The sequence below is a fragment of the Nelumbo lutea genome, chromosome 1 (genome assembly GCF_056320005.1).
Source record: "Nelumbo lutea isolate HS-2025 chromosome 1, American lotus-T2T, whole genome shotgun sequence".
NCBI lineage: Eukaryota > Viridiplantae > Streptophyta > Magnoliopsida > Proteales > Nelumbonaceae > Nelumbo > Nelumbo lutea.
In genome coordinates, this window is record NC_142684.1 from 196,327,354 (window position 1) to 196,399,442 (window position 72,089).

Here is a 72,089-nt window from a genome sequence, read left to right on the forward strand (position 1 = left end):
TCGTCGGCTACATTGATCATGGAGGTGTAGAAGAAATCGATCACCAACCCAGCGACTCGAACCATGCTAGCACCAGAATCGAACGACATAAGTTGGGTGAGAGTGTGCCTAGCATGTGGTTTGGGACTTTCAATGAAGAGAGATGCGAGCCCTTTCGGACTTGTATAAACTTCTAGCAACAGTGGGTCAACCTAAGGCAATGCAATGAAATGGATGCCGGGGGTGGAGGTAGACATAAGGGTCAACACCGCAATAAGACAGTGGCTCCATACACAAGAAGGTGATGGAGAAGTGATCATCTCGATCAATTAGTTGATTTGTGAGCTCAACCATTGAGATTGGAACTTCTGGTTTCCTAGACTAAACGAAACATACTCTACTAAGATTATAGTACCAGAAAAGGCGTACGATATAGATAAGCAATAATCGGTTGTTTGATAGTTCAAATTTCCATGTTCAACGGGCAGCAACTAAAGAGGAATCTAACCGCCATCAACAGCCACATTTCTGTGTTTGCCGCCTTCACCTTCTAATGGCGACAAATGCACCTTGTTCTGATGATATTTTCCCAATAAAATGGTGAATATGCTCTCAAGTGATGTTTTCCAATTGATTTTAGCTTTTTTGAAGGTGGATTCCACTTATTAGCACCGACAGAGAGAACTGATCTATTTAGAATGTTTGAGCAGGGAACAATGGTTCCCACTGATTTTAGTGGAGGTCATTTTTGTTATTTCGAAAATGAATCAAATTCGGTTATTGAAAATATGATGGATAATTACGTTATTTTATGCACTGGCTGATGGTTCATTAACGATAGATACCGGATTGTCGCATTTCGAAAATTGTCACTTGAGCCAAATTACAGGGTAATCGGAAATTTTTCCTATAACAATTAGGCCATGTCCGTTTGTAGGAAAATTTGCAGGGAAAAGTTGGTTAATGGGCAACTTTTTCCTATTGACCAACTTTCTATGTTCTTTTTGCATTAAGCAATGGGCCCCATAGTAAAGTTACCCTTACTGGTAAAACTTAACCATCTCCTAGGTAGGTAAGTATAGAGGTGCAAATTGGGCTATGTCACACGTGGCTTGGCATGGCCCGGCCCAACACGACGGCACACAAGTTCTGCCAAGCCAAAGATGATGGTTCAGACCGTGCTGGGCCTGGGGTTCGAAATCTGCGAGCCAACACGACATGACACGACCTGTGGGCCTGTAGCGCGCCGCTCGGTCCGCCCGAGAACTAGCTATAGGGGACCCCCCCCAACAACTAGTTTCAGCTTTTTGGGTTTTTTTTTTTTACAGAATTACTCCCCTAACAACTATAAACAACTATATAGGGGGTATTTATGTATTTTGGTTATGGGGGAGAAAAATGACATAAATGCCCTCATCATCTATATGACAACTAGTTTAGGGGGCATTTTGGGTAAAGTGATAAATAGCTTTACAATGACCAAAATACCCCTCCCAACAACTAAAAATGACTAGTTTTTAGGGTATTTGGGGCAATTGAATTATTTTCAATTCCTATAAATAGCCCTATCATCCACTATTCTCATCACACAAATTCAACAATTCTCATAATCTCTTCTCTAGTTCTCATACTTTCTCAAGTTTCAATCCCCCAATCTCTAAAATTCTCAATCCCTCATACATTCTTTGAACTCTGATTGATTGATTCTCTAATTCTCAACTTTATTGAAGTTTCAACAATAAGAAGGCAGGCTCAACCAACTCAAGTATCTCAAGTTAGCAATTTGAGAGGCTTGGACTCTTGGACTCTTGGAGTTGAAAGGCTTCAACCATTGAAATCAAGTTGGGATTCTGAATCAACAATCCGGTATGTCCAATTAAATTAATTTTTATTTTTTAGAATTTAAAAAAATGGCCAGCTCCTCCCGAAACCAATTCCCCAACATGATCAATGGTTGCCCCTGCGTTTTTCAACCCGAAGGGCATAACCTTGTAACAGTATAGGCCGAACTCCGTGATGAGTGCAGTCTTTTCTTCATCCGGCGGGTCCAAGAAACTTAGCAACTCATGCCCTGAGGTTGCGTCCACCAAACGGTCGATTCGGGGGAGCGGGAAGAAGTCTTTTGGGCAAGCCTGGTTCAGGTCGGTGTAGCTGACGCACATGCGTCACTTGTTGTTGGCCTTCTTTACCAGGACGGAGTTGGCTACCCAGCTCGGGTATTGGAATTCTCTTATGAAGTCCACTATGAGGAGCTTCTCGACTTTCTCGTTGACCGCTTTCCACCGTTCCGGGGCTAGATTGCGTTTCTTCTGTCTAATGGGCCTAACTACAGGATCAGTGTTCAGCTTGTGAGTTATGAGTCCGGGGTCTATACCGGGCATTTCTGCCACGGACCATGCAAAAATATCTAAATTTTGAAGTAAGAAACTTACCAGTTCGGATCGTAGGGGCTCTTGGACGGAAGCACTGATCTGGAGCGTCCGAGCTAGGTCTACTGTCGAGGTTGGGACCGCGATCGTTTCTTCCTTGGGTGTGGCTCGCTCTTTGCCTTGCTTCGTGGGTTGTTCCAGTTCGAGGTCATCTGCCACCTTCGTTTTCCCCTTTAGGGCGGCAATGTAGCACTTGCGGGACTCGAGCTGGTCGCCCTGCGCTACTCCCACACCAAAATCTGTTGGGAACTTCATAGCCAAGTGGTAAGTGGAGACCACCGCCCGTAGGACATGGGTGATCGGTCGACCTATTATGGCATTGTAGGGAGAGGGGGTCGCTACCACCAGGAAGTTGTGTTCGAATCTGACCACACAAGGTCATGTGCCGTTCTCTACAGGTTTTGTTATTTTCCCAAGGGGGTGGACTTCCTCTCCGCTGAAGCCCACTAAAGGGGTGTTCGTAGGCCTCAGATCGCTTCTCTGCAACTGAAGCTGGTCAAACACAGCTTTGAAGAGGATGTCGGCTGAGCTGCCTGAGTCCATGAGTACGCGCCTGACCTCGAAGTCGTTGATTCTTAGCTTTATTATGAGTGCGTCATCATGGGGGTAGTGGACCCCTCGCACATCGTCTTCTGTGAAGGAAATTGGATCTTCCTTCTTCAGCCGCTTTGGAGGGTTCTGCTCTTCCCGGGTGGCCTCACGAACTGACGTCTGAGCTGCTTCTGAGGTGCAACCCGCAATGACCGAACCTCCCACTATCATGTGGATGGTCCCCCGAACTGGCCTCTCCTCCGGAGGCTGCCTCTACGGTTGTTCGGCCAGCCTGCTGCTGGACTCGGGAGCATCTTTACCGTGCTCTCCTTGCCGACTTGTTCTATTGCTATTGTTATTATTATTATTTTGTACAAAGTTTCTCAAATATCCACGACGGATGAGCTCCTCTATCTCGTCGCGGAGTATTTACAACTCTCAGTACTGTGATCGTGGTCTTTGTGAAAACTACAATACAAACTCTCATTTCTTTCATTGCGATTCCCCCTCAGTCGGGGTGGCCACTTCACGTATGGGGCATCCTTGATCGCCATCAGGATCTCGGCCCGCTTCATGTTCAGTGGGGTGTAATCAACTCGGTTCGATATTGGAGCTCAGGACAATTGACCCAGCTTTGCACCCCGAACTGTTTCCTTTTTCTTCGGGTGTTCCCTTGACTGGAAGGCTCTCCTTCTCTCTTTATTTTTTCGGGTGTGCCCTCGCCCTTCTGGTTGATCTCCTCTTCAGTGGCTATGAACTTATCTGCAAGCGTTAGAAATTCGGTTATGGTCGCGGGTTGGTTGATGACCATGTGTCACTTGAACTCTTTGTGCATCACGCCCTTCTTGGTTGTAGCAAGGTGTATGGCAGGGTCCAGGCACGATATTTGCATACAAGCATCGTTGAACCGCTTGATATAGCTACGGGTGGACTCTCCCTTTCTTTGTGCTACGTTGAAGATGCTTTCTTCAGTTCGCGGGCAGCGTTTGTAGGTGACGAAGTGGGACGTGAAAGCTTGTGCGAACTGCGCCTAACTTCTTATTGACCCAGGCGCCAAGTTTCGGTACCACATGCGTGCTGCTCCTCTAAAAGTAGTGGAGAAGGCCACGCACATGCACGACTCGCTGGCTCATGCTAGGTGCATCTGTGACTGAAAGGCGTCTACTTGATCAATCGGGTCGAACGACCCGTCATACTTATCAAGAAGGGGGAGCTTGAAATCCTTGGGCATCGGGACTGCCAGGAGTTCGAAAGACAGGGGAGATGGAACCGAGAGGAGGGGAGCTTTGGCTTTGGCCAAGCCTACTTCTTCTTTGCCCAAGGGCTAGGGCAAATCGCAGGTGACAGATCGGCGAACTCGGCGGCGGCGTCTCTGCTTCTTGATGGGCTCAGCATTCGTGCTACTCACCTCTGCGCTATCCAGAATGGTTTGCGCCGGGAGTAGTCCGGCCCGCTGGTGATGGCTATGGGTAGACGGATCTTGCTTGGAATCTGTTGCCAAGATCTTGAACCGGTTTTCAAGGATTGGGGTTCCAAACTTTGACTGTCGAGGCGACGTAGACCTGCCGAGCCAGGGTCCTCCCGACCTGTCCTCCTGCGGCGAGATCGGGGTAGTCGGTCTCTCCCGTCTATCGTGGGGGGAGGCCTGGTTTTTTGGGAGATTTTGGGGGGCCTCTCCTCGGCCGGAGTGCTCGCTCTGGCGGCGAGATTTGGCTTGCTACGAGACCCGGTGCTGAGGCTGGAGCTGAGGCTGTTGAAGCTGAGGTTGGGGCAGCTGGGGAAACTGCTACTGATTTTGATACTGGGAGACCTGGTGAATTATGTGCTGTTGATAGAGTTGAAGTTGTTGGAACTGTTGCATCTGAGCCTGCATGGCCCTCATGCACTGCACCAAGTCCTCCAGCTGGTTTGGGCTGGTTGCTAGGGGCACAACCGAAGGCTCGGTGAACGTCGTTCCGACTGTAGCGGGGAGTGGGGCGATGACATGTGCCATTGTGAGAGGCACGTTCAAGCTAGGGATTCTGTCCACTGAGAGGGGGACGGTGAACTGTCCGATATAGACAGTAGGAAGCTGGCGTTGTTCCCTAGAGTTATCTATCTCCGTGCTTCGCCCGATGTTGCTAGAGGAAGCCATGAGTGTTGGATTGTTTCAAGGAAGAAGAAGGAACTGAAAAAGTTCAGAGAGAAAGGCTTTTTGAAGCGATTCCCACAGACGGTGTCAAATGATGTAGCACAATCCGGTCACTCCTAGCTGGCGCTCGTGTGGCTCTTGAGATGTACCTGAAATGAGAGGAAGGAGGAAGAACTCCCGGGGGGTTTCCCAGCGGGAACGGTTCGATGCTTAAGTTAGTATTGTGTATAAGAAGCAAAGAGAGAACGAAGGCTAAGAGTGTAGGTTGCGCTAGTGATTTCTGATACCTTGTTCCTTTAGGGTAAGTTCCTTATAGCTGAATTCCATTGCTCCTAGCCCTCTGACTTCTGACAGGGCAGGTATAACCGCCACTGTCAGTCTTCAACAGCCACTACAGGCAGGACTGAGGTGGAACGCGTAGGGCCGTCGTCCAGGGTACGTGTCTGTCAGGTGTGGGACGCCTTCCTAAAGGTGGCAAGCGCGGTGAGGGGACATGCCTGCAATTCGCAGGTTTGTCAGGTATGGCGTTTGGGCAAGAAGCCATCCTATGGTATATCGAGCTGCTCTCCTACGAATTGCCCTGAGCTGGGCCGTTGCTTAAGTGACCGGCTGCCTGCAGCTGGTTATGCCGAGCTAGCCGACCTGAGGTCTTTATGCCTCGGGGCGTCCAAAGAAGAATCGATGCGTTCTTGCTTGGGAGTGGCCCGAGGTCCATTGGGAGGAGCTCGGGTCTCAAAAGGGGTCAGGGTGCCCCGAACTCGGGACCCCCGAAGTCCCTTGACCCCGGGGAGGAGGTGCAGGCGAGGCGGCTTTCGACGAGTAGTTTACTTGCTAAGTTGCCGTGCTGAACTCGGTGGGACTTCCCCACCGAGTTGTGCTCTTGTCCGTTGTGCTGTTGTGCTGTCATGCTGAGTCACTATTTGAGCTAGGTCACGCCTACGTGTACCTGAGCTACGAGGTCGGGCCAAATCACGCCTACGTGCTGTCATGCTGTTGTGTTGTGCTGTAATGCTAGTAATAATGATTCGGCAACAAATATTTTAAAATCTCAATTAAAACCATGTTTAATTGATAAATTATTTCATATCAGATGTGCATGTCACATCTTAAATTTATGTATTCAAGATGCTTTAAATATTATTTCTACTCATATTTATAAAATTATAAATTGTATTTTATATATATATTGAAAGTTCTGGAGTAAGAAAATAAGAATTTAAATATTTATGCCAAAATTATGGTTTAAAATATAAGCATTTTATATTACATGTTAAACATAGATGGAATTCTACTTATGCTATGTTAGAAAGTTTTGTTTCTTACAAACAAATTCTTAATGATTTTTATAATACAAAAATGCCTACTGATATGTTATTTGAGGAAGAAATTGCAATTTGTATAAGAGATTTTTTAGAACATTTTAATGATGCAACTAATGAATTATCGGTTATTTGTTATCTAATTAGTTGTAATTTACCTTATAAATTAATAGTCATTAGTGATTGTTTTGCAAAAGATATATAAATAATCCACAATTTAAAAGTATTGTTGAAATAATAGAAAATAAATTAAAAAAAATATTGGGAGAACATTTCTCCTATTTATTGTTTAGCTACAATATTAGATCCTAGGATTAGGAAAGATTTTTTAAATATTTTACTTGAAAGATATTGTGAAAATATGAATATTAAAACTGGAAATAAAAAATAAAAAATTAATAGTTTATTATTTGAAATATATAGTTTATATGAATATGAAGTAATAGGAAATACTTCTACAAGTTGTACAACTACATCTTCCACTTCTGAACTTTAGCACAGTAGTAGAAGAAAAAAAACTTTTTATATTTAATAAGTAAAAGGTAGAAATTCACTAGTTCAACAACAAATTCATTTAGTGAACTTAATTTTTATTTATAAGCAATTTTTTCTACTTTAAGTGACGGAACAAATAATTATGATATTTTAGCATGGTGGAGTGAACATGATCTACTAACCCCTTTGGTGTCTACAGTTCCATCGGAGTCTTATTTTAATACATGTACTAGGGTATTGGATGATAAGAGAAACTGTATGAATGACGAAAGCTTAGAGATGTGCATCTACTGTAAAGATTGGTTAGATGTTGAAAATAGATTACAAGACAAATGAGGGCATGACACTGCACCCGATATTTCACATGAAGCAGATGATGAAAGTCATGAACAATAAGAGAAAAAAATGATGAAGTCAATATTTTTTGTATGCTCACTCAATAGTTGTATAGCATTTTTTTTCAAATTATTGTAAATTTTGTTTTAATTTAATTTAATTTAATTTATTTGCTATTTTTTAATAATGTAATTTTGTATTTTTAATTTGTAACTATATTTGTATTTTTTATATTTTATTAATTTATTCCATTTTCCAATTTTATATTTCATTCATCTAGGTATCCAACCATTGTATGCTTTGTAATTTGTATCATTTAAATTTAAATGAAATAAAAGTCCTATTTTTCTTCTAATTTTTATTCCATTCTTATCTGGTTAATTTTTTTTCATTTATTTGTTAGATTTCTCATTTCTTATTTTTTCAAATAGGTCCTAAAGGAAAATTAAATATTTTAGTTTTACTTAGCAAAGAAATAAAAAAATAAAAAATGTCAAAAAAACAAAAAAAATGTAAAAAACCAGTCTGACCCGATTCGGCCCACACCCAAGGGCCGCCCCTACAGCCCAGCCCAATACAACCTAGGTTAGGGGTGATCATTTTAGCCCGGCCTGGAAATTCTGGGCTTAGGCCTAGGTTTTGTGTTCAAGCCTGGCTCGGGCTCAGGCCCACATTAGGCCCACAAATTTTAGGGATGAACTTGGGCTTAATACTTTAAAACTGGCCCGACCTGCATATATTTAAACTTACACATTTTGTGTATAATGTATACACTTGTATACATGTTATTTTACATTATATTATATATTTTATATATAAATATTATAACATGATATGCATAATTTATATTATATGATGTATAAAATAAGTCTATATGCATGTTATGTCATTTAATATATATGTAATGTTTTATATATGAGTGACATTGGTCCGGAATCAGGCCCGACCTGGCCCCAACCCGTATTGACTTGGGCTAGGGCTTATGTTTCAGGCCTGGAACCTGGGCCGAGCCTAAGTTATAGCCCTTATCATAAGTGTAAAGCTCGGCCCGACCCATGGTCACCCTAGCCCAGGTCCACAGCATGGCCTACGACTTGCTCGGCCTAGGCCTGCGACACGGCATGGGCCTGTATGGGCTTAAGCCGTGGGCCATGTTGGGACAAACCCCCAAGTTATCCCAAGGGAAGGCGACATGCCCGAGATGGCTTGTTTTACACCTTTACCATAAGTAACTTTCTCAGCTAGAAATTTTTATAAAATATGATAGGACCCATTTTAATAGTTACTTTTTGGATAAAAATGTTATTTTATCATTTACTTGGAAATCTAAAACTCAAAAGAACCGCGTAACATTTACCTGGATAAATATACTTACCTGGTAAAGTTAGATGTTTTTTACCCATTTTAATAGTTATTAGTAAACATGTACATGCATTTGCACGTGAGGATAAAACTATTTACAATTTATGGAGAATTTTTGAACAAATAAGCAATTTCTTAAACAATTTTTAAGAGTTATAACTAGGTTATTAACTGTTATATAATGTTATATAAGTGGGCATTTATTAGTATACTTACCCGGTTAAATCAAGTGCTCTTTTACCCATTTCAATAGTTATTTTATCACAGTCAGACATGTATGAAGGCAAATCGTTCATGGGATTATCCGGGCGACCCGTTTTCAAAACCCTTTACCCCTGTAGTCTGGGAACGCAAGAAGGCGGGTGCGACGGAGATGGCAGGCGAGAGCCGATGCAACGGCCGCAGCGGCAGCAGCAGTAGCAACAACGATCAAACAGAAGCGAAGTTGCGTTCCGTCTTCGACGTCCCACCGGACTTCTTTTATTCATGCCGCTTAGTTCACTTCGGAAGCTCTTCGTATGGCCACTTCGAAAACCCTGCAACAGCCATTGACGAAGAAGATCCGAAGGGGGATGATTCAAGGGATAAGAAAGAGAACAGAAAGGATGTTCCCAGATGGACTTGCAATACTTGCAAAGCCGAATTCGAGTCCCTTCAAGACCAGCGCTTGCATTTCAAATCCGACATCCACAGGTTCAATGTATAGTCTTTGTTTCTCAATCAATTTTGACCGTGTATTTCTTTATTTTCTGGCGTATTTTCAATAAGGATGTTCTGAAGTTGTCGAATTGAATTGCCGGTACTCTTTCCATGATTGTTAGTGTTAGCGATAGGAGAATTGTTAAGATATATTTTACGGGGACAGTATATAGGCAAATCCGAGTAGTGCAGTACAACCTTACCTTCACCTTCATATCAGACACAAATAGTATATTTTTAACTTTTCAGAATTATCAATAGTATCTTTTTAACTTTTCAGAGTTCAGATTTCAGATTTATCAAGCGCCATCTAAGGTGGTAGGTTTTCTTTTCACTCACTTGAATAGTTGAATTCCACTCTGCGTTTATTGTTTTTTGTTTTGTCCATGATTTTATATCATGTTAGATTTAAGGGGTGTTCGTCAATATGTATGCTTTTGTTTTTCAAAACAAAAACAATTGCCAAAACACGCATATTCATGCACAGTTACTTGTAAATATCTATTTGTAGGTAAAGCTGAGCATTGCTGGAAAGAACACCATAAAGGAGGAAGATTTTTATGAGTTAACTTCAGATTCTTTGTTCAAGGATAATGATATATCAAGTATATCAGGGTCAGAAGATGAGGCTGAGAAAGATTTCTGTCCGAACAATGACTTACACAAAAAAGGAGGGGATAGTAGTAAACAAAAACTGTTTATCAATCTTCAGACGGGAGAGACAGTTTCTATTTGGAAGTGCTTGCTTTTGGCTGAATCCGAAACTATCTCATTTCATGGTGATAAGTTGGTTCCCGTGGAGAAGGGGTGTAACTTAAGAGAAAATGAACTAGTTGAGAGGTTAAAGAATCTGACCCATGAGCCTCGGGATAAAACACACTTACGGATTGTGTTGCTTGCAAGCGGTGGACACTTTGCGGGATGCGTCTTTGATGGGAATTCAGTTGTGGATCACAAAACATTCCATAGGTTGGTATTTTGTTCTCATACTAGTACTTTCAATTATCATTTGTCATGTGCTCCTATTATAGCAGATTAACCTACAGAAACATCTCTCTCTCTCTCTTTCACTCTCTCTCTCTCACACACACATGGACATAATTTTATGTTGTATCACTGACTTGGGTATATTTGTTCCTAACCTTTAATCAGTTAAACGTTTTCTTTCCTCAAAATGAAACTGGAAACTTGAAAACACCGAGTGCAAGAATTCAGCTGCACACAAAGCCTTGGACAATGTTCAATATAGCTATTGTCACTCAACTTTGTTTGTCACTCTCCCTTAAGCCTTGGGCAGTGCTATAAAATATTGCAACAAGAACTCTTAGCTGCATTTTCTTGTCAAATAGTAGATAAGGAAAGCTTCATTGAATTTATAAGAAACAACCTAATCAAAAAGGCAAAAACAAGCTGATGCACTAAGCCTGGTGGTTGCATCTGCATTTGTACATATAACACGGTCATGAATGAAGGTTCTCTTAAAATTGTCAAGTCATTATGCCGATAAATCTGTTGGATTGGGCTATGGATACAAGTGTAGACAACAATTATAGTACGTTTCATTATTTTTCCCCTTCATTTGGGGCATGCTGCATCCCACTCATAATAATGATGATGATTATATTAGACCTGCATCTGTATTTTTTATATAGTTACTATCAGAGTTGTGCAATGGGCCACAATTAGGGAGGAACTTAACATTATTTCTCTGGATTCTATGGTGGGTTGTAAATTATATCAAAGTCATTTATGTATTATAATAAGTGCTACAATGTTGTAATGTAGACTAGATGGTTTGGGGGATGCACATGAGAGGACCAACTACCGTACTAGTAAGAAGTGATTCGATGCATGTTGCAGGATATGTTCATTGGATATGACAAGAACATGGCTGGATGTGGTATTGAATATATTTGCACTAAAAATTGAAGCATCTGACACAATACAGCGTATTTGCACAGGATCACATGTACCCAGGTATCTCAAGTTCTTGCAGGGTCTAGAAGAGCTACAGCAGGCCAAGGAGAACAGGGTTTGAGGTAGTGAAAAATGATTTATGGGCGCAAAGTTTAACCATGGATCTGGCTCTAGATAGTTGACTGGTAAAAATGATTCATGTAGCCAACCCTACATGTTTGGGATTTGGGAACCTTTTAATGCTTTATTGAGTTCAGTTGGAATATGCTAGATCTGGGTAAGCAAGTTAGAAAGTTTCTCCTTAACATGGACTTGGCTTATATATAATAGTGGTAGGGCGTTATTTCTATCTTTCTACCAACTCCTTGTTTCTATTCTCTACTTCTTTCCTTTGTTACTCTTGTGAACACCAAACTTTTCCCTTCCACTAATGGTATGATGGTATCTTATCTTACACTTCTAGTCCCAAGCCTAGACAAATGAGGGTTGTGTGTCAGGGTGGCAGCCAACATAAAATCCTTGCGAACACCAAATTATTGTATGAATTATTATCAATTATTACATTTTATTCTTCTCTCTATTATTTCTATAGTTTTACTTTTCTTCTCTATATTACTCATTTTAAAAATCTAGTTTCTTGTTTTCTTCTGTTTTCTTTGGTGGTTTTCTTACATTAATAAGACATTCACATGGCACATTTATATATGTATCATATATGGTCTAATTGGTTAAAAATTAAATATTAAAATAACAAAAATGGAGAGATTTCTCAAGTACTAGTCTCTGATAAAGCCAAAGGGGTCTAGGCAAACACAGAAAAGTACCAAGGAAATCCTTCCCCACTCCCCCCCCCCAAAAAAAAGCACCAACTTCTGAATATCCATTCTTTTGGCTCAATTTTGGTAATGGTCGTGTGATGTTTTCAAAATGTTGATTCTGCTTTGTCCACAACTGTCTAATGCATTAATTAATGATAAAGCCAAAGTCTAATGCATTAATTAAATCCACACAGATTGAAGGGATGAGAGATAAATCATATGGATGGCCAGACCCTGCAGGAAGGTTGGGTGAAATTTAAAAAATTTCTCTCTCCCATGTGGGAATCACATTCCCTATTTTAGAAAACTGTATTTTCAATGATCAATCTTGAAACCAAACCGGATCAGATCTGAAACCAAAAGGTAGGAGAGGGATATACCTGATATGGAGTAACAATAACTCCCAACGAAGGTGTTCACACCCAAGGAGAAAACCAAAGACTGCTCCCACTGAAAATGACACAGTGTGAGATGGAGCAGAATCAGCCGGAAAACTCTTAAGCAAGAATCAAATTCTTCAACAAGAATGTGATGGAGGGCTGGTGAGCACGGCTTCAAATTACATTTTCTACCAAAAGGTAATATCAAGAACCTTTCTTGATCACTTACACAGGTGGAGATCGAACTTATAGGGGCGGCAAGAGCAGGAAAGAGCAGAAGACAGGAGCAGTCAAACTGCAAATTCTTCTCTCTTTGTAATCTGCGAATTGAGTATTGTGTCTTGGAGGTTTTCCCTGCTCCTCTATTTATAGCCTTTAAAGAGAGCATCTCCTAATTCCATTAGGAGTTTCCTAATCTAAATCTTGTATTTGGATTTGGACTCTCTTTAAGAAATAAGGATAATCCCTTATCTTATCTACAGATAAAGATCAAACTTCCTAATCAAATTAAGAGTTTCCTAATCCAAATCTTTATTTGGATCTGGACTCTCCGAGTGGATAGGGATAATCTCTTATCCTATATGCTGATCTAAATCCCAGAATCGCCCCTAATTAATAAGTCTTATTAAGCCAGTTCGAATTGGGCTTTAGACCTATTAAGTCTATGTGCTCACTTAACCTCCTAACTGCTCCCTAGTTGGCTATCCTTGTATGGCGTGAGACCCAAACATTGATCTACACATCAGCCACATGGGTTCAACCCAGCATTTGTTATAAGGTCTGGCCGAATTCACTGTAGGAAACAATAAACCTTTGAGTCCATCACCAAGGACTGTGGGCAGATGCAAGATTAGCTCATTAGGTGTTACCTTAAATGATCTTACAATTAACCTCTCAACCCATAATGATCAAACACTGCCTGACAAGAGAGGACCTCTCCCTCGCCTGCAAGGTATAGTGCTGCACTCTCTACTCACATGGATCCCGGGAATTAAAACCTTTTGCAAACATTTTGAAACCATATATATATCTATATAAATATATTTTGCAAAACAAATTTCAATGGTTGAAATCAAAATGTCGGCAGTTTAGGTTTCCATCAGAGAGAGTGCATCCCCGATCATTTGCTTTGTCCGACAAAGGGGCTGATCCTGTCACTATGATCACCCACTTAGATGAATTCTCGGACTGTCCCAACATACCCAGGTTTTGACCCCCTCTAAGGATCTTAATGATTGGCATATCAAAGACAGCCCAATCCAACATCTAGCGAATTGTCCGTTTGCCATTTCTGATAAAGGGCAAAACAAATATTAGTCCACAACCTTATTTGATTCATGTTATCTACATAAATATGGCTTTTAATCTATGTTCCATTTCCATTTATTCATCTTCGAGATTTCCCTCCTATCTTAGTGACGGACACTGTGAATTATGTCTCTGGAAATGTGGGAAATCACATAAGGTGCATGGAGCCAACTGTTTCAGCTGCATAACCCCACCACCTTTCTGTGAATGATCATATTCACTCATCTTATGAGCTTTCCCTTTGGCCTCTGTCAGACAAGGTTCATTGCCATTTTAGGTTAAACCTTTCTGTCCAGTGAGTGTTCACCCATCATATTCGTGAACGCCAATGTATCGTGAGAGAGTCTTCCATTTTAGGATAAGTCCCTCCCACATCGGTCTATGACGCCCCTATCATCTAATGAAATAATTCAACAAATCCAACAGCAAATGGATAACCCAATTTTATGGTGCGTTTCCTTATTACTAAATGCCTCATCTTCATACTAATGGCCTTTAGAGAGTTCATCATATGAATTTCCCTATCACATGCACTCATATTTCAGTGGAGGGAACGAAATATTACGCCCTAGTTTAATTTAGGTCAAACCAAAGTGGCTCCCACTAGCTTTCATAAATCCAGATTTAGATGGGCCCTAAACGACTAGGGTTCCGCATGGTTTTTCTTTGGGAGGAAACAGGTGTGGGGCCCACCACGAAAGGAAATCATCCAATGATCTTGAGGACATCATGGCAATGATGTGCATTCAGCCATGATGTGCGCAAAAGCCACTATCGTTTCAACATGGGCCAAGCACTTATGGCCCATGAACGTTGCACATCACACGTCCATACATCACATGCAGGAACAACATAATTGATCCAATCAATTAATAATTGTAAAACCCATAATTAAAGCCCATAAAGATTCATAATATTACTGATTAATATTATCTAGGTATATGGACTGAATTGCAAAAGCAGTTCGGCCCATGTAGCTTTTATGCTGAAATTGGGCTAAAGTAGTTTTAATACATTAAAACTGGGTTTTAGAGATATGGGCTGAATTGCATATTGCAATTAACCATCAACTCCTGGACCCATGAGTGAAAAATTAGGGCTGAGAACAGCCCCCATCGAACCATAGATTCGGTCCAACCAGTTTGGTCCAATATGGTTTGAATGGGTCTAGGGTTTGATTTTTAATTCAAGATTTAATTCAAGAACATGATCTGAAATTAAATTACTGATACAAGACATTCAAGAATAAGTAGGAGGGCTGTTCGTAGGACTACTACCATGCGAAACAAAAGTTAGATCACAGCATGCAGTTTCGAAAATGGCAAATCGCAGATGGCCGAACCCTAATATGCGAAAATCTCCTTGTGTTTTCTGCTTCAATTTCGAATAAAATAAAATAGAAAACCTAACTTCTATTAATATTACATTAAAATTGAATTCCTATACATTTTGTTTTAAAAAAAAAATTATTTACAGACCAAGAATGTGAAAGAACAGCAAAAACGCAGATTTCTTGTGCCATTAAAGATTTTGATCTCCACCATACGAACTACCAAAAAATCAAGAAAAATATGCTGAACAATTCTAAATATAATTCAAATTTTATAAATATTTAATTTCAGATCAATCGCCCAAAATCTAGGAACCAATTTCCCACAAAATCTCTAATCTACGCAAATCGGGTAGAACACCTTCTGCCCATTTGCGCAGTTCTAGATTTGGTTAATTTTGGCTCAAGATTTGAAACTGGCTCTGATACCACTGAAGGGATGAGAGATCCATCATATGGATGGCCGGACCCTACAGGAAGGTTGGGCAAAATTTACAAAATTTCTCTCTCCCATGTGGGAATCACATTACCTATTTTAGAAAACTGCATTTTCAATGATCAATTTTGACACCAAACTGGACCAGATCTGAAACCAAAAGGTAGAAGAGGGATATACCTGATACGGAGTAACGGTAACTCCCAACGAAGGTGTTCACGCCCAAGGAGAAAACCAAAGACTGCTCCACTGAAGATGACACAGTGTGAGATGGAGCAGAATCAGCAGGATAGCTCTTTAGCGAGAATCAAACAAGAATGTGATGGAGGGCTGGTGAGCACGACTTCAAATTACCCTTTCTACCAAAAGGTAATATCAAGAACCTTTCTTGATCACTCCCACAGGTGGAAATCGAACTGTCAGGGGCGGCAAGAGCAAGAAAGAGCAGAAGAAAAGAGCATTCAAACTGCAGATTCTTCTCTCTTTGTAATCTGCGAATTGAGTATTGTGTCTTGAAGGTTCTCCCTGCTCCTCTATTTATAGCCTTTAAAGATCTCCTAATCCCATTAGGAATTTCCTAATCTAAATCTTGTATTTGGATTTGGACTCTCTTTAAGAGATAAGGATAATCCCTTATCTTATCTACAAATAAAGATCAAACTTCCTAATCAAATTAGGAGTTTCCTGATCCAAATCTTTATTTGGATTTGGACTCTCTGAGTGGATAGGGATAATCCCTTATCCTATCTACTGATCTAAATCCCAGAATCGCCCCAAATTAATAAGTCTTATTAAGCCAGTTCGAATTGGGCTTTAGGCCTATTAAGTCTATGTGCTCACTTAACCTCTTAACTGCTGCCCAATTGGCTATCCTTGTATGGTGTGAGATCCAAACATTGATCTACACATCAGCCACATGGATTCAACCCAGCCTCTTCTGTTACAAGGCCTGGCTGAATTCACTGTAGGAAGCAGTGAACCCTTGAGTCCATCACCATGGGCTCTTAATGGGTCCAATATTTACACTAAATGGTCCTTGGGTCAAGCCACCTTATAAAATCTCAAGGACTGTGGATAGATGCAAGATTAGCCCATCAGGTGTTACCCTCAATGATCTTACACTTAACCTCTCAGCCCATAATCAAACACTACCCAACAAGAGAGGACCTCTCCCTTGGCTGCAAGGTATAGTGCTGCACTCTCTACTCACATAGATTCCGGGAATTAAAACATTTTGCAAACATTTTGAAACCATAATATATATATATATATATATATATATATATATATATATCTATATAAATATATTTTGCAAAACAAATTTCAACGGTTGAAATCAACTGCCAGCAGTTTCGGTTTCCATTAGAGAGAGTGCATCCCTGATCATTCACTTTGTCCAACAAAGGGGCTGATTCTGTCACTATGATCACCCACCCAGATGAATTCTCGGACTGTCCCAACATACTTAAGTTTTGACCCCCTCTAAGGATCTTAATGATTGACATATCAAAGACAGCCCAATCCAACACCTAGTGTAGTATCATAATCGAGTGTAGGGGTCAGGTGTAACATTCCAGTTTTGCCCATCTATCTCCAAGGTCCAGGGCAATACTGGAATTCTGGTCCGGTTCAAGGTTTCAAGAAAACCCACACTGCATGTACCTCAAGTCTCACCTTAGTAGCTGAGACAATCCACCCCAACCAATTTGGCGGCACATCAATGTCAACCTTGGCAGGATAAATCTCCCCAGATCTATCCAACGGCTGTGAAGATTCTAAGCTAACACGAGTCTCATATGTGTCCAGTTTAAGGGTATTACACAGAAACACACTATAATAACATGAATCAAATATGTACTTTATTCATTTACATTAAATGTCATAATGTGCATCATTCTGATTGGAGCTAAGGGCATAACTGTCTATCATAGATTACTTTTTTTGGACTTACAAAGGATATAGTGTTGCTTTTCCTTTATTTGATTTAATACATGTTGTTCTGCAGATATGTTATTAGAGCTAAGGCTGGTAAAAAGCAATCATCCAAAGATGCAAGTGGCAAAGCTGCACACTCTGCTGGTGCTTCTCTTCGCCGGTATAATGAATTGGCTCTGAAGAAGGTATTGGAAATTCTTATACGGAGTGAAAACCTGATTAAATTTGTCTGTAACTTCTTTAATCTTCCCTGGGAATATAGGCACAAGATTAGAGAAGCAAATCTCTGGTCCATTCCATGAATACTATTCACAATTTCACGTGTCAAGAAAACAGCAAATTCTCTAGCTGGTTCCCTAGCTAGAGAAGGGTGGACAGAAGAGAGATGTACTGGGGGCTAGAAGCAATATAGGCCAAGGGTGATGGGGTGTGTATGCGTTGGGGGACCTGATGGCTCCATTTATAGACAATTATTGGATCTTCTCTCTCAGCAGAGTGCTGATAATTGCTACGTTACATAAACTTTTTGATTCTGTTAATGATAGATAATATTCTGTAATTATGTATTGGAACAATCACACCTAACAGTTAATAATCCAATATATTGGACTTGCTTTTTTACCAGTCCTTTTTTTTGCATTTAATATGTATTGTTACCAAATTTTATGTAGTGCCATGTGCGTCCTTGAACATGTCTTGTTTTTCATGCTTCTCATTATTTCCTTCTTTGTTACTATTCTAGGAAATTCAAGAATTGCTTGATGCTTGGAAGCCATATTTTGATGCTTCGTCATGCATTTTCATCTATGCTCCTTCTGGCAATAGTCAACTGTTTTTTAATGGGGAAAAGGCACTCTTTACTCATCAACAATTAGTTGTACGGCATATTCCTCTGACTGTCCATAGACCTACCTTCAAAGAAGCTAAGAGAATATATAACCATTTGACACATCTGACCTATGAGATGGATGAGAAGGGATGTCCACCTAGCATTAAAGTGGCATCAGCATCATGCGCAGTAAATATGCAAAATAGCCATCTTGATTCTAATGAGGAAAAGTTGGTGGACTACTTTGAAAGAAAGGAAACCACTGTAGTATGTTCAGATCTCAAAAGTTATGATGCATTGCCTCTATCAAGTGAGAGTAAATCTGTGGATGTGACAACTCCTCTTCATGAAGCAGCAATGTCTGGCAATGCTCATAAAACTTTGGAGCTTTTAGAACAGGGTTTGGATCCTTCTATTAAAGATGAAAGAGGGAGGACACCATATATGCTGGCAACTGAGAAGGAAGTAAGGAATATTTTTAGACGGTTCATGGCATTGAACATTGACAAGTGGGACTGGCATGCTGCTAAAGTTCCTAGTGCATTGACAAAAGAAATGGAGGAATCTCAAGCAGCTAAACAGGTTATATTGATGTATTTTTTTGTTAAATCTGACTTTTCCTATATTTTTTTTCATCAGTAACAGTCTGAATTATGTTGGTTTATGATTAAAGAATTAGCACAAGAACACAAATTGTTCCTAGAATCCCTCTTCAATTGGCTAGACCTAGCTTCCTACCTTTCATAAACATCCTTTATGTTCAATTTTAGGGGTGCATCCTGGGTGGGCCTAACCTGAGCCCAGACCGACCCGGCCTGCAATTTTACATATGCTGCGCTTGGATTCCTAGACATGCCAATTGAGCCACAAGAAAATTCCTTAAAAAAGGAAGCACAAGAGAAAGAAACTGAGGAGCAAGTAAACTAAACTGTATGATCAGGTTTAGAATCACAAAGAGTAACACTGTCCAAGGAAGCAAAGGGAACTAAGAAATTAGAAATTGGACAAAGTGAACAACCTAGGATACACTCTGGGAAACAAAATGAATCTTTTAAATTGGACAAAGTGAACAACCTAGGAAATCTGTCTGTAAGAGACTGCTCCCTCACCACAAGCCTTTCCAGAATTTGATTTTGTTACCATTAAGTGTGCCATACCTGATTTGTTGAAAGAACAGAATATTTTGACTTAATTTGAAGTATTGATGATAGTACTACTCAAACAGTCTATCTGTTGTCCTGTTCTTCATGCACTACAGTTGAAAGAGAAAGATCCTAGCCCTTGAATCGATATAGGCAAGTTGGGATTCGTGATATCAAAGATTGAGAGCATATAAATTAGGTTAGCATTACCGTTGTGGTAAAAATACTTTTAGTTTTCTTTTCTTTCTTTTTTCTTCCTTTTTTTTATTTTTTGGAATTTCAGACTCCATCTTCTAGACTAATGGAGACAATTGTTAGTGTTTTTTAACATGTATGGTAAATACTTAGTAAACAATTCTGAATAGTAATTACTAGTTGATTTAAATTTAGAGTGTCTGTATTTAAAGTTGGCTGCAATGCTTAGAGAGTTGGAGTCTATATTCTCTAAATGCTATACCATTGGATGTTTTGTTGAGCTTTTAGTATGTTTGCTTTCAAGGGTGTTTAGTGTATCAAGGGAACATTTGTTATATTATTTAAATGTGGGCTATTTCTCTGGAGCTAATCATGCACACATTAAAGTCCAGCAGATTTCTTCTTGTTTCATTGCCTTGATGTTCAGTCATTAATATTAGACCTGTTCAAGGGACGGGCTTTGCCTCTTTATCAACAGAAAATATCCAGGCCCAAGCCCTGGCCCAGCCTGACCTTTGGGCCTAGATCTTGAGCCTGAGCCCAGCCCTTATATAAGGCATTAAGGCCCAAAGCTCGAGCCCGATCTGCACATAAAATGTCCTATTTTTTGTGTAATTTAATAAACTAATAAATTAATTCATATTTCCTGAATAGTAAATTAATATTTGATAATATCTTTATAAATAAATACATATTATATATAAATAATGTATATTTCTATTATATGTAATAGTGTCGGGTTGGGCTTATTTGATAAAGCCCAAGGCCGAGCCCGCAGGCCCGAAATTTTGTCCAAGCCCGAAAAATATCGGGTCGGGCCGGGCTGGCCCATCGGGCTACCCAGCCCATGAACAGGTCTAATTAATATCAATTCCCTGATATTAATTAAAACCTAAAAATTGATCTCATCTACCAATTGATGGTGATTAGTGGAGTTTGAAAACCGATACTCTTAGCAGTTGGTTTGTGAGATCACCATCTAAGCCTTACCTTGACTATATGGGGTCAGCTACATGAATCTTGTTTTGCCATTCTGTTCTGTTTAGTGCCATATCCATGGTTAAATTATTAGCGCTTAAATCATTTCTTACCACTTCAGCCCATGCCCTGCCCTTCTAGCCCCTTAAACCTGCAATAGATTGCTGCTCAGACCTGCATACTTAACTGTTAGGTATTGAAGTAGAGACTAGAACACAATAATTTTTCTATTAACTAGGCAATAATTCTGATTTTCTCCAGGCACCATTGGAGTGCTGGCTGGGGATTACACACGTATATCCAGTTCATGCTACGTAGTTTCTTCTTAATGGATAACTAAGGATTTGTTTCTTGGAATGCTGGATTTGGTGATGTAATGGCAAATTAAAAAAATGCTCCATTACTAGACATTTGCACTGTTGGTGTGATTAAAAAAAAGAAAACTAGGCTGTGTAGTCATGTTAAGGGCACGAGAATAGGATCTCGTCACGGATCGGTCCACGGGAAAAACCTCCTGTTTTCCCTTGTTCCTCCCTTTTCTTGAAGAACCTATCTTGCCGCCCTAAAAGGTGGTTTGTTCAAGAGATCACCAACTCTCCTTTGCTCTCTTTCTTGACTGAAATTTTTGGATAGCTTTATTGAATAATATCAGCTCCTTAAATAGGAGATTACAAGAGGTAGAATCCTACTTTTAGGAGGACTCCTTGCTAATCTACTACTCTATCCTATTAAACTGATAAGATAAGGCTGAACTGATAAGATAAGATAAGAACTGTAATTAGATAAGATAGGACTGGGCTGATAAGATGAGATAAGAATGCTGTTGCTGCCGAACTAGATAGGATGAGAGCACCAGATCACTGCTGCTGCCGGCGATGGTATTTCCTCCCAATAAACACGTCCACATCATTACTCCCCTCCTGGACTACGAGCTTGTCCTCAAGCTCGAACTTGGGATAAGTGTCTTGGAACTCAGTCAAGGGGATCCAAGTGGCTTCGGCTGACGGTAGGCTGTCCCATTCCACCAGAATTCCCGAATACCGTTATTGATTCTGGAGCGAACAAGTGCCCGAGGTTGGGGAACGAGTTTGCCTTCTTTCAAGGGTGGCAAGGGGGGAACTCGGTCTGGAGGAACACCCTTAAATGGTTTGAGCAAGGAGATGTTAAAAACATCATGGATCCGACTGTGCTCTGGCAGTTCTAGCTGGTATGCAACCGTACCAATCCGTCGCAAAACTTTGAAGGGCCCATAAAATTTAGGGGCAGCCCGACGGTTCAAGGAGCGTTGCCGGTAGGGCTGAAGCTTCAACCAAACAAACTGTCCCGGTTCGAATGACAATTCTGGATGGTGCTGGTCATAGGTCTGCTTCATGCGGAGCTGTGCTTGTTGTAAGGGAAGAGATACGTCAACTAGAAGGGCATCGCGCTCTTGTAGAGATCGATCAATCTCCTCCAAACGAGTAGAACCGGGTTCATAGGATAACAAGCGAGGAGGGTCTCGACCATAGACAATGCGGAATGGAGACATGCCAAGGGAAGAATGATAGGCGGTGTTGTAACAGTATTCGGCCCAAGGAAGCCAATCCACCCACCGTCGTAGTTGATCTCTAACAAAACAATGGAGATACATCTCGATCATGCGGTTCACCACCTCCATTTGTCTGTCGGATTGAGGATGATACGCGGAGGAAAAAGCTAAGGTAGTGCCATGTAGCCGAAATAGTTCCTTCCAGAAGGCACTAGTGAAAGCTGGGTCCTTGTCGCTGACAATAGATTCTGGTAGCCCATGTAAACGGAAAACATGCATAAAGAAAACGTGGGCGACTGAAGTGGCGTTGTACGGGTGTGATAGAGGGATGAAATGGGCATATTTCGAGAAGCGATCCACCACCACGTACCTTGGGTAGTCCCTCGATGAAATTCATGGAGATATCAACCCAGATTTGTGTTGGAATCGAAAGGGGCTGAAGGAGGCCAGCCGGGTGTAGGTTTTCCCATTTGTGTTGTTGACACGTGGAGCAATTTTGGATAAAGTCCCTAATAGAAGCCTTCATACTTTGCCAATGGAAATCAGCTTGGACACGATGCAACGTCTTCTGAATGCCTTCGTGGGTGGAGTTATGAATACTGGAGATGATGGAAGGGATTAAAGAGGAATCCAGTGGAAGATGTACTCGACCTTTATACAGCACCAACCCGTCATGAAGGGACCAATTGGAGTCGGCGGCTCCGGACTGAATTTTCTGAACAAGGGTCGTCCATTTTGGTGATTGCAGCATCGCCTTCTTGATGTCGTCTAACAGGGTGATGCGAGGCTGGGAAATTCAACATAGAAGCATAGTGTCCTCATCACACCTAGATAACGCATCAATGGCTCGATTCAAGGATCTCGCCTTGTAGTCTACCTGGAAATCAAAACCAAGTAGTTTGCTAATCCAATGTTGTTGAGAAGTGGTAAGTCGCTACTCCAACAAGTACTTGAGGGTAGTGATCGGCTTTGACGACGAATGACCTCCCCCACAAGTACGGTCTCCAGTGTTGGAGGGCTCTGGCTAGCCCAATCAGTTCGCGCTCATAAGTTGGTAGTTTTAAGTGTCGGTCGGCCAATTTATGACTGAAGAAGGCAATCGGATGCCCTTGTTGCTGTAATACGGCCTCAATCCCTATTCTGGATCTATTGCACTCGACTATAAACTCGAGATTGAATTCGGTAATTGCAGAACTGGGGTGGAGGAGAGGGCATCTCTTAGATTTGCAAAAGCTGCATTGGCTGCGTCATCCCAACGGAAGGAATTCTTCTTTAGTAGGTTGGTTAACGGGGCAGCCAACAGGCCATAATTCTGCACAAATTTGCGGTAGTATCTTGTCAGGCCCAGGAACCCGCGTAGAGCCTTGGCAGATTGGGGCTTGGGCCATTCCTTGATAGCTTGAATTTTGGAACTGTCCACCGTTACACCTTGCCCGTTGATGACGTGTCCCAAGTAAAGAACCTGACCCTCCCCAAAGGAGCACTTGGACCGTTTAAGGAAGAGCTGGTGCTGGCGCAAGAGCTCAAAAACGGTCCGCAGATGATGCACATGTTCTACCCATGATTTACTGTAAACTAGAATGTCGTCAAAGAACACTAAAGCAAATTTGTGCAGATGGGATTGAAATACCTCATTCATTAGGGACTGGAATGTGAATGGGGCGTTTGTGAGACCGAACGACATAACTAAAATCTCAAAGTGGCCGTGGTGAGTTCTGAAGGCAGTTTTCTCGACGTCTCGGGGAGCCATTCGGACCTGGAAGTACCCGGACCTGAGGTCTAATTTTGAGAAATACTGGGCACCATGAAGTTCGTCCAACAGCTCGTCCACAATGGGAATGGGAAATTTATCTTTGACCGTTCGATTATTGAGCTCTCGGTAGTCAACACAAAACCTCCAAGTACCATCCCGTTTTTCTACCAACAGTACCGGTGAGGAGAAGGGCGAACGACTAGGGTGTATGATACCCTGTTTCATCATTTCAGCACATTGCTTTCCTATCTCGTCCTTCTGTAGATGAGGGTAGCGATAAGGTCGGACGACGACTGGTTCTGAACTCGCGACCAAAGGGATTCGATGATCGAACGTTCGAGGAGGAGGAAGTCCCTTAGGGTCTTGGAACACATCTGAAAAATCGGCGAGGAGCCTTTCCATAGTCGTCGTATGCATCGTTTCTCCCTGAAGCGCATGAACCTGTGGTTTTCTTGCCTTTACCCTGTTACCCTGCCGAGAGACTTGCTTTCCATTCAAGAGGAATGTCATTGTTAGGGGGCTGAAATCCCATAAAATTGGGCCTAGGATGATCAACCATTTAACCCCAAGAACAATATCAAATCCATCCAAGGATAGCACAAATAAATCAGCAGAGAATGATTCAGATTCGACCTGTATTTGGACGTCCTTACAGATTCCCGGGCTGTGAACCCTTTCGCTGTTTGCGATGGCTACCTGTAGTCGTGGTCTGAATTCCATTGGCAGTCCCAATTGAAGGGCAGCTTGCTCACTTACGAAGTTGTGTGTGCTTCCTGAGTCAACGAGTATCCGTACCGGTCTTCCTGCTACCCGTGCTTGCAACTGCATGGTCTGAGAAGTTTTTATCCCGGTGATTGCGTGGAGAGAAATCCCGGGCTCGAACGCTAAGGGTTCCTCCTCGTCTTCCTCTTGCTCATCCACCAGGAGGCAGAAAAGTCTCTTGCACCTGTGTCCCTCCGGATAGAAATCGTTGCAGTTGAAACACTGTCCCCTCGCCCGCCGTTCTGCCATCTTGGCCCTGGACAAGCGCTTAATGTGGGGAGCCACTACACTGCTTCCTACACTTGATGCCGATCTGGGAATGCTGCTCGTGTGAGACTTCTGTTCTCAGCTAGCTACAGAGGTGGGGGTTACTCCGGGTGTTTTCAGGGGTGCCCATGATGTTGGCGGCCGTCCCATACTGAAGGTCCCGCTGCAGAGTTGCAGCTTGCGTTCAAACGCGTGGGCTAGATTCATGGCCATAACCAGGTTGGGGGGATTCTGCATCTCCACGACCACCCTCAGGGGTTCTACTAACCCTGCGGTGAACATGTCTACCTGCTGGTCAGGACGTACTGATGATGCTCTGGCTAGGAGGGTCTGAAACTGGCGCTGATATTCAGCCACCGTTCCCATTTGTTTAAGGTTGATCGGTTCGCCTAAGGGGTTGCTTGTCAATAGGGGCCCAAATCTGAGAAGGTAGTAGGATTTGAACTGGGTCCAACTGAGCCCGGGTTCCTCCTGTTCCAATTGATAGAACCAGAGTTGTGCCTCCTCTGTCAGGTGAAAGGCGGCTAGGCTTACCTTGTCTCGGTCGTCCGTTCGTTGGTTGCAGAAGAACTGCTCACAACGGTACAACCACCCCAAGGGATCCCCAGTGCCGTTGTACGAAGGGAACTCCAACCTGCTGTATTTGGGAATGACCGCGGCTCCTTGGGTGACGATCTGCTGTTCGCCGGATGACTCTGCCGTGGCTGATCGGCGGTCTTCTGGGTTCCTCTCCTTGTTAGAAAGAAATAACTCCATCAGACGCCGTAACTCCCGGACATCGTCCTTGATCTCGCGCACCTCCGCGCTGGTCTCCTCGAGCCGGTGCTCTAGTTCGTGGACCCTGGACGACAACTGCTCCAGATCACCCATGACGCCTTGCTCTGATACCAAGATGTTAAGGGCCCGAGAATAGGATCTCGTCACAAGTCAGTCCACGGGGAAAACCTCCTGTTTTCCCTTGTTCCTCCCTTTTCTTGAAGAACCTATCTTGCCGCCCTAAAAGGTGATTTGTTCAAGAGATCACCAACTCTCCTTTGCTCTCTTTCTTGACTGAAATTTTTGGATACCTTTATTGAATAATATCAGCTCCTTAAATAGGAGATTACAAGAGGTAGAATCCTACTTTTAGGAGGACTCCTTGCTAATCTACTACTCTATCCTATTAAACTGATAAGATAAGACTGAACTGATAAGATAAGATAAGACTTCCTTAATCTATCCTACTGAACTGATAAGATAAGATAAGAACTGTAATTAGATAAGATAGGACTGGGCTGATAAGATGAGATAAGAATACTGCTGCTGCCAAACTGGATAGGATGAGAACACCAGATCGCTGCTGCTGCCGGCGGTGGTATGTCCTCCCAATAAACGCATCCACATCAAGTCATCTATGTGATTTTTTTCTCAGTTTGTTTATCTAGATTTAAAATCTGAATAACCAAAGACTTGTTTAATTTGAACCTTTGGATGTTTTATGGTATTGTGCTTTAATTCTGACCTTTGAGATTCTGAATGCTCCATCAGGTAATCATTGCAATGAATGATGAACTAATTTGGAACTTATACAACAAACTGAGGAATAGTTCTCTATGCTTTGTTAACTTCTAAAACACTGACATCATATTGTATGCATGTTTAGGCAGAGAAAGATGCCAAAAGGAAAGCAAAATCAAAAGAATTGAAGAAATTGAGGAGAGCAAAAGAAAAGAAAGCTCAGGTGCATATTTCTCAGTTCTTATTATTCCATGCTCTGGCATGTTGCATCACAATACCCCTGGTTCTTTTGTTTTTTGGTTTTTGTGCATGTATATGTGAATATGCCTCTTATACTCCTTTACACATGCTTGATACTCTGGGGGTGTTAAGATTTGGACAAATATCCTCATGCAAGTTCAAATGCTTTCTTCCTTTTTATCTTTAATATTTTTTAAGCAAATATGTTATAATTTCTACAAACCAGGGGTGTTGCACCACAATACCCTGGTTCTTTTGTTTATTGGTTTTTGTGCATGTATATGTGAATATGTCTCTTATACTCCTTTACACATTCTTAATACTCTGGGGGTGTTACGATTTGGACACGTATTCTCATGTAAGTTCAAAAGCTTTCTTCCTTTTTAGCTTTAATATTTTTTAAGCAAATATGTTATAATTTCACAAGTAATATTTTCTTTGGCATTTAATTCTCCTCATTGACAAGTGAGACAGTATTTTAGATGTCAATATGGATATGGTCTACAATTTTTCAGTCATTAATGCCTTGTCTTTGATATTCTTGCCATTGTAGGATAACTTGGTTGGCTCGTGAATTGCCCTGAATCAATCCATTAGGCATTAGGAGTTGGACACCTACTTATTAGTTCAAAATCACCCTAAATTTGGGTGAGCTACACATGCCAATCTTTAGAGCCAAGCCACCTGAAAACTCACCTGGTGATCTTACTGAAAATATAAAAGAATTCATACCTATTCAGTTGTTAAGTTTTTAAACCATTTTGGACTCTTGGTTAAGAACCTTAGGGCAAGACAAAGTGAAGATTGTGCAGTATTGCACATTTAACAAAATTCTTTTAGTAGATCAGCACATGTCTTCTATAAGTTTTATAAACTTAAAAAATTAAAAAGTAGTAATCTTTGTCACATATGACATCTTATCTCAGGATATTCTAATTCTTGAGTCTGCCCTAGCAATAAGCATTCTGGAAGGTTGGTCGGGGCAATGTTCCAATTACTATTTGCAATTTGCAGATGATACTTGCTGTTTTGTGAAGGCAGTAATAGGAATTGAGTTAGGAATCTCGAGTTGACAGTACAACTTTTTGAGCTAATCTTCAATCTCAAGGTGAACTTTGACAAGAGTTGTATTGTGGGTGTTAATATGGAAGAAGGGGAGATGCTGGAGTATGCAAATATCTTGGGATGTGAGGTGGCACAATGGCCATTGGAATATTTAAGACTTCCTTTGGGGCTCAAATATTCCTTTTATGCAGCGGGATTTGGAGCAGTTTTGCATGTAATCTCAACTGCATTGCTTGGTATAACAGTAGTTACCATAGCAAATACTATTGCTGGCGAGGAAATAGTGCATAAATTAGCACTGCATGAAGGGTGAGCGGCAGTGGTGTTTGAGTGAGCGATGTTGGTGAAGGGTATCCCAGATCTGGCATCCCCTCCAATGACGAGGTTACTGTTGTCTTGCGAGCAGCGGTGAACCCCAGTTCCGACGTTCTCTCAAGTGGTGTGGCAAGGTGAGGTTAGAGGAATTTAGGAAGAAAGATTTGGGGTAGGAAAGGGAGGATGAAAGCAAGACAGGATTTCCCCTACAAAGGAGGTGGAAAGTCAGGGGTGGATACATGGTATAACCCGTTTAGGAAGGGATCAGAACTAAGAAACAACCTCTCTTTTAGAAATACGGCAGTAGCGGGAGTTTGGCCAGGCTTTGGAAAAACATAGGTGCGTAGGGAGGGAGAGTATTGTCTTTTGGAAACAGAGGTTAAAGGAGTAGAAGCAAGAAGAAGTTTCCTGAAGGGAAATTCAGTATGGCGTTTTGATCGAAGGTTGAAGATGGAGGAAATAGAATCTTGGGCGAGCAAAAGGTGGGGAAAATTTGTATGGGTGGGGATTAAGAAGCTTATTGAAGATCACTACCTTTTTATCTTCCCTTTTGAAGCAGAGGCTGACTGGGTACTATGGAATGGTCCTTGGTGGTTTGGGCAAGCATGATTGACAATAGATTGGTGATTGGATGAAGCATGCTGTGAGGTATTGAAAATTCTTGAAGACTACTTTGTTTTGAAGGAGACCTAGATTAAGGTGTTAGGCCTACCTTTGTTACTTTGGTGTTCGAGCGTCATTGAAGGTACAGCCGTATAGGAAACCTATGTGGGGGATATTTAGGAACGAACAACTCGATTGAGGAGTTGAAAACTTGTGAGTTGGTGCGAATCAAAGTAAAAGCACGGGGAGAGATTCTGGAGAAAATCATGATAAAGACAGGTGATTCTAGCTTTTCGGTCTAGATCTGGCAAGAGAGAAGACCTTTATGGGAGGCGGGAAGGTGGGAGGAAGATGAGACTGAGGTAAGAAGCTTCTGGGGCTAGGGCGGGGGAGGATTCTGTCTTTAGTAGAAAGGTGGTCATTGAAGATGAGGACAACAAAAGTGATATGGCAGAGAAGTCGCCTGAGAGGAGGACAGTGGAGGAAGACAGGGGGCTGTGGGAACCCAGTTCAGGAACCAGTTTGGCTCATCCAGGATCTTCTGAAAAACGAATTCAAAGGGACATCAAACTCCCCTTGCCTGTTCGGTAGACCCAATGGCCAAGGGGTTGTGCGATTTGAATTTCAAAATTTAAGTGCATCACAAACTAAGATGGGCATCTCAAATGAGGAGTTAAAAAAAGCTATTATGGACTATTTGAAGGAGTTGAAGTGGGAACCAGCTAATGGGGGTCAGGGAGGGCCAAGATGGTGGGTCAGAGGAAATTAACCCGATGGGGATCAATGAGATTATCAGTGCAGGTTTGGGGGGCTCGGGTGACCTGGTAGGAAACTACAAACAGCCTACGCCTACTTGATTTCAGGCGGGGCTTCTTGTAAGAAGGGTTTTGGGGGACTTGGACTTAGAAGGGACAAACCTGACAAATGTTGCTACTAATAGAAGGGAGAAAGATCAGTTGGAGCGTGGTAAAGAGGTGGAGCCAGGATTGGTGGGAAATAGACAAATTCGTGTAGATGTACAACCTACCTTTAGAGATGAGTTCTTAACAAACCTGACAAATGTTGCTACTAATAGAAGGGAGAAAGATCAGTTGGAGCGTGGTAAAGAGGTGGAGCCAGGATTGGTGGGAAATAGACAAATTCGTGTAGATGTACAACCTACCTTTGGAGATGAGTTCTTAACAAACCTGACAAATGTTGCTACTAATAGAAGGGAGAAAGATCAGTTGGAGCGTGGTAAAGAGGTGGAGCCAGGATTGGTGGGAAATAGACAAATTCGTGTAGATGTACAACCTACCTTTAGAGATGAGTTCTTAACGTCCATCCGGCTTCCGGGAGAGGGACAAGGAGCGATGGAAGTGGAGAAGGATCTAACCTTAGAAGATTCTGAACTAGAGGAGATTACCCCACTGGCGATTGTTGAAGAAAGGGAGGTGGTCACTCTGCTGATGTTACCTCCGCCTAAAAACTCAAGCCAATAGGTATGTAATGCTCGAGGGGGGGGGGAGGTCAAAAGAGGGCGGGAAATGAGGTGGATGTGGGGGAATCATAAGGGGAGGAAGGGATAGAAGGTGGAAAGAAAGGTTCTAAATATTGATGCTGGCCGGCCTGTATTGGTGCTTTTTTTATGTTTTATTTATTTTTTTCAAAACCGATTCAGAGGGGTCAATTTAAGTCCTGGCTACCCTCTGAGCCATGGCCTGACCTGATACACCCCCTATAAGGGCATATCGGGAAGGCCCTGATACGATACATATCGGCTGTTACGGGCCGATACATAACGATATTTTGAACCTTGATGGAAAGGAGGCAGGACTGACCACTTCATGGGTAAATTCAAAATTACTAGGACTGGGAAAATTTATAGGAATTTCGATAGCAGGAATGGAAGAAGAAACCATTAAATTTCTGGAGGAAATAGAGAAGAGTGTTCTATTTGAAAGAGGGAGATTGAATTCAAAAGGGGGGGGGTTCGATGAAGAAAAACAGGGAAATATTACGTCTGTCTTGGGGTTTAAATGATAGGACAGGCAAAAGGGAGGGCGCGATAAAGGGAGGGGGGAAAAGGTTAGGAGTAAAGGGAAGAGAAGGGGGTAAGGGAGCTAATTTTGATAATAGGATTATGGAACTGAAAATTTTCTCTTGAAATGTGAGGGGTTTGGGGTTGGGAAGAAGGATGGTAGTGTGCGATGTGTTAAAAAGGTGGAATTCAGATGTGGTGTTCCTTCAGGAATTGAAGTTGGGGGCAGAAGTAATTGGAAGTATTTGGGCGTTGGGGCCAAGGGGAAGTTAGATAACAATGGAGGCAGGGGAACTGTGGGCGGTCTGATAACAATGTGGGATTGGTCAAGGTGCAAGTTGGTTGATTATCATATTGGGTCTTTTTCGGTGTTGGTGGTGTTAGAAATGGAGGGGGAAGTAAGGGGCTTATTCACTAACGTTTATGGGCCCTCAGAAGAGGCGGAAAGAAGTAGACTGGGAGGATCTGGTTGAGGCAAGAGGCTCTTCCACCCTACCTTGGGTGCTGGGAGGAGACTTTAATGTTACTAGATTTTTAGAGGAGAGAAATGGGGGCAGAAGAGGGGTAAGACAGATGAAGTGGTTTGCTGATTTTGTTAACCAGCACTATCTATTAGACTTACCATTGACTGGGGCTCAGTTCACTTGGACAAACAATCAAGAATCTCCAATGTTGGTTAAGTTTGACAAATTTATGGTTAATACGGAGTGAGAATCTTTGTTCCAGAATTTAGTCCAGGAGGCCTTGCCAAGACTGACATCAGATCACTCTTCTATTCAGCTAAGGTGTGGTGTTTTTGGTCATAGAAAACCTCCTTTTAAGTTGGAACATTCCTGGTTCGAGGAAGAAGACTTTGTCCCCTTTTTAAAAGCTAATTGGGTGGATACTCAGGTAGAGGGAATGGGTTCTTATGTTTTATCCAAGAAATTGGGAGCTTTAAAGGAGGCAATGAAAACCTGGAAGGAAGATAAGTGGAAAAAATCAGAGGCAAAAAAGAAAAGTTGTCTAGAAGTTGTTAAAGAAATTGATCCAGCTGAAGAGAAGGGCCCCATCTCTCAGGAAGAAAATATTAAGAGGCAGGAAGCTAAATTGCTCTTGGATAAATTAGCCCATAGAGATGAGTTGAAGTGGAGACAAAGGGAAAAGGTGAAATGGCTTAAGGCTGGGGATAAAAATTCCAGTTTTTTTCATAAGATGGCAAAGACAAGACCTAGAGTAAACACAATTGAAAGGTTAGAGTATGAGGTGGTAAGTGAAGAAACCGGGCCGAGGCTGAAGAAATTGGTAATGGATATCTTCTCAGGCTTGTTTAAAGAAAAGTGAAAAAGAAGACCGTTGCCTTTGGGTTTAAATTTCAAAAGAATCTCTGAAGTGCAAGTAAGAAAAAAATTGGAAATAGAGAAATCCCCAGGTCCAGATGGTCTTACCGATCTATTATATAGAAGCTGTTGGGACGTGATAAAGGCCTACATGATGCAAGTTTTCCAAAATTTTCATAGAGATGCATCGCTGGAAAGGAGCCTGAATGCTATATTCATTTCCTTGATTCCGAAGATTGAAGGAGCAACTAATATTAAGGATTTCAGACCCATAAGCTTGCTGAACAGTTTCTACAAAATCCTAGCCAAAGTCTTAGTTGAGAGGATGAACCATGTCCTTGCTGATGTGATTTCTCAAAATCAGTTTGCGCTTGTTCCAGGGCGCCAAATGTTGGATAGTGCCTTGGTGGCAAATGAAATAATTGATTCTAAGCAAAGAGAGGGTTCTCCAGGTTTGATCTGTAAGCTTGATTTGTAAAGGCCTACAACAATGTTAATTAGAGATATCTATAAAAAAAAAGAACAATGTTAATTAGAGATGTTTGGACTGTGTTCTAGAGAGGATGAACTTTGGTTAGAAATGAAGGGATTGAATAAAAGTATGTATTACCTCTCCTAAACTTTCTATACTGGTTAATGGGCAATCAGTGGGCTTCTTCAAAAGCTCTAAGGGTCTTCGTGAGGGTGATCCTTGTCAACTTGGATCAAATCAGAGGAGAAAGAGTTGAGTGAAAAGGGTGTGTTCTGTCTTGAACCACACGCCCAGAAATATTTAACTTATATATGAGATAATACAATGTTATGGAAAGGACAGTTATGTCCTTGTCTTACAAGAAATAATAAAACAAAAGATATTGTACATAAGTTACAACATAAAAGGGTGGTCCTAAGGGCCAAAAAAGGAAATAAGATGTAAGAGATATAGATCACTCTCTACACCCCCCCCTTAAACTGATGCCGAGATACAAGCATCAGTTTGTCAACTAGAAACTGGTGGTGAGCACGGGTCATAGCCTTCGTGAATATGTCAGCAAGCTGTAGGGCAAAAGACACATATGGTAGAGATATGTGTCCAGCAGAAAACTGGTCTCTAATGAAGTGGCAGTCAACCTCTATATGTTTGGTGCGCTCATGGAAGACTGGGTTGGATGCAATCTTGATAGCACTCACATTGTCTGCTGCATAAATAGGAACTGGGGATGACAAGGAGATGCCAAGATCATTAAGAAGGGCTCTCAGCCATATAATCTCACTGCAGACGGATGACATAGCCCTATACTCAGCTTCGGTAGATGATTTGGAAACGGTCGGTTGCTTCTTGCACTTCCAGTATATAGGAGAGTCACCAAGAAAGACATACCAACCAGTAGTGGAGCGTCTAGTGTCTGGGCATCCTGCCCAATCAGCATCTACATATGTGGATAAGCTAAGCGAAGGAGATGCAAGGAAGAAAATGTCATGTGAAAGTGTTCCACGAATGTATCTGATAATGCGAAGAATTGCAGTCATGCGTGGTTGTCGAGGAGAAGAAACAAACTGGCTTACCACTTGAACCGCATAAGATATATCTGGACGTGTCATGGTGAGGTAGATCAGAGTACCGACAAGTTGTCGATAAAGAGTGGCATCTGCTAGGAGGTCCTCGTCATCTTTTGAAAGTTTCAGATTCATCTCAAGAGGTGTGTCGACCTGTTTGTCATCACTCAGGTTTGCAGATTTCACAAGGTCCATCGCATACTTGTGTTGATTAACAAAATACCCATGGGGAGAGTGAGTAACTTCTAGACCCAAGAAATAAGTGAGATGACCGAGGTCCTTCATCTTGAAAGACTGATTGAGTAGCTATTTCAGAGAAGAAATACTTTGACTGTCATTACCGGTAATAAGAATGTCATCCACATAAAGGAGTAGTAATGTAATTCCTTGGGAACTCCTCGATATGAACAATGGATAATCTGAAGAGCTCTGTGTGAAGCCTGCATCTGTGATCATTGAACGAAATTTCTCAAATCAAGCCCTAGGGGCTTGTTTAAGACCATACAAGGACTTTTTGAGTTGACATACCAGGGAAGAACTGTCATAGTATCCCGGTGGAGGCTTCATATAAGTAGTTTCCTTGAGGTCTCTGTGCAAGAAAGCTTTTTTGACATCCATTTGATAAATTTCCCAGTGTTTAATTGCAGATATGGCCAACAACAGATGAACCATGGTCATCTTAGCAATGGGGGCAAATGTCTCATCATAATCTATCCTGTACTTCTGCTTGTACCCTCGTGCCACCAAATGTTCCTTGTATCTATCATGACTCCCATTGGAATTGAGTTTCACTGAATACACCCACTTGCTTCCAATAAGAGAGGCATCTGGAGGAGTTGGAACCATATCCCAAGTATCATTGTCCATAAGAGCTCGGAGCTCAGTATCCATAGCTTCTTTCCAATGCGGGACAGCAATAGCCTTCCGGTATGATGTGGGAATATCCGTGGCAGACAAAACAACAGAGAAGGAGCTATGGTTTGAAGGAAAACCATAGTGGTCAAGAGGATGAGAAATTCTAGAAGTGCGACGTAAAAGAGGATTAGAGGATGGTTGAGAATCACTGATAGGTGCAAGTGTACTTACAAGATCAAGAGAAGGATGAGAACTCGTGGCTAATGATGATGGATCAGCTTCTGGTAATGAAGGGGGCAGGGTGATAGGAGCTGGAGCAGCTAGCCTCTTTCTGAAATAGACACAAAGCAACTTTGGAATAGAAGGTGAATCTGAAGAACCTGTAGAGTCAAAAGAGTGTAGTATCGAAATGGAAGTAGTAGGCAACTTAACAATGTGAGCAAAAAAGGACATGTTCTCAAGGAAGATGACATTGTGGGATATGCGAACTTGATGAGACTTCGGATCGTAGCAAAGGAAGCCCTTATGATCAGGGCTATATCCCACAAAAGCACACATTGTTGATTAGGGAGTCAGCTTTGTGCATTCATGTGGAGGAAGATGAACAAAGCAAACAGAACCAAAGACATGAAGAATAGAGAAATCAAGTGAACAGTGAAACAAACCTTGAAAAGGAGATGTTTTATGCAAGACAGATGATGGAAGAATGTTAATAAGGTACAAAGCAGTGCTGGCCGCCTCCACCCAAAATGAAGTAGGAGCATGGGAATCATGAAGAAGAGTTCAAACTATGCTCGGGATATGTTTGTTCTTGCGCTCTGCCACTCCGTTTTGTTGTGGAGTGCTAGGACAAGATCTTTAGGATTGTATTCAATTGTCTCTCAAGAAAATTTGAAAATCTCCATTAAGGTATTCACCCCCCGAGTCTGAATGGAAAACCCCAATGTTTGCATTAAATTGGTTTTTTTTAATTTAGCTAGGAAGGATTTAATGGTAGAAAAAACTTTAGATTTGTTTCTCAAGAAATATATCCATGTATAGTGAGTGCAGTCATCAATAAATGTAACAAAATATTTAAATCCCAATCTGGAAACAACTAGAGACGACCAAACATCACTATGTATTATTTTAAAAGGAACAAAAGCATGCTCAGCAACTGAAGGAAAGGGTAAAACATGGCTCTTACTCAAGCAACAAGGAATGCAAGCCTTATCAACATTATTAAAAGAAATAGCTTTAGAAGACAAATAACCATTATGAAACAAAGACTCAAGTTTATTTGCATAGGGGTGCCCAAGACGCCTATGCCACAAGTGCCATACACTATTTCTGCAAATAACCTCAGTACTAGGAGTGGTAGTAAGTAAACAGGATGTGGATGAATGCCCCAGTGTCTTTTCAAATTCCAAGGCAATTAGTCGACCCAATCTACGCCCCTTCCCTTTCACCGTCCCAGTACGCTGGTCTTGTATCAAGCAACTATCATGGGAAAAGGAAAAAATGTTACCATCCTCAACTAGCTGACTGATTGAGATCAAGTTAGTTGTAAGTTTAGGAACAAAGAAAGTTTTAGGTAGATGAAAACAAGAATTAACAAATGTGGTTAAGGACATATCATTGCAACCAACAATATTTACTTTCTCTCCATTAGCAGTAATAATATGTTTATTCAAGGATTTGGGTTTAACAAACTAACTAGTGTGAGCCCCTGTCATATGGTTAGAGGCCCTAGAATCAATGATCCATAAGTGGCTAGGGTGGGAACAATAATAGGATGACTCACCCGAAAGACCGATGGCTGAAAATGCAGAGGAAATAGCTGAGGATATTAGCTGCCGCATTCTTTCTTATGTAAGAGTCCTAGAATTTTCATCCATTCCAGCTGAAGTTGTACTCCCTGTGTCAATACCTTCGGTGGTTGTCTGGAAAGCTTTGTGTTGATTCTTCTTAGAGCTTGAACCATTCCCCTTTGCTGGTTTGGTAGGACATTCAGGAATAATATGTCCATCTTATTTGCAGTAGGTACAGAAATTTTTCTTCCGGTAGTGTGAAACAACATGTCCGTATTCCTTTTCATAGCATTGTACACAAGACAAGTCCTTCTTGGGCTTGGATTTATTTTATTCATCAAAAAGATTGTCTCTGTTCCTAAATCAGATTTTGACCTCAAGGTCGATTGAGTAACAAGTCTAGTTTCCTCCCTGAGAATCTCCCCCAAAACTGTGTCAAGTGTGGGAGGAGTGCCCCTATTGAGAATGTTGGATCTTACAATTTCATATTGAGGTCTCAGATGCATCAGAAAATGCATGATTTTCCTCATATCAAAGTGTTCTTTCAGATTTTTGATGCAGCAAGCAAAGGTGTTTTCACCCATGTGAACTAATTCATACTCCGCCCACAAGTTCACAAAACCAGCATAGTACTCCTGTATTTTCTTCTCACCCTAACTATAAGAAAATATTTGTCTCTATCTGATATTGACGCAAGATGTTGGACTGTTGATATACCTTTTCCATGTAGGTGGACATCTCACTAGCAGTTCAATAACTTCTCATTGGAATAGCAATCTCAGTTTCAACAGATCCGAGAAGCCAAAACACCACTTTGGCATTGTCGATTTTCCACTGTTTCAGCCCCTTAGAATCAGTCTCATCTGGTTGTTTTGTAGAACCATCCACGAATCCCCATAATCCATTTCCTTCAACATAGAACTGGAAATGGAATTTCCAGAAGGCATAGTTTGTCCGATTGAACTTCACTGGTAGAATATCTCTTTTCTCCATGGCCATTTCAGCAAAGTAAGCAAGGAAAACTGAGAAAATAGAGCAGCCGAAGGTTCAAGAAAGTCCAAAACTTGATGGAATAAGTGTGCCTAACCACATGAGACAGAAAGGAATCAAAATCCAATAAAGAAACCAGTTACACAGAGTTCTCGAACTGATAACAGTCCAAAAAAGGTAAGTTTTTTGGACTGTCGAACAAGAAGAGAGGCAGAACACTCTTCAAAAGGAATCAAAAGAAAAACAACATTTTGAGAAGAAAGGACTGTTTTGAAAGATGCAAAAGTTCAAAAGAAAGTAGTAGAAATCAGAGTTCAAGAGGAGAGAAGAAGAAGAAGGTGGCGGCAACTTGGGTCAGAGAGAGAGATTTTCGAACATAATCTCTTCTCTTACACCCTTAATTCTATTTTATTAAGTTAAACTTTGGTAATTTACAGAGAAGCCCCTAGTTGGGCAGAAAATTAAAAAGACATAACATAAGAAAGAATAAGCCCAAATTAAGGCCCATTACAGCATAGAACATAAAAGATAAAAAAAAGATAAACAGCGTATGGGCCATTCAGCCCATCTTCTCTACACTCCCCCTCAAGCTGAGCATAAATGTCAATCATGCCAAGCTTGCCAGTATCATGCTGAAGTTTAGCCTTGGGAATGCCCTTGGTGAGGAAATCTGCTAACTGTCCTTTAGAGGTGATGAAAGGTAGACACACTTCTCCAGAAGCTACTCTTTCTTGAATGAAGTGTCTGTCAACTTCAATATGCTTAGTTCTGTCATGTTGCACTGGGTTGTGAGCAATGTTGATGGCGGCCTGATTATCACAGTATAACATCATTGGCTTATCATGCTCAATACCCAGTTCCTCCATCAAGGATTTAAGCCACAATAGTTCAAAAACTCCATGAGCCATGGCTCTGTTTCTGCTTCAGCTCAAGATCAAGCAACAATTGATTGTTTCTTGCTTCTCCAAGAGACAATATTATCTGCCACCAAGCTACAGTACCCAGAGGTAGATCTTCTGTCATCAATGTTTCCAACCCAGTCAGCATCTGTGTAGGCTTCAAGTTTCATATGGCCATGCTTGGCAAGTAGAATTCCCTTTCCAGGGGAGCCCTTCAAATAACACAGAATCCGCTCTGCTGCTGCCATATGAGTATCCCTGGGAGCATGCATGAACTGACTGATGCAACTGACAGCGTATGCAATGTCTGGCCGAGTCATGCATAGATAAAGAAGTTTTCCAAGTAGTCTCTGGAAGACTCCCTTATCTTCTAACAACATTCCATCTGAAGCAAAGAGTTTATGGCTCATATCGATAGGAGTAGCAATTGGTCTAGCACCCATCTTCCCTGTTTCAGAGAGCAAATCAAGAACGTACTTCCTCTGAGAGATAAGGATCCCATCCTTGGATCTAGCAACTTCTATGTTGAGAAGGTATCTCAATTCCCCCAGATCTTTGATCTCAAACTCTATATGAAGGAAAGATTTGAGATCATTGATCTCTGAGACATCATTACCAGTCACAACAATATCATCAACATACACAATCAGGTAAACGGCCAAGGATTCTCTCCTCTTCACAAAGAGGGTATGATCAGACTGTGTCTGTACATAGCCAAAGCTAACAAGAGCAGCCCTAAACCTTTCAAACCATGCTCTAGGGGACTGTTTGAGTCCATAAAGAAATTTCTTCAGCCTATAGACCTTTCCTTTCATATTTGTTTCATACATCCCTAAAGGAAGAGACATATAGACCTCCTCATGTAATTCTCCATTCAGAAATACATTCTTTACATCCAGTTGATAAAGTGGCCAGTCTGAGTGTGTAGCCAAATATAGTAGAACTCTCACAGAAGTCATCTTTTTTCAACAGGGGCAAAGGTTTCCAGATAATCAATCCCATATGTCTGTGTATAGCCTTTTGCAACCAGCCTAGCCTTGTACCTTTCAATGGTGTCATCAACATGATATTTGATAGTAAAAACCCACTTACAGCGTACCGGATCCTTCCCTTCAGGCAAATCAACCACTTCTCAAGTGTCATTCTTGTGCAGGGCATCAATTTCTGTTCTCATAGCATCCCTCCATTATGGAATATTAAGAGCTTCTAACACAGACCTGGGAAATGGGTTAGAGGAAACAGAAGAAAGGTAGGCAAAATATGAAGGAGAGAGCAAACTATAAGAAAGGTGTTTGGAAATGCAATGTGCAGTACACTTCCTTTTTCCTTTCCTAATAGCAATGGGGATATCAAGGTCTGGGAAGGATGGCTCCAAAGGGGCTGTAACAGTACTTGTTGTCTCATTTGTAACTGGAAGTGCATGAGGCTCATGTGTTGTAGGGGAAACAATCTGCTCATTTCTGGTTCTTTGCCGTTGATACAACCTGTGATTAAAAAGAGAGCGAGGAGGTAAAGGAGGAGGAATGGTAACACTGGAATGAAAGTGAAGTGACTGATCCTCCCCTTGATTCATTTGAAGGAGGAAGAGACTCAGCAAAAGACTAAACTGGGACAGGAAGAGGAAGAGTAAACACTTATGACAAATTCTTCCCCTTTAGACAATGTCTCTCCAGAGAAGAACCATAAAAGGAAGAATGCTCATCAAAGGTGGCATCCATTGAGACATACCTAGTGCCAGTCTTTGGATCAAAACAACAGTAACCCTTATGTGTGGGGGAATAACCAAGGAAGATACACTTGTGGGCTTTTGGTTCAAATTTATGTCTTTGGACACTTGGGGTATGTACATAACAGGTGCAGCCAAAGACACGAAGAGGAATAGGAAAAAGATCCTTATCCGGATGAAGGAGACTGAAGGGATACTTAAACCCTAAAACCCTGGATGGCATATGGTTTGAGGCAGGTAGCAGTGAGAATAGCATCACCCCAAAACTTGGTAGGGACATGTGAGGCAAATAGAATACTTCTTGCAACTTCAACAATATGTCTATTTTTTCTTTCAACAACTCCATTCTGTTCTGGAGTCCTAACACAGGAGCTTTGATGAATAACCCCTAAATCAGTGAGATAGCAGGTCAGGTTTTTCTCAAAATATTCTTTTGCATTGTCGGATCTGAAAATTTTAATCCTGGTATCAAACTGGGTTAGGACAAATTCATGGAATTGCCTCACAAGTCTGGGAACTTCATCACGGGACTTCATAAAAAATATCCAAGTGAACCGAGAAAAGTCATCAATGAACAAGATAAAATATTTGTAGCCACCCATAGAGGGTAAGTGGTAAGGCCCCCACACATCAGAGTGCACAATATTAAAAGGAGAAGAAGATCTTTTATTACTCAGAGGATAACTGTTTCTACAATGTTTTGACAGTTCACAAGACTCACAATGAAGACTAGACAAACTAATTCCCTTAAACAGTTCTGGGAATAATTGACTTAATGTAGAAAAAGAAAGATGACCCAAATGAAAATGACATAACATGACTCGACTGATGGACTCTGTAGATGTAGACCCAAAAGCAGCTTTTTCAGGTTGTTCATGGCACTGTCCAGGAGTATCCAACAGATATATTCCATTCGCCTCACGGCCACTCCCAATCACCTTCTAAGACTCCAAATCATGAAAAGCACAGTAGGAAGGGAAGAAGGTTACACAACAGTTTAATGACTTAGTTAGGCTACTTACAGATAACAAGTTTGTATTTAGTCTAGGTACATGAAGAGCAGAAGGAAGAACCAAGGAGTTTGTAACATTGATGGTTTCCTTGCCGAAGTTACGGGCAAGAGAGCCATCGGCTAGGGTGATTTTGTCATGTCCAGGAAGTAAATCATATGAAACAAACAAAGTAGAAAGGCTGGTCATATGATCAGAAGCGCCAGAATCAACAATCCAAGGGATCCTACGATTACCTGAAATGGTTGCATGATTCGCAGAAGCCTGTATACTTGAATGAGCAAATGCAGAAGAGGTTGAATTTTCTAAAGGGTTGGAAGAAGAGGTCACACCCTCTAGGTGACTGATCATCCTCCCAAACTTCTCATATTCTGCCTTCATAGCTGCTAACTACACACTAGCTATGTAGTATCTGTCACTATCTGGACCAGCAACAACATTAGCACTCCCTGCCCTTTTATTATCAGACTTCTTTTGAAACCGAAGTGGTAGGATCTCAGGATGCAATTTCTAGCACTTGTCTTTAGTGTGTTTTGGATTTTTATAGTACTCACAGATAATCTCTTTCTTCCCTGAGCTACTTGGAGTCCCTGCAACCCTCTTGGGTTTCACTCCCATATTAACAAAGTGATCATTTAGACCAGCCCCTTGGACTTAGACAAGTCTTCTGCTTTCTTCACTACTTATCAAGGCATATGCTTAAGATAATGAGACACTATACTTGGATAAAATATTTTGCTTTGCAATATCATACTCTGGATTCAGCCTTGTCAAGAATTCAAACAACCTGTTTCTCTCAACCAGTTTTCTGTAGGTCTCAGCATCATTAGTGGTGTCCCAGGTTACAACTTCTATCAAATCTATTTCTTGCCATAAAGACTTCAGTGTTGAGAAGTATACAGCTAATGGTTTCTCCCCTTGTCTCAAATTCTTCACATCACTTCCCAACTTGTAAGCCCTGACCACATTTAATTTTTGGGAATAGGTTTCAGCAACACTATCCCAAATTTCCTTTGTTGAATTCATCCACAAATAGTGCCGACTAATCTGTGGTTGCATTGAGTTCACAAGCCACCCAATAATAGTATAATTTTCTTGCATCCACTTTCATATGATTGATCATCTTCCAGAGGAGCCTTTTTTCTCCCAGAGATAAAACCCCACTTGCCTCTACTACAAATATGAATCTTTACTGATTGTGACCAAGCCAGATAATTAGTTTCATCCAGCTTAACTGTGGTCACAACCAGTAGAGAGTCTATAGAGGCTCCTGAAACCTGTCTGGATTCAGCAACATGCTTGTTTTCAAAGTCTGAGGAGTTCATCTTCTTAAACACTTCAAAAATGACTTCAAACAACTTCGAAAAACACCAAATGAGACAAAACAAAAACTGTGTTGTGAGCCAACCTCTATGTAGCCGTACTAGTAATCTGCGTCACACCCGGAAGTTGGGAGAAACAGGGAAAATTCAGCCGCTCCTTGTAGACTTCACAGAACACCAATCCACTTGATTCGATCTTCAAGAAGGAGAATGAAAAAACCTTCAGTCACTGAGTGCCTAGGTCAAACTCCCTATGGGGCCCACAATCAGATTTCTCCAGAAAATTAGGGTTTCGGGCAACACACTTAAATCTGTTAAGGGGACGACAAAACCAGTCCTCTTCTCTCCAGAAACCACTAACAACTGGGCTGAAATAGGTGCCTTTAACTATTCATACAATTTAGTTCTCCATACACACTGTGTATGAGAAAAAAATGTGAAAAAAAGGGAAAAACGAGCCTGCTCTGATACCAAGAAGAAAAACAGCCTTTTGAAAAGAAAGGACTGTTTAGAAAGATGCAAAAGTTCAAAAGAAAGTAGCAGAAATCAGAGTTCAAGAGGAGAGAAGAAGAAGAAGAAGGTGGCGGCAACTTGGGTTCAGAGAGAGATTTTCGAACATAATCTCTTCTCTTACACCCTTAATTCTATTTTATTAAGTTAAACTTTGGTAATTTACAGAGAAGCCCCTAGTTGGGCAGAAAATTAAAAAGACATAACATAAGAAAGAATAAGCCCAGACTAAGGCCCATTACAGCAAAGAACATAAAAGATAAAAAAAGGATAAACAGCCTATGGGCCATTCGGCCCATCTTCTCTACAGAATCCAAACAAAAAAATATATATATATTATAGATCTATATAGGTCTGACCTGGGCGACTTCAGATCTGAAGTTTCACAGTGATTGGAGTAGTCGATTGAGAGAAAATGAAGAAACCCTATTTCTGATGGCGAGCTTACAGAGAAATAGCAGTAGAGATGTGCAGATCAGTACAGCAACATATGAAATCCAGAACTGAAGAAGATGGGCCGATCTCACAGATCTAAAAGGATGTCAATCAAGGACAGGTTGAAAAACCTGCTCTGATATGTCAACTTGGATCAAATCAGAGGAGAAAGAGTTGAGAGTGAAAAGGGTGTGTTCTGTCTTGAACCACACGCCCAGAAATATTTAACTTATATATGAGATAATACAATGTTATGGAAAGGACAGTTATGTCCTTGTCTTACAGGAAATAATAAAACAAAATATATTGTACGTAAGTTACAACATAAAAGGGTGGTCTCAAGGGCCAAAAAAGGAAAAAAGATGTAAGAAGGATAGATCAGTCTCTACAATCCTCTCCCCCCTATTATTCGTATGTGTAATGGAAATTCTTTCTATTTTCATTAAACTAGTGGGGGAAGAAGGCCTATGGAAAGGCTTTGAGGTGACTCCAGGGTGGGGAAAGGGTGCAGGTATTACAATTTGCAGATGATACTTTATGTTTTGTGGAAGCAAAGGAAGACCGAATTGAGATTTTGGCTGGGGTGCTTAGTTGGTTTGAAGTAGTGTCAGGTTTGAAGGTAAATTGGAACAAAAGCAGTTTGTTTCCGGTGGGAAAGGTGGAAAATATTGAGGTATTAGCAAAAAGGCTAGTCAAGTGGGGTGCTTACCAACTAAGGGTACATTTGGTTCGCAATCGGAATAGGAATGGTCTATTCCCATAGTCTGTTTGGTTGAGATAGGAATGGGAATGAGAATTAGAATCAGCAGGAATGGAATTTCATTCCCAAGTAAGGGGCAGGGAATGACCATTCCCTCAAATGGGCGAATACCATTCCAGCAGGAATGGGGTTGGGTTTCCGATTCCGCCCAACCAAGCAATTGGAATCAGAATAGCCCATTCCGATTCTGATTCCCGACCCCTATTCCCACGAGCCAAATGGGGCTAAGTACTTGGGTCTCCCCTTAGGAGCTAAATGTACTGCTGCTTTGATCTGGGAACCAGTTCTGGAGCGTTTGGAAAAGAAATTGGCTTCTTGGAAGGCTAAGTATTTATCCTTAGGGGGCAGGATTACACTGTTAAAAAGTTCTCTGACTAATCTCCCAACTTTTTATCTTTTCCTTTTTCCTATCCCGGTAGCCCAAAGGATTGAGAAGCTGCAGAGGGAATTTCTGTGGAGGGGGTGGGAGAATAAGAAGAAAGTACATTTGGTAAGCTGGGAACAGGTGTGCTTACCAAAAGATAAAGGAGGTTTGAGTATCAGAAAAGTAAGGAACTTTAACACTGCACTTCTCGGGAAATGTATCTGGAGGTTTGGAATGGAAAGAAAAGATTGGTGGACTCTAATGGCAGCCAAATACAATACTGACAGTGGGGATTGGATTACTAGCTCTTCTTTCTTCTCTCTTGGCTGTTCAATTTGGAAAAAAAATCATGGACATTCTTCCTGTCTTCAGCAGAGGATTGAGACCCAGGTTGGTAAAGGGGATAGACTGCTTTTTTGGAAGGACCCATGGTGTGGGCAATCCACTCTCTCAGATCAATTCCCGCAGCTTTTCCAAATTGCAAAACCTCAGGATGTGTTCATCTTGGAGTATTATGAAGTTAATGGAAGCTTTTTGATCTGTTGCCCTTCTTTTAGAAGGAGTTTTCAAGATTGGGAGAATGAAAACATCACTGAACTTCTGGAGCTGATTTCCCTTTAGCCCCTGGATTTGTGGAGGATAGCTGGGTATGGAGTTGGAGTTCAGATGGCCAATTCTCTGTTGAATCTTTTGTTAGACATTTGTCTAACCTTAGTCCACAGGATTTTTCTGCTGCTAAAGTTTGGAATTCTATAGCCCCATCAAAGGTTAATGCTTTGGTTTGGGCTGCATCATTAGATAGATGTTTAACTAAAACCCATCTGTTAAAAAGAGGTATGCAGATCCGGGATTTAGTATGTGTACTATGTGGGCAAAAGCAGGAAGACAGTATCCATCTGTTCATCCACTGCTCTGTCTCGACAAAAATCAGTACTGGGTATTAGCTGGGCCATGCCAAGCACTGTGAAGGAGCTGCTGAACTGCTGGGAGATGCAGGGGGCTGTCAAAGCTTGCAAGAAGCATCTGGGAAACCATTCCGGATGCTGTAATCAGCTCTATATGGACAGAGAGAGACAAGAGAATTTTCCGCAGCATATTCAAGGACTCAGAAGATCTTATTGCTTGTCTTTGGAGAACTTCTTTATTGGGTCTCGGCTGTCAAGGGGTTTCAGGCCACCCAATTGGGGGCTAGGTTGTATTTTGGGGGTTTCTGGAACTTGTAATGACCTGGAATTCCTGCTGTCTCGGCCCAAAAGATATTTTTGGGGGGACTCTCCTGTATCATTATTTCTGAATTAATAAAAGTTTACCTTACCTTCAGTTAAAAAAAAAAAAAAAAAGACAATTCAAAAAAGAGTAGTTTCTGGGACCTAGTAGTTTTTTTTTTCTTTTTTAAGTATCTGGGACCTAGTAGTTAAAGGGTTTGTTAATAAACATGCTTCTTGGAGGAAAATTTATTTGTCTTTAGGGGGAAGGATCACTATGATAAGAGTGACTCTGGCTAATCTGCCTGTGTATTTTATGTCTGTCTTTAAGGCCTGTGAATGTGAGTAGAAAATTGGAAAAGTTGATGAGGGACTTCTTGTGGGAACTGGGGGAGGAGAAAAAGGATGATAGAGTTAACTGGGAAATGGTCAGTAGAAGCAAGAAGTTAGGCGGGTTGGATCTAGGCAATTTACAAGAGAGGAATATGGCTCTGTTGGGAAAGTGGCTTTAGAGGCTTCCTATTGGATAAGAACAAGCTTTGGGCTAAGATAGTGATAGGCATTCAAGGGCTTGCAGCTGACGGTTGGGATGCTGGATTAATGACCGGGGATAACAGAGCCTCTCCTTGGAAGGTTATCCATGCCATCCTCCCGTTTTTCCTACCTTTACTCAGGTATGACCTCTATTTTGGTTATCTTATAAAATTTTGGGAACAAGCATGGGTGGGTAACTTCTCTCTGAAGGAAAAATTCCCCTGTTTTTGCCCTGTCAAGATATAAAGATAAACATGTGTCCTCTTTCCTGGTTCCTTTAAACTTGAGGAATGGTGTCAATAGGGATTTGGGTTTGAGAAGGGGTGTGAGGGATTTGGAAATTGATAATGTTTTGGACTTGATTCGTATCCTTAATGGGATTTATTCGGATTCCTCTAAACCTGGAAGTTTTATTTGGACCTTATCCTCCTCTCCCGGTGAAGGAGGTCTGGGGTAATCCCATCCCTCCAAGAGTTGGAGGTTTTTGTTGGCAAGTCTTCCTGGAAAGAATTAATACTTGTGACTTGCTCCAAAGTTAAAGGACTGATTGGTGTTTATCCCCAAAGTGGTGTATTTTGTGTAAGGCTAATGGAGAAACTTGCTTTCATTTATTAATTTCCTGCCCTTTTGCAACCTTTGTTTGGGAATGATTTTTCTCGTTGTTGGGTGTAGGTGGTCTCCCCCAGCTAATGTGCAAAGCTTATTGGCTTCTACTTTCTTGAGATGGCCAAAGAAAAGGGGACGAGTATTATGGAGATGTGTAAGGGTGGCTGTGAGCCGGACTTTATGGGAAGAAAGGAATGCAAGATTATTCTTAGATAAGGAAAGAAGTAGAGAAGCTGTCATTGAAATCATTATGGTGAGAATGGTTCATTGGGTAAAATCTATGATTATTTGCTGATTTCTCAACAGGCGATTAATTCTGATTGCCACAATGCTAATGTAAGCCCTGTTTGGTCTCCTCCAATGGTTGACTACGTTAAGTTGAACTTTGATGGGAGTAGTGCTGGGTATCCAAGACCTTAGAGGGGTGTTTAGGGACAGTGAAGGCAAGATCATTGGTCTATATACTGGCCTGATTGGAATAGGTGACTCCCTAAGGGCTGAGGTTGTGGCAGTCATGGAAAGAATGCAAAAGGAAAAGATATGAATGTGAGAAAGCTAATTGTACAAAGTGATTCAAAGCTGGTATTAGAGTGGCTGCAAAAGGAAGATAAAGGTTTTTGGATTTTCAATAATGGAAAAAAAGAGATTCAAGTGGAACTGTTGAAGACTCAAGATATGGAAGTGCAGTTCAGCTGGGTTAAAAAGGCAACAAATGGTTTTGCTGATGTTTTAGCAAAACAAGGGGTGGGGAGAAACCAGTTGTTTTGGGCTCAATAGAACATAAACTTCTTAACAAAAACATAAAAGTTAACCATATCTATGTTAATGACAAACGTGGAATTGAAAACTATGCCAATGTGTGCATGGATGCTCATGCATGCATGCACACACATGGACTTTTGCGTGGTACACTGACCACACCAACCATCTTAACTTGGTTAATTCAGAGTCATAGGCTTGAATGAATCTGACACTGGACAGAACGGAATGGTGGCGCAGGATTCATGTAGCGATTGTAGCCAGCCCCACATAGTTGGGACAAGGCTTAGATAATGATGAGGCTTGAACGAATCTGGTTAGTCACCAAGTTTTAATATCGTGGTTCTTGCAAGCTAATAAAAATGTTAATTGCTCATCAAAACTTGGTTCACTATGGGCTTGGAAGGGTTCTCTACTTTTCATTGCAAGAGTTCTTATAGTTGTGCTGGGAAGGGTGAAGCTTTGTTATATATAGAAGTTTAGGCGTGCTTAGTTTGTAAGTAAAGCTTCCTGACATGGACAAGGATCTTATACATTGTTTCTGAAAGGTTTGCCTTAGAGAGTTTGTGGTGTTGGTGGGGGAGGGATTATTTTGCTTTTTCCGGTAAACTGTATTCTCCATATCAAGATTATGGATATTTTTCCATGGTATTATTGTCATCACATTATTTACCATCTTCAGCATATATGCTGAGTTATTTGACATTTTCAGTTCTGGGAATATACATCCTTTTCTGAAAGGTATTTGATGGAAGCGATTATACTTGACCATTTTCTTGTTTAAACTACAACACCCTTCTTTTATTAATTCACATTAGTCCACTATTCGATTTTGATCAAAACCACAGGCATTAGATGTTTGTTGTGATAGCATTCATCAATGTTTTCAACCCGCCATTGACCCGGCCGTTCAAACCGTCACCCAGCCAGGATTCAGGGTCCGGTTCAGTCAAGACTCATCAGACGGTAAAAAAACGATGACTTGGTCAAGAACTATTCGGCACGTCTGGTTGAACCATTGACCCGTTCGACCCGGTGACCAAGTCACAGGTTGCACAATCAATGCATGCAAAACTTTTGGAGGCCATAACTTTGCACTCTGATGACCAATTGGGGTAATTTTTTTTTTTGGTAACTTTTCAAGATCTATGCATCCCATGGAGACATAGGCGCCTTGACCCACTATTTTTGTGAAAAATCCCTTTTTGGCCTCAAAGTGCAATTTTTAATATTTTATAAATAAAAAAAATTAAAAATCGAATTAAAAAAATATACATTAAATATAAAATAATACATATAACATATCTAAAACATATTTATACAGTATTTATTGCTAAAATATATATAGTTATACACATATATAATGTGTGTGTATATATATATATATATATATATATATATATACTTATACACATACATGTGATGATGTGGCACGATCCAAACCATTCGACCCAGCCGGTCGAACCAGTGACCTGCGACCCAGAGGCAAAAATGGTTTGGCCTCCGGGTTGGTTTTTAAAACACTGGCATACATGGTTATCAGTATATGAATTCCTAAAAAGGGGTGGGGTGTCAGTACATTATAAAGACTTTTTAAATTGTCTGGAGTTTAACAATTTAGCACGTTTTTTTGTGAACCTTGTTGTGCATGCCAACTCATTGTAATAACATCATTTGTTCTTGTGATGAGCTCAATTTTTGTGTTACAATTCTTTATTTTTCTCTCTCTTTATCCTTGTATGCACTTGAAGTAAAAAATGATAGTGGAAGATGCATCTTGTTAGTTACGATCATTAAGAATGGGCATGTTTGTTGAAGTCTTGAAGAACAAGCACTTATATAATTCATAAAAAAAAGCACTTATATACATGTTTATAATTTTGTCCCAACAGTTTTGACTACAGTGTGATGTTTGTGAAGAACAAGCACTTTTTATATTGCCACTACCACTCATTGGAATGATGACATACAAACAACTGTGTTATTTGCTGGAAATAAAGGAAAAAGTTATAACTTCTGGTTAAAAGATTGACTTTTTATGGTAAAAGATTGTACGTTTTTACTTATCAAAAAAAAAAAAAAGATAGTACATTTTTCAGCACCAATGTGATGTTGGGGTTGAAATGTGCAGGCACAGGCATCTCTATCTGAGAAAGTTCCCACAGTTTCACAAAGTCAGGGAGCCTCTTCGACCTCAATTGTTAAATCATGGCCTCAATCTAGCAGCAGTGCACCAAGCATGTCTAAAGAGGTAAGGCTCGATTGTTTAATACAAAGAAGGCCTCTGCTGGCCACTGGTTCAACTAGCTTGTTTTCCTCTTTTTCTTTTTTAAATCTTGAACACAGTCAAACTCAACTATGCATCCTTCTCTAATCAGGAGGAGCTAAAGAGGGCAATCGATATAGAGAGAGAAAAGAGAGCAGCAGCAGCTGAGAGGAGAATAGCGGCAGCTCTCAATGCTCAACCAGGCAACACTACTGTGGCACTGGTACCCAGCAGTTCACAGCCCAAAAGTGGGGTAGCAGGTGACATTAGTTGTTCATACTGCAATATCTCCTTGGCTGGCAAAGTCCCATTCCATAGATATCACTACAAGTACTGCAGCACAACATGTATGCATGCACATAGGGAGATACTCGAGGCTGGATAAATCCACCATGCTTTCTGTTAATGGGTTGTGATTTATCAGGGTTAAGTTACTTATTCTTCATTGTGGGTGCATTGGATATTTCCCACCATGACATGAGAGGCTTTTCTCGTTTCTACCCTGATCATAAAGGTGGCTCATAAATTGCACAGATTGCAAGGCAAGTAGGAGGGGGCAGATAGTAACCAATTCCCTAGGTAAGAATATTGTAAGAATTCCAGTTTTATTGCAGCAACAGTTCAATTTGATGTGTAGATGTATCAACTGGCTTCGCCTTTGCTTTTATGACCAAACATTGTCTATTCATTTACATACAAAATATGTGGGGACCCTTATATTTATCCTCTATAGTAATGGCATGAAAACTACTTCTCATCCATTAATGGGCAAACCACAGTCCACAGGTCATGTAACGAGCAACGTGCATGGCTGCATTCTGTTTTGCAGTCTTTAGGGACCATCTCTCTTTAAATCTTTTGTTTCAGTTGCTGTGCTGTGAATGCGCACACCGACAAAAAACAATAAACTGTTATACTTCACCACAACTTCAAATCTCAATATCAAAATCAGCGAATGAAACCCCAAATTTACAGAGAAGAAAGGGAGAGGATATGTGTGAACGGATCTCGATCTGTTTTTTTGACTCACGCATGTCGTTGTCGCGTTTAGATTGTAGTTTGTACCCAAATCAACAATTTTTTTTTAATTTATATATTTTTTGCTCATTATTTAAGCAAAAGAAAAAAAAATAATCAACGTCAGATCAGAGATTCAGAGTAGAGGTCTGTCTACCTCTACGAGTAATTCAATGCCGACACGAAGTCACGTGGCGTGTAATGATGTTTTCCCTCCCCATTCTCTCTCATCCAACGGCTGTACGTCCCCTCTTTAACTCGAATCTCAACGGAAACCGTCCGATTAGATCTACTCGCACGCTTATTTCCTTTTAACAAACATCCATCATCATCGGTCGTCATCCCTTCCCTCAGTCTTCACTCCTCACCCAGAACTCTTTTTTCAGATCTAAGAGTTAAGACCTTTCGTTCTCTCTCGTCGGAGAGAGGGAAGAGGAAGTAGCTAGGGTTTAAACTTTAGGCGAAACAATTTTGCTCTTCTGAAACAGAGGCAGCGTGAGAGATAGAGGCCATGGTTGAAGCTCAAACATGGACGACGAGGCGGATGAGCAACCCAAGACTAGAGGCCGAGCAGGTGGTCGACATCCCTGCCACACCAACCGGCGATGTACGAAACAACAACATTGGAAGCCTGCTATCTCCTAATCTCTTAACGGCCCTGATTATCGCTTCCTGGTACTTCTCCAACATCGGAGTCCTCCTCCTGAATAAGTACCTCCTCAGCTACTATGGCTACCGCTACCCCATCTTCCTCACCATGCTTCACATGCTATCCTGTGCCGCCTACAGCTTTATCGCCATTCATTGGTTGGAGATCGTCCCCTTTCAGCACATCGTCTCTCGTCGACAGTTCCTCAAGATTGCTGCCCTCAGTGCTATATTCTGCTTCTCCGTCGTCTGCGGCAACACTTCTCTTCGCTACCTCCCCGTCTCCTTCAACCAAGCTATTGGCGCCACCACTCCTTTCTTCACTGCCGTCTTTGCTTTCCTAATTACCTGCAAGAAGGAAACTGCTGAGGTCTATCTAGCGCTCTTGCCAGTCGTTTTTGGTATCGTTTTGGCCAGCAATAGCGAGCCTTTGTTCCACCTTTTTGGATTTCTAGTCTGCGTGGGATCCACCGCCGGACGAGCTTTGAAATCGGTGGTTCAGGGGATACTACTGACGTCGGAGGCGGAGAAGCTTCACTCCATGAATTTGCTTCTGTACATGGCTCCCATGGCTGCTGTGATTTTGCTTCCATTCACCCTCTACATTGAAGGCAACATCACGGCCATTACGATGGAGAAGGCCAGGGAGGATTCTTTTATTGTTTTTCTACTAATAGGGAATGCCACGGTCGCCTATTTGGTCAATTTAACCAACTTCTTGGTTACGAAGCACACAAGCGCATTGACGCTTCAGGTGCTGGGGAATGCTAAAGCGGCGGTGGCCGCCGTGGTTTCGGTGTTGATTTTTAGGAATCCGGTGACTGTAATGGGGATGACGGGTTTTGCCGTCACAATTATGGGGGTTGTGCTTTACAGCGAAGCGAAGAAGAGATCTAAAGTTACGGCTCATTAGCCAGATTCTAATTCGTTCATTGCCAGCCAGGTATGCCGGATTAGCTTTTTTCCCATTTTGTGTTTCATTTATCCCCTTTGTTCCTCTAAATCATCGCCTATAGCAAAAAAGGACAAGAAAGGGAAGCGAAACCGAATCGAATCAAATGACTGTATAGGGTGGACATTGGAGTAAAGAAAAGTGATCTCTTCTTTTCTTTTTCTTCTTCTTCTTCTTTAGTTCTGGTGGGGTGGTGAGAATGGAAGGAAGAAATTCTCTTTTACCACTCTTCTCTGTGTCTGTAATTCTTATATGCCGGTTGATTGCAGCTAGAGCAAAAAGGTGATTGATTGGGATTCTTTTGGGTGATGTATGATAGTATTGTAGGGGGAGAAGTACAGACTAAACAAAAGCAAAACCTTCTCCCCCATTTCATCAAACTCAAACTGTCAAACACACCTGCTGTTTGAACTCTGTTTCTATTATTATTGTCATGTAGTCCCAATTTTTTCTTCCAATTTTAGTATATATGTTAAAGAAGGTTTGCTATTGTTAGCATTCTGTGGATTCTTCCAACTTTTGGTACCAAGTTCGCGCATGGATTGTCTTTATGATTGTTTCGCTTTCATCTATTTTGTAAATAGTGCTCAACAAAGTAGTGGCTGATAGCGTTCTGGCTAAATGATTTCTGTTGGTGACCACCGACAGTGCCACAGTGGTAGTTTAACCCACATGGTTTAGTTCAAGGTTTTGATGCCCTGACTTGATCTATAGCTTGATAAACCTCTGGTCAACCTGTTTTCCATTAACTAGTGGGGGAAAAATTCTTATTCTCTCTGTTACTGCAATGGTTTTATAACCTTAGTGATCCTAAAACTGTCGGCTGTCCCTTGAGATAAATAAGAGATGTAGATGGAGACTGGTGTTTGTGAAAATCTGGGAAATCTTATAAAAAAAAAAAAGAGATAAAAAGTAGGGATTCATGCTAACGTTGTTCAATATCAAGGTTCAAGGGGCGTAAAGCGTGGTAATCAATCTTCAATCCCTTGAAATCTGCCCCATTTGGCCGATTCTTTAATATTTTAGTTTAATTTGTCCTCTGAACATTCAACCATGTTCTAAGGAGCTTAGTCTTTGTTGCCTTATTGGTGAAGGCACCTTGGGGCATTCATGTCAAATGCCAAAAGAAGTAAAGGACTTTCTTATTCATCAAATGCCTTTTTCGTTAGGCTTAATTTGTTTTTTTAAGTTATTTATTTAAGTAAATGCATTTATCTGGGCAAATGTTTTGTGGGAAACATTTATCCCAGTAAGTGAATTCAGTATTATTCTTTTGTTTCCTGGATAAAAATTAAATAATAATCATTTTTTCCATAGATGTGTTAGGTTTGAATGGACAATATCGTTCATCATGTGTTAGCAATTTTTTTGGTAGATAGGAATGTTATTTAGCCAAGTGAGTAGAGGATAATACTCACCTACGTAACTAAGTGACATGTGAATTGGTCAATTCTTGCATTGACCAACTTATCTGCCATGTTTAAAAAAATGAATGAATTGACCAATTCATCTGCCCTATTTACAAAAATAGAAAAACGAATGTCATTGCATTGAAAAATCCACCTTGTACTATGGAGTTAGTGACAAAATCCCCCTTGTACTTTTTTTTTTTTTTTTGGCAACAAAGACACCCCCTGAACTTTAGTTGTTAGACAAAGACCCTCTTCTATTAACATTTGTCAGTAAACTTCGAAAAATTTTTTATCCAAGTTTTTTAAATGCCCAAACTATTTATATTGTTCATTGTCTTCTCGGACAAGCACCCTCATCGAATGGACCTTTACCATCCGATGTGTTGGTTCCGAGAACTCTGCCAAGTCCAATGGATCCAGCATTCAACGATAACCAGCCCATGACTCCTAGAGAAATAGAGTGCTTTCTTCGGTAAGGGTCCAAGCTCGGTTTCTCAGGCGCTGTCAATGTGGAGCAAAAGCCGAAAGCGAACCAACCGAGACCAACTATGGCGTGTAGTTCAGTCAGCATGACAAAAGACATGCCCAGAAAACATAAGTCTTCGGTGGTCTCATTCCGGCAAAGACCTGTGCGACCCATCTGGTGTTCTCTAGGAGTGAACTGAGAGGCTCTGATATGGATGCATTGGTGGGGGCCATGACTGGGTTTAGGTGTCCTGATGGTTGAAGCAAGTACTGATGGGTGGGAAGAGGAAGCCTGCGTATGCGTTGTTTCTTCCCGAAGTGATACAGAGATTCACCTTATTCACATCATTCACTAAGCTTCACCTTATGGGAACCGTTCCCTTGGGACATATACCCCCACTTAGATGCCATGTTTGCCATCCACGTCCTGTTCCTTCACTGCCATTAATCTTGTTTCTCATCCCTTCTTCCTTGGCATTTCTAGTGGTGCTCTCTGTTACAGACATACTAACAAACTCATGAGAGAGAGAAAGAGATAGAACTAGCTTTAATTCTGTGTATGTACCTGGATCTTGTGATTCTTCATAAGAGGATGATCTAAAGCTGGCTGTTTATGTGTGAACATGGTCAGCAATGATATCTCCATCTAGGCTCTGAACAAATGAATGAGAAAATGTTGGAACTTCAAAATAAGGTCTACCCAGGAGTCAATAAATCAGAATGAAGGATACCAAAGAACATGAGAGCAATGGAACGGTGATGATGAGAAAACTAACCTCTATGGTTTTAATGGCGGGCTTGTTGATCTTGTCCAAGTGTCTGAATTCTTGTGAGTCTCAAGCTCGATACATGAATAAAATTTGTGGTTCAAAGCCAAAACGTCGATTGTAGATCTTTGGAAGAAAACAAGAAGGAAGAGAGCCAAAATAAGAAACTGAGAATTAGAGCCCGCTCTTCCTTCTGGTTTTGTGTAGTTAATGGCGAGCTCGCCTCTTCATTCTGGTTTCGTTATCCATTTCATTCAGTGCCACCAAGAAACTGAGAATCAGAGCCCTAGCTCTTCCTTCTGGTTTTGTGTAGTTAATGGCAGGCTCGCCTCTTCCTTCTGGTTTCGTTATCCATTTCATTCAGTACCACCAAGAAACTGAGAAGCCTAGGTCGCCATTACTGGTAAGACAAATAGCACAAACAAATCAGAGCCCTAGCTCTTAAATTCTTTCTGAAATCTCTATTTGGTACTTTCTTCAAGATATCCATTTCCAAGGTTAAATAGGTTTTAAGGGAAAAAGGGCAAGAAAAATAGAATAGAAAAGGTTTAGTGGGGTATTTTGGTAATTTAATGTTTTTTGTCATTTGGCTTAACGGTCAAGGGGGTCTTTGTCTAATGGCTAAAGTTCATAGGGGTCTTTGTCGCAAAAAAAAAAGTACAGGGGGTCTTTGTAATTTACCCTTTTTTAAAATAGCCGGTGTTTTCAACCCATTGTTGAGTTGGTCGGTTGAACCATTCGAACCGTCACTCAGCTAGGATTTTGGATCTAGTTTTGTTAAAACCCATCAGTCAGTCAAAACTATTGACTTGGTAAAAAACTATTCATTCTGGTTGGTTTAAATTGACCTATTCCACCCGATCACTGGTCGTGGGTTCCACACTAAATGGATGCAAATTTTTAGAGGTCATAACTTTGCACTTTGATGTTTGATTGGGGTGATCCTTTTTTTTTTTTTTTGGTAACTTGCGTGCCTCACTATTTTTGCAAAAAAAAAAAACCCTTTTTTGGCCTCAAATCACAATTTTCAATATTTTTATAAATAAAAAAATTAAATATAAAATAATACATATAACATATATAAAACATAATTATACTTTATTTATTGATAAAATATGTATTTGTGCATATATATATATATATATATATATATATATATATATAGATTATGATGTGGCATGGTCTGACCCATTTGACCTAGACGGTCAAACTAGTGACCTATGACCTAGAGGCAAAAATGATTCTGCCTTGAGGCGGTTTTTAAAACATTGAAAATAACAACAGAGTTGTTTTCAAGATATGGAGCACCAATAATACAAGAGTTAGTAGCAAATACATAATGCATAGGGTACCATGTATTTGGCTGTCCATGTGGTAAGACATTATCCACACGCAACCATGACACATAATAGGCCTAAAAGGTTAAAAGCCAAAGCATCTCTTTGAAAAAAAATCTGAAATTTATAGAGATTTTCAAATTTCAAAACCTCGAATTGTAACAAAGTTGGCCATGAATCACCTAAAAGGCTACTTCTCTCTCTCTCTCTCTCTCTCTCTCTCTCTCTCTTCCTCTCTCTCTCTCTTAGTTTGGAGGAGCACTAAGTTAATCTAAAGGTTTATCATTAAGTTACAAGTTATGGAAATAACATCACCAATGGACAGATTAGGTTTGTCAAAAAATGTAAAAAAAAAGGCTGATTGTGGAGATGCATGTGGTGTAGAGTGTAGGCAAGGTGATAAGCCTATATTTGTACATATTTTCATACCTCTAACTAGATGATTTTGGTAATAATGTTTTTGAAATTAGCATGGTATTGCACTAATTATGATGAAATTGTCTTGTAAAATGATTTGGAGCTTAACTGTGCAATTTTAAGGAGGAGTTTGATCTAATTGATCAAGATAATCATAGAGGAATGACCATGCAGCAATGATGCTCCATGATGTATCCATGGAGAGAATCCATTGAAATCGGATTTGATATGTATGCACAAAAATCGGGAAATTTCCTGTTTTGATATACTTCCCGTATTTTGGGCATAACTTTCTACATACAACTCGGATTTAGGTGATTCAAACGGCTAATTAAAACTAAGAGATAAGGATACAACTCTTGTATTTATCACTCAACCTAATTCCACTGCCAATCAAATGCAATTCGAGCTATAAGTTTTGGGTCTAGTAGTTGGCAGTGCAGAAGAAATAGGAATTCAACTGAAATAAAGACTAAGAGGCCTAATTTGTGTTAAATTAAGAGTTTGCATTGACAAACAATTGAAGGGAGGCTGTACTATAAAAAATACCATAGACTCAAGGCAAAAGGCACATGCTTAGAGAGAATTCAGCAGAGAAGAGAATAGGAAGCAGTCTCAACACATTAGAAGAGAAGATGAAGCAATTTCAGCATGCTAGAGAATGAGAGGAAGAATCCGAATTCAAGAGGGATAAAGGCTTAGTTGTTGCACTTGTCTTCTATTTTCAAAGGCTAAAGTTTTCTTATTATTTTATTCATTCTTTGATGTGTTCTTGTTATGTTTCCCCTTTAATTTTCTTGAGTATGTTGAATTTAATGATATCTAACTAAATTCTCTTAACTAGGGTTTAGATGGATTTTGATCTTAAGATTATATAGTTATTTGTTTAATTCAATTCAAGACCTTTATTATTTGCATGAGGATTTTTATTGCTATGCTTAATGCTTTAAGAGAATTGGCCAATCTTTTAATGATTTGATGATTCATGCATGACTAACCAAATGATTGTTATGAATTAGATCCCTACACAATAAAAATTGCCCGATAGACTATGATATCGAAAGATGATTAGCTCATGTGTGGGACTCAAGGAAGCTTAGTGAGTCAAATCTCCTTCTACGATTAGATGTTTCCAAAAAAATTAATGCTTATTTTTCCTTTTGACAACCATTTAGAAATTTGATGGTAGAATTGGATTAATAAAGGATTGATATGACTTGAGAAAGCCTATTAAATAATTTAAGGAAATCCACCATCACATGCAAATAACTTGAATATACCTTAGGTTAATTTCGGTCTTGAGTTGGATTAAATAGGTAATTATGTAACATTGATTTAATGAAATCTAAACCCTAGCTGCATTCATCCATCAATCCAGATTTTGTTAAGTTATTAGATTTGCATTAATTCTTTTAGTTTTTATTCATTCAATTGATTCACGAATTCAACTTAGGTTAGTTTAAAATTTATTTGGTACTGTAATCTAGTCTCTGTGGGATCAATACTTTTCTCATCATTATACGCACATTTGACTAAGGTACACTTGCCTGAATTAACTGTGCATAAATTATGCAACAAGTTTTTGGCATCATTACTGGGGACTAGTTTATTGCATATCAAAACTACCTGAATTAGCCTTAGATTGAACATCTATTTGTTTTATTTTCAGATTTAAAATTTTCCATTTTAATTTCTATTGGGTTCGGCTTTATAAATTATTTTTAGGAAATTTTTATTTATTTTTTTCTTTTCTTTGAAGGTTCCTAGTGCATGACACGCAGTAGGGGTGGAGAATTAATACCCCTTAATCAAGAAATCGAAAGGACTTTGAAAAAGCGAACGAGGGAGAGAAAGAACAAGATGGCTCAAGGCCAAAATAATCCAAGGACATTGATCTCCTACACTATACCTACTCTAGATGGTACTACATCAAGCATTAGGAGGCCGAATGTGCAAGCAAATAATTTCAAGATTAAGCCTGCAATTATTCCGATGATCCAAATGAGTGTACAATTTTCTAGCCCCAATGATGAACCTAACTCTCATATTGTTAATTTTCTTGAAATATGTGATACTTTTAATCATAATGGAGTTAGTGATGATGCCATTAAACTTAGGTTATTTCCTTTCTCCTTAAGGGATAAAGCAAAAGATTGGCTTAAGTCTCTTCCTACAGGTTTGATTACTACATGGGATGACTTTGCACAAAAGTTTTTATCTAAGTATTCTCCACCTGCTAAAATGGCTAAATTAAGGAATGACATAACAACATTTTCTCAATTTGATAATGAAACCTTATATGAGTCATGGGAGAGATTTAAGGAACTGCTTAAGAAGTGTCCTCATTATGGTCTACTTGTTTGGATGCAAGTGCAAACTTTTTATAGTGCTAGTAATCAATCTAATCGTTTAATGTTAGGTGTAGCTGTAGGTGGTACCCATATGAGAAAAACTCCCGAAGAAGCATATGAACTTTTGGAGCAGATGACGACCAATAGCTATCAATGGGGCAATGAGAGAGCAAATAAAAAGAGAGTTTGAATTTACAATGTTGATTCTATCACTTCTTTATCGGCTCGACTTGTTACATTAAATAAGAATTTGGAAAATTTGGGGGTTTCCACTGAGTGTTTCTTCTGTTCCCTTTCCTTCGTGTAAGCTTTGTGGGCAAGGGGGACATGCTAGTGTAGATTGTCAAGTAGGAAATCCATTTTCTTTTTCTTCCGAATAAGCTAATTTTGTTTCTTATTGTGGCAACAGGTCCAATTTCAATCCCTAATCCAACACTTACAATCCAGGATGGAGAAACCATCCAAATTTTTCTTGGAGTAATAACCAATAAAGAGCACCCCCCTCCCCGGCTTTCAGCAGCAACAACAACAACAAAATCCACAAGAGAATAAGCCAAATTTAGAGGATATGATGGCAAAATTTATCAACAGTACAAAGACAAGAATTCAAGTGTTGGAAACTCAAATTGGACAACTTGCTCAAGCAATTTCGATAAGACCACAAAGAGGATTACCTAGCAATACCGAGAAGAATCACAGGGAACAAGTAAAGGCCATCACTCTGCAAAGTGGAAAAAAACTTTGAAAAGAAGAAAAATATGACGAGCATGTAAAATATGAACAAAGTCGAAACCTTGAAGCCAAAGAAGGAGATTGTGAGGCATCAATGGAGAAAAAGGGAAGTTCTTCTACTCTTAATTTAAAATCCTACAAACCCTCTCTTCCTTTTCCTAAAAGATTTCTTAAGGCTAACTTGGATAAGTAATTTGCTAAATTTCTAGAGGTGTTTCAAAAGTTGCATATTAACATTCATCTTCTTGATGTTATTTTTCAGATGCCAAGTTATGCCAAATTCTTGAATGAAAAAATTTCAGACAAAAGAAAGTTAAAGGAATTTGAGATGGTAAAACTTAATGAGGAATGCTCAACAATCCTACAAAATAAATTACCTCCAAAACTCAAGGATCTAGGGAGCTTCTCTATTCCATGCACCATTGGCAAAATTAATTTCGATAAGGCTTTATGTGATCTTAGTGCAAGCATTAATTTGATGCATTTTTCTGTCTTCAGGAAGCTTAGATTAAGGGAGCCAACACCTACCACTGCTTTTCTACAATTAGTTGACAGAAGTATCAAATATCTAAGGGGAGTAATGGAAGATGCTTTAGTAAAAGTAGATGAATTTATTTTTCCTGTTGATTCTATTATTTTGGACATATAAGAAGATTATGATATGCCCTTAATCTTAGGGAGACATTTTCTTGTCACGGGAAGAGCTTTAATTGATGTCCAACAAAGAAAGCTTAGCCTTAGGATTAGTGATGATGAAGTTATTTTTAATGTGTTTAAGGCTATGAAACATTCCAATGATGAAAAAAAAAAGTCTTAATGGTAGATTGCATTGATGATTTGGCATAAATAAAATTTCATGCATTTAAGTTAGATGATCCTATAGAGAATTGCATTGCTAACTCTTTTTATGTGAAGAAACAAATTTTAGATGAGAAACATAAGGAAGTCGTAGGCTATTTGGGAGAAAAGAAAAGAGGACTCGTGACAAAAAGGGAAATTTTTGCCTTTGGATATTTCCTCATCTTCTTCAAAAGCCAATCCATCAATCGAGAAGCCTCCTACTCTTGAACTTAAATCCCTTCATTCGCATTTAAAATATGTTTATTTGGGGAATCCATCTACCTTATCTGTGATTATTTCTTCTTACTTGGCTGGTCTTGAAGAAGAAAAGTTGATAAGGGTGTTTAAAGAACACAAAAGGGCGATTTGATGGAGCATTAGTGACATTTAAGGAATAATTCCATCAGTTTGCATGTACAAAATCATGATAAAAGAAGGAATCAAGCCTATGGTGCAGCCCCAAAGGAGGTTAAATCCTAATATGAAAAAAGTTGTAAATAAATAGATGATAAAATGACTTGATTCAGGTATTATTTTTTTTTATCTCTGATTCTTCTTGGGTAAGTCCTATGCAAGTTGTGCCGAAAAAGGGTGGGACCACTATAGTCGAAAATGAAAATAATGAATTAATCCCTACAAGGACAGTAACAGGTTGGAGGGTATGTATCGATTATAGGAAATGGAACGATACTACTAGAAAAGATCATTTCCCCCTTTCCTTTTTTGATCAAATGATTGAAAAACTTGCTAGATATGAATTTTATTGTTTTCTTGATGGTTATTCTGGTTATCACCAAATTCCCATTGCTCCTGAAGACCAAGAAAAAATTATCTTTACATGCCCTTATGGAACATTTGCATTTAGGAGAATGCGTTTTGGTTTGTGCAATGCCCCTACTACTTTTCAAAGATGCATAATATTTCTATTTTCGGATTTCATTGATGATTTTATGGAGATATTTATGGATGACTTCTTTGTTTTTGAATCTTCATTCGATGCATGCTTGCATAATTTGTCTTTGGTACTTAAAAGATGTGAGGAATCTAACATTATTCTTAATTGGGAAAATGTCATTTTATGGTTAGGGAATGAATTGTTTTAGGTCACAAAGTATCTTTTAAAGGTATTGAAGTGGATAGAGTTAAAATTGAATTAATTGAAAAACTTCCCCCTCCAAAATCATTGAAAGAAGTTAGAGGTTTTTTGGGACATGCAAGTTTCTATAGAATGTTCATTAAGGACTTTTCTAAAATTGCTAGGCCTCTAACTAATCTTTTAGTGAAAGATGTCGTTTGTAATTAATAGTGCTTGTTTGCATGCATTTAATTGTTTAAAAGAGAAATTGATTCAAGCTCCCATAGTTTCGGCCCTCATATGAAATTTGCCTTTTGAGATCATGTGTGATGCAAGTGATGATACTTTAGGTGTAGTTTTATGACAAAGAATAGACAAGAAATTTCATACCATTTATTATGCAAGTAGAACCATGAATGAGGCACAAAGAAATTATACAACAATTGAAAATGAACTACTTGTTGTAATATTTGCTATTGAAAAATTTAAACCTTATTTGATCTTGTCTAAAATGATTATTTATACTGACCATTCTACATTGAAGTATTTACTTGCTAAAAAAGATGTAAAACCTAAGTTGATAAGATGGATTTTATTATTATAAGAATTTGACCTAAAAATCAAAGACAAGAAAGGCATCGAAAACATGCTAGCTGATCACTTGTCTAGATTTGACGGAGAGCATGAATAAAAACCCTTTGCATGATGAATTTCCTGATGAGAAATTATGTTTTGTGCATGGTAATGATGAACCGTGGTATGCTAATGTTGCTAATTTTCTTGTAGGTGACGAGTTGCCCCCTAACATTTCTTTTCATCAAAAGAATAAATTTTTATCTAATGTAAGACACTATCTTTGGGAGGAACTGTATCTATACAAGATTTGTGCAGATGGCATGGTGAGAAGATGCACACTAAAGAAAGAGGTGCGGAGTATACTTAGTTTTTGTCATGATAAAGAAGCAGGTGGATACCATGGACCATCAAAGACGGCGACAATGGTTTTACAAAGTGGATTTTATTGGCCTACATTATTCAATATTGCTTATGCCTATGTAAGTTCTTGTGATTGATGCTAACGAACATGTGAGATACATTAAGAAAAAATGAGATGTCCCTAAACAATATTCTTATTTGTGATATTTTTTATATTTGGGGCATTGATTTCATGGGTGCTTTTTCAAAATCTTTCAATAATGAGTATATACTTGTTGCTATTGATTATGTCAGTAAATGGGTGGAAGCAATTGCATGTCCCACTAATGATGCTAAGGTTGTAATCAAATTCTTGAAAAAAAATATTTTTACTAGATTTGGTACATCGAGGGCTATCATTAGTAATGAAAGTAAACACTTTTGCAATAAACAGATTGATAATTTATTAATTAAATATGGTATTACCCATAAGATTGCTACCCTATCATCCCCAAAATAATGGATAAGTAGAAATTTCAAATAGGGAATTGAAATGTATTTTGGAATACTATGAGCTTATCTAGGAAGGATTGATCAATGAAATTGGATGATGCACTTTGGACCTATATGACAACTTTTAAAACACCAATTAGAATGTCTCCTTATAGGTTGGTGTTTTGGTAAGGCTTGTCACCTCCTGTTGAATTAGAGCATAAAGCATATTGGGCAATGAAACTGCTTAACTTTGATTTGCAAGTTGTAGGTGAAAAAAAAATGCAATTGAATGAACTTGAAGAATAGTGGCACCAAGCTTATGAGAATTCTAGAATTTATAAAGAAATAATCAAGGCATGACATGATGTACACATTAAAAATAAAGAGTTCATAATTGGAGACATTGTTCTTCTTTATAATTCTAAATTGAAGCTTTTTTCCGGTAAACTAAAGTCAAGATGGAGTGGTCTATATATAGTAACTAGAGTTTTTTCTCATAGTGTAATTGAAGTATCTAATGAAACTAATGTGACTTTCAAAGTCAATGGAAAAAGATTGAAGCCTTACATTGATGGTGGACATAATCATTTCTTTAAGTCCACCATTCACTTGAAGGATCCATGAAAATGGAAACAGAGTCAAGCTAACGATTATAACTTAAAACTATATTTTTCATTTATGCACTTTAGGATTTTTAGTTGTTTCATGTTTTTTATTTCCTTTTAAGTTTTGCTTTCTCTTTTTATTGTTGTTTCTTTCTTTTCTTTTGATCGATGAAAGGTAGGTTGCAATTTTGGAGTCTATGGACAGAAAATTTCAACATGTATAGTTGAAACCAAGACCAACTCAAAAGAAAGTTTCTATCCATTTTTTTTGCTCTTTAATTTACTTAACATTGAGGACAATGTTAAATTTAATTTTGTAGGGGAGGATATTGCAATTTTTTTTTAATTTTTGTGAACCTGAGAGCATGGTATGATTGCACCAAATTTTTTTTTGAAATATGCTTTAGCTTAAGTTTGTGATTGCTAAATTTTTCTTGATGACTAAAAGCTTATGATAAATTCTTGATTGAAATTGGATATGACTTAGAAAATGAAGATAAATGCTAATCCTGAAGATTGATTGATTCTTGTGTTAACTCTATTGTATCATGAAAGTTAAAATTCTTGAGCACATTATGCCATGATCTTGTGAATTGTGTGTAACTTGGTGAATGATTATGTGAGCTATATGGAATAATATAATCATTATGTGATATTTTAGAATTTGTTTGATTAGCCTTTGAGGCGAAATCCTAGACAACATATTACTTTGGAGATGATTTAGGCCATCTTTGGATCGTTTGAGTCTTCTCAAGCCAACTTTGATATATTTCAATCCTTAATTACCCTTTTGAGTATTTTCAAAAGAATGGCATATGCAAAGCATATGATTAGCCACCATTCAAATTCTTTTCTTTAACACTCTTTGTACTTAACCTATCAAATCCAAAAAAACCATGATCTACCCTTCAAGAGAGCTTAATTTTGCACAATGATATTGATGAATGAAATAAGGAAGATGAAAAAAAAAAGTATTGAGAAAGAAAATATGCTTCAAAAATATATCATGAGCCTAAAATTATGTGCTAAAAAATTTATTCACTATCCAAGAAGATTAGAAGAAATAAGTTTGGGGGTTATGATACATGTGGAAAGAAAAATAAAGAATATGGGGATATATGGAGAGTACATTTATATGTGCATATCCTTCTATGCTCTCTTGTTTTATAATTTTTTATCCTTTCTTTGTTAGCCCCTACCTAGGCCTCACATTACAAGCTTAATAATGACCTATTGATTTAAATATTTATGATTGTCTACATTAGTAGAGAAGGACTATGAAGAGCAGGCCTATGAAATATCCAAAATTTTCAAAAATTTATTGGTGTGCATAATTTGAGCTAAGAAGAATGCATGACACTCGAAAATTGGAAAAACACACACACACACACTTCAATTTTTATGATGAGATTTTGTTAGCATAAGATTCATGATAATTCTTGGATGATTTTCTGAATGCTTTCTAAGTTGTATACCTTATGCAATCTTTGAAGCATATACTTTAGAAAATCAAGATAAGCAAAGCATGATCAATTCATTATCTTAAGTGTGATTTTATTCATATTTTAATCGAGGATGACCAAAAGCTAAGTTTGGGGGTATTTGATAAGCATATATTTGTACATATTTTTATACCTCTAACTTGATTATTTTGGTAATAATGTTTTTAGAATTAACATGGTATTGCACTAATTATGATGAAATTGTCTTGAAAAATGAAGGAGATAATACATTGAAATTGGATTTGATATGTATGCACAAAAATTGGGAAATTTCCTGTTTTGATATACTTCCCGTATTTTGGGCATAACTTTCTACATACAACTCGGATTTAGGTGATTCAAACGGCTAATTAAAACTAAGAGATAAGGATACAACTCTTGTATTTATCACTCAACCTAATTCCACTGCCAATCAAATGCAATTCGAGCTATAAGTTTTGGGTCTAGTAGTTGGCAGTGCAGAAGAAATAGGAATTCAACTGAAATAAAGACTAAGAGGCCTAATTTGTGTTAAATTAGGAGTTTGCATTGACAAACAATTGAGGGGAGGATGTACTATAAAAAAGACCATAGACTCAAGGCAAAGGGGCACATGATTAGAGAGAATTCAGCAGAGAAGAGAATAGGAAGCAGCCTCAGCACATCAGAAGAAAAGATGAAGCAATTTCAACATGCCAGAGAAGGAGAGGAAGAATCCAAATTCAAGAGAAATAAAGGCTTAGTTGCTGCACTTGTCTTCTACCTTCAAAGGCTAAAGTTTTCTTATTATTTTATTCATTCTTTGATGTGTTCTTGCTATGTGTCCCCTTTAATTTTTTTGAGTATGTTGAATTTAATGATGTTTAGCTAAATTCTCTTAGTTAGGGTTTAGATGGATTTTGATGTTAAGATTATATAGTTATTTGTTTAATTCAATTCAAGACCTTTATTATTTGCATGAGGATTTTTATTGTTATGCTTAATGCTTTAAGAGAATTGGCCAATCTTTTAATGATTTGATGATTCATGCATGACTGATCAAAGGATTGTTATGAATTAGATCCCTAGGCAATAAAAATTGCATGATAGACTATGATATCGAAAGATGATTAGTTCATGTGTGGGAATCAATGAAGCTTAATGAGTCAAATCTCCTTCTACGATTAGAGGTTTCCAAAGAAATTAATGCTTATTTTTCCTTTTGACAACCATTTAGAAATTTGATGGTAGAATTGGATTAATAAAGGATTAATATGACTTGAGAAAACTTATTAAATAATTTAGGAAAATCCACCATCACATGCAAATAACTTGAATATACCTTAGGGTAATTTCGGTCTTGAGTTGAATTAAATATGTAATTATGTAACCTTGATTTAATGAAATCTAAACCCTAGTTGCATTCATCCATCAATTCGGTTTTTATTAAGTTATTGGATTTGCATTAATTCTTTTAGTTTTTATTCATTCAATTGATTCACGAATTCAACTTAGGTTGGTTTAAAATTGATTTGGTACTGTGATCTAGTCTCAGTGGGATCGACACTTTTCTCATCAATATACGCACATTTGACTAAAGTGCATTTGTTTGAATTAATTGTGCATAAATTACACAACACAAGGTTCAAAATATCAGTTGTGTATTGCATTAGTAAGTCTCAAAATGAATTTGTATTAGGATATGCTTTGGATATGCATGAATATGGTACGTAGATATGGAATATTTGGATACATGAGGTAAATTCTCACAAATACAATAAGGTTGTGTTAGTTTGAAAGAAAGAGTAGGAAAACTTGTACAAACCTTTGTATAGGTTTCCCTATCTTTCCCCACCTTTTCTTGCAAATCAAACGCAACCTAATAATATTAAATCTAAGGTCAAAATTACCATGAATGAGACAAGACTATAAATACACAATAAATGCATACTTTAATAATTTATATAAAGAAAGAAATTACAATCTATATAGTGGGATATGTAGATATTATCCCATTTAATGACAATGCATCAATAAAAAGCTCAAGAGACATGCTAGAAAAGATACTAGATTCAAGAGAATATAGATGATCCAAGGTACAAATTATATGCAATTGTTATATTTTAGTTAACAAATCAATTATTTTCTATTTTATTATTTTTGCTTTTGTATATTGACAAAAAATAATTCAATTGATTTTAATTTTTAAATATTTGGTAAATAATATATAAATAATACATATTTTGTTATGTATTATAAATTAAAACATTAATTAATAATTTATAAAAATACATTATATTTATTACAATTTATAAGATACATATCATATGCATATTCATAAATTTGAAATCTAAAAGGAACAAAATTAATGGGTTATATAAAATTAAAAACTAATTAAATGAATAATTAATGAGAAGTGGGATTTGATGGGTTATGCCGAGTTAACAAACATTTAAATTTGAAATTCAAAAAAGACGTTTTTATCGATAGATAGATATATAGATATGATAAATGTGTCAATCCATACCAACCATATAGAATATGCATATGGGCAAAGAACAAATGGTGTTAAATAAATCTCATCATTCATTTTATTTGTGCCATTTGTCAGCCCCTTTGGATATATTCAATAGGTTTGGGTTGAGTACTATTTTGAAGAATCTACAATAGTCTGTAAGGACATTTCATATATTTTTCATATTCAAGATTAGCAATTGAATCTAATGCTATGGGAGGTTTAAGGATTCGAGTTATTATTATTGGGAAAAAAGTTGGAGGAAGTTTATGTACTTATCCCTAAAATTTCTAATAATTTTTTTTTTATTTTGTTGATTTGATCATATTGTTTCCCTCACATCCTTAATTGGGTATTTAGGTGGAGGGGAAGTTGTTGAAAAAAATATATTATTAGTTAGGACTTGTGCCATGCATAGACTTCATTTATAAGCAAAATTGAAGATGGAACTCTATAACATTTCCAATCAAATAGTGTCCATTTAAGTTCAATTCAAGCGTTATTTGAATTGGTAAGGTTCCCTGCTAGTCATAGCGAAGACTTGGGATTGAATTCCACTTGCACTTGGATTGGGGGATGGGCTACCCCCTTGTTGTGTCTTCAGAAGATATAAAAAAGAATCAAGTATTATTTTTGAGGTTTTATCTAGTTTATTCAATCACAATCTAAGTTGTTCTTTAATCGTGAGAGTGACCAATTTCCTATTCTTTAGATAAATTTGTATTATTTTTTGTATCTTAATGCTAATTTTTGGTTTTTTTAAAGAATTTTTATTGGTTTATTATTATTTTTAGGTAAAATTAAAAAAAAAATCATGTTATAACAATTCTATATACCACCTTTGTGTTTTGACCCTAATAAAAACCTCTCCTATTGTTAATGCATTATCATACATAATTTAAAGTTTCAACCTTACCCTTCACTAATTTATTTTATCATACAACTTTCAAAGAGTAATTCTCTTTACTCTTCTTGGACAAAGTAAGGTAAAAAGGCTGAAGTGAAGTAAAATTAATCAATTACACCAACATTTTTTATTTGGAATGCTAATGAACGAAAGGTATTTTCACCCTTTTCAAAACAATAGGGGAGGTTTTTGTTAAGCTAAAAACACTAGAGAGTTTTATAGGATTGTTAGAAAACCTAAGGAGGTTTTTATAATTTTTCTTATTTTTAAATGGAAACAATTGAGGAGATTTTAAAAAAATTAAACTATATTTAAGATTAATATTTTTATTAATTTTTGAAATTATCAAAAATTGAATTTATTTAAGTTATTAAGTTTTTATTAAATTTAAATTCCTTATGAAATTTAATTAACTATATAAATTTTGATTTTTAGTGGAACTTAAGTTGGTTTTAAATTAATAAAATTTAATTATAAAACTAATGATTGTTTGACTATTTTGTATCAGTTTTATATTAATTTTAAATTGATTTTAGTTTTTAATTTATCTTATACCTTTTATTAATCAAATTCATTTTATCATATTAATAAAAATATATTTATCAATAAAAAATTAATAATTAATAATTAATAGTTTATATTTTTTTTAAATGGAATATAAATGGATTATAATTTTAAATGGAAGTAGATTATTTAGTGCAATAGTATATCATTGAATATCTCAATTTCAATATAATTAATCTTTACTAATAATTACGATTTAACGCAAATATATCATATATATATAATTATAGTTAAATTGAAATGGATATTTATAGATAAAGTTAATGGCATGAGTTATTGGAGGAGAAAGAGTTAATGGCATAATTAATGAGGAGAGATTATTAAAAGAATTAATGGAAAAGAGGGGGAGAGAGAGAGAGAGAGTATGTGTGTGTGTGTGTGTGTGTGTTAATGAGGAGTGTTAAAAGTCTCAAAGGTGATTGGTCACTTGAGTTATTTTGTTCAATTTTAAAATTAGAAAATTCAAAAAAAAATCAGAAAAAAAAAGATAAGTGCCTTTGAGAAAAAACCAGAAAAAAAAAAGATAAGTAACTTTGAAAATAAACCACAAAGCAGGAAAGTGCCAGGTTGGCACATTCCATTTTAATATATAGATATAGATAGTCTCTTATAGTGAATTGTTTTATTAAGTAATGAGGTTTCAAGTATTAGTATTCATAGCAATTGGGCTAAAAGCCTAAAACTAATAACAAGGTTTGTTTTCTACTACTCTCACTTGACAATAACTTGATCTTGTTTTAACATTAACTTTAGTAGGCAATTTGGCGGTTGAGCTGTAATTCACACATTAATGCTAACTCATTAGAAGTCAAGCAAATGGATTTCATTAACTTTAGTAGGCAATTTGGCGGTTGGCTAGTAGAAAATTGTGACCCCTGTTGGGGGAAAATTATAGTTACAAAGGAGAGAGAGGAGTTCAAATCATCCTTGTTGTGTATTGGGAACATCTACTGATGATGACATCATCATTTCTGGTATTATCATCGGGAGATGTTCTCAATACACGACAGGGATGTACTATGGGACGTTCTGGGGGGCAATCTTGTGGGGGCTGATTTGATCAAGAGAGAGAGAGAGAGAGAGAGCTTCTCCGGACAAAATTTCACCCCATGATGGATAGAGTATGTGTTTTAACTTTTGAGTTGATTTTGTATGGGATTATAGTAGATAAGGGAAACTTTCGACAACGTTGCTAGAGGTGGGCGGCAATGGTGCTGGTGGGTGGAGGTGGCGGCATTGGGTAGAGGAATGACCATCAACGCCGCCGCCGCTGCCGCCTCTGCCTTTGCCCACCTCAGGCAACACTATCAGAGGTAGAGGTGGAGGTGGAGGTGGGCGGAGATAGGCCCAGAGGCGGAGACAGGCGATGGCGGACGGCGGTGCTGATGAATGGATTGTAAGAGGAAGAAGATGAACATTGTTTTTGCCCTTAATTGATATTATTTTTAAAAAGTTAGCCTATTTTTATTTTTTTAAATATTACTTTTATTGATATTAGGGCACTAAAGTTGCCCTTATATGTTATAATCCCTTTACAATTTTTATGCAAAGAAAAGAAAATGTTCCTTCCCATGTGCCTCATCTTAAATGGGCAACAAATTGAGTGGTGGCCAGTTGGTACGTTGGTTGGACAATTCCAGCAGACATGCGAATTTGAAATCCGCTATTACCACTTACCTCTGTGAGTTGTTAAATGTGTTGTCTTAAATACCAACAAAACTCTTAAATGGATATACACTAATAACACAATAAATCAAGTCAATCAGTTTTATGATAATGCCTTAGAGTTTTATATATTTGGGGTCACATTAAAGTTTACTTGGACTTGGTTGAATGGTAATTGGTAAAATATGACTCTAACAAGTTTGAGAAGATGAGTTTGAATTTTATAGCAGTTACTTTCTGAGAAAAAAATAAGAGAAAAAAAAAGGTTGGGTCCATGTTTTTTTATTGAAGATTGACATTTAGATCAAATATGAAACCATCCATATGACAATGGAGCACTAGTCTCTCTCTCTCTCAACTCATTTTGTGGGTCCATGAGTCCATCACCTAATTCATTCACAGCCTAATGACCTCTGATATATAAACATTTACTAAAATGTGTCTCTTTCTAAAATGTATAAATCCTAAATGTCTAACAAAGACTAACATATAAACATTTACTGTCATTTTTATTAATCAGAAAATGAAGTTTTAGGCCATTTTTATAGATTTCAATGTCATATAATTTGGATCTAATTGGACCAGACCTGATTATCCTGATTTATAATTGGGACAATTATGAATTTATATTTTGTCCCAATTAATAGTTGGTTCAAAAGATTGGTACATCATATACTGAACCAGACCCAATGCATTGACAGCCCCAACCAGATTGATTGAGGTATGAAATCAATGGGCTTGATCCCGTTTTTGTTTTGTTAAGAAAAAGGGCTTTGCTTATCTATGATCAATTCAAAGCTTCATCCATAGGCTGAAATAAACGGGCTTTCATTTGTATTTTAGGTCTTCTATGCATTTGATGCCTATTTCCTACCTAATCGAACCAAAATTAGGTCGGAACTAGGGTGATAACTGCTTCTTAGGCCCAATTTCTTACCATATCAAACATTAATGCAAGCATGATTCAATCCCAAATCTCCATTACAACCAGGTGGAGACGTTATCAATCAACTAATTGGCACCTTGGATCGAAGTTGAGCATGGATGTAAATTGCTCACAGTCCATTTTCCTTTATTTCGGTGTGAGCAACTTAGTCCAATTCACAACCTTGAGACCCGATCCATGGATCTGGTTAAAGGGTAAGCTCGATTTGACCTGATTTTATAGGGTCAAGTTAGGATTTTGATTATTCAACGGCATTCGGGTTTGGATGACCCGACCCCGCATGGTATTTTTGTAATCTTGTGATTTGGTTTGACTCTTAACCCCCAATCTAAGTTTTAAGATTTTTATTTTCATAATTGTTTTGATATTTTTTTCTTTCACTATCATGTAAGTGATGCTTCAAAACCCATAAGCCAAATTGCAACTTAAACTAGTAGCTCTTCTTTTTTTTTTCTAAATGTATTGATAAAATCAAAATTTAAAAAATGCAACACTAGCGGTGTCAATTGGACTGAATTT

The 72,089-nt window shown here is 39.0% G+C and overlaps 2 protein-coding genes and 1 non-coding gene across 6 annotated transcripts; 2 read left to right on the forward strand and 1 right to left on the reverse strand.

The window, feature by feature from the left end:
* Positions 1-8,820: 8,820 nt before the first annotated feature.
* Positions 8,821-50,186, forward strand: LOC148880182 (zinc finger protein-like protein). 4 transcript variants are annotated; one of them, XM_088962000.1, is made up of 8 exons: positions 8,821-9,282; positions 9,793-10,250; positions 11,142-11,258; positions 17,476-17,590; positions 18,148-18,816; positions 26,502-26,579; positions 49,351-49,470; positions 49,598-50,186. In XM_088962000.1, the coding sequence occupies exons 1-8, from the start codon at positions 8,860-8,862 to the stop codon at positions 49,868-49,870; spliced, it is 2,253 nt and encodes a 750-aa protein (XP_088818126.1). In that variant the 5' UTR covers positions 8,821-8,859; the 3' UTR covers positions 49,871-50,186. The 4 variants fall into 4 exon arrangements, with proteins under 4 accessions (XP_088818126.1, XP_088818127.1, XP_088818128.1 ...); XM_088962002.1 differs by having other exon boundaries at positions 8,852-9,275; XM_088962001.1 differs by lacking the exon at positions 11,142-11,258.
* Positions 50,187-50,408: 222 nt separating this feature from the next.
* On the forward strand, positions 50,409-52,618 carry LOC148880183 (putative sugar phosphate/phosphate translocator At1g12500). Its single transcript, XM_088962004.1, has one exon. It carries the CDS (start codon positions 51,014-51,016, stop codon positions 52,061-52,063), a length of 1,050 nt encoding a protein of 349 aa, XP_088818130.1. The 5' UTR covers positions 50,409-51,013; the 3' UTR covers positions 52,064-52,618.
* Positions 52,619-58,747: 6,129 nt separating this feature from the next.
* On the reverse strand, positions 58,748-58,854 carry LOC148880184 (small nucleolar RNA R71). The gene has a single exon (XR_016106039.1). It is a non-coding gene; the product is annotated as a small nucleolar RNA R71 (small nucleolar RNA).
* Between the last annotated feature and the right edge of the window lie 13,235 nt (positions 58,855-72,089).

Coding starts and splice junctions, on each gene's coding strand:
- LOC148880183 (XM_088962004.1), top strand. CDS start 51,014: ATGGTTGAAGCTCAAACATGGACGACGAGGCGGATGAGCAACCCAAGA.
- LOC148880182 (XM_088962000.1), top strand. CDS start 8,860: ATGAAGGCAAATCGTTCATGGGATTATCCGGGCGACCCGTTTTCAAAA. Junction 17,591..18,147: donor ATGAATTGGCTCTGAAGAAG/GTATTGGAAATT, acceptor TTACTATTCTAG/GAAATTCAAGAATTGCTTGA. Junction 26,580..49,350: donor CAAAAGAAAAGAAAGCTCAG/GTGCATATTTCT, acceptor TGAAATGTGCAG/GCACAGGCATCTCTATCTGA.